Source organism: Triticum aestivum, chromosome 6D (genome assembly GCF_018294505.1).
Source record: "Triticum aestivum cultivar Chinese Spring chromosome 6D, IWGSC CS RefSeq v2.1, whole genome shotgun sequence".
NCBI lineage: Eukaryota > Viridiplantae > Streptophyta > Magnoliopsida > Poales > Poaceae > Triticum > Triticum aestivum.
Window position 1 is genome coordinate 25,372,942 of NC_057811.1, and position 70,916 is coordinate 25,443,857.

The 70,916-nt window shown below is 44.6% G+C and overlaps 7 protein-coding genes across 13 annotated transcripts; 5 read left to right on the forward strand and 2 right to left on the reverse strand.

Moving 5' to 3' along the window:
- Nucleotides 1-3,118: 3,118 nt before the first annotated feature.
- LOC123143195 (protein H2A.6-like) lies at nt 3,119-4,035 on the forward strand. The gene is made up of 2 exons (XM_044562038.1): nt 3,119-3,396; nt 3,494-4,035. The coding sequence occupies exons 1-2, from the start codon at nt 3,220-3,222 to the stop codon at nt 3,761-3,763; spliced, it is 447 nt and encodes a 148-aa protein (XP_044417973.1). The 5' UTR covers nt 3,119-3,219; the 3' UTR covers nt 3,764-4,035.
- Nucleotides 4,036-4,835: 800 nt separating this feature from the next.
- On the reverse strand, nt 4,836-11,728 carry LOC123143194 (transcription factor IIIA). 2 transcript variants are annotated; one of them, XM_044562036.1, is made up of 7 exons: nt 11,615-11,728; nt 9,129-9,272; nt 8,130-8,270; nt 6,095-6,389; nt 5,697-5,932; nt 5,471-5,614; nt 4,836-5,337 (listed from the first exon to the last, which is right to left on the reverse strand). In XM_044562036.1, exons 2-7 carry the CDS (start codon nt 9,270-9,272, stop codon nt 5,146-5,148), a joined length of 1,152 nt encoding a protein of 383 aa, XP_044417971.1. In that variant the 5' UTR covers nt 11,615-11,728; the 3' UTR covers nt 4,836-5,145. The 2 variants fall into 2 exon arrangements, with proteins under 2 accessions (XP_044417971.1, XP_044417972.1); XM_044562037.1 differs by lacking the exon at nt 11,615-11,728 and adding an exon at nt 7,820-7,979 and having other exon boundaries at nt 9,129-9,273.
- On the reverse strand, nt 9,685-11,721 carry LOC123143193 (pentatricopeptide repeat-containing protein At2g22410, mitochondrial-like). The gene is made up of 2 exons (XM_044562035.1): nt 11,615-11,721; nt 9,685-11,379 (listed from the first exon to the last, which is right to left on the reverse strand). The coding sequence occupies exon 2, from the start codon at nt 11,348-11,350 to the stop codon at nt 9,749-9,751; it is 1,602 nt and encodes a 533-aa protein (XP_044417970.1). The 5' UTR covers nt 11,351-11,379; nt 11,615-11,721; the 3' UTR covers nt 9,685-9,748.
- Nucleotides 11,729-23,687: 11,959 nt separating the features above from the next.
- LOC123140869 (probable metal-nicotianamine transporter YSL7) lies at nt 23,688-26,008 on the forward strand. Its single transcript, XM_044560135.1, has one exon. It carries the CDS (start codon nt 23,818-23,820, stop codon nt 25,894-25,896), a length of 2,079 nt encoding a protein of 692 aa, XP_044416070.1. The 5' UTR covers nt 23,688-23,817; the 3' UTR covers nt 25,897-26,008.
- Nucleotides 26,009-26,137: 129 nt separating this feature from the next.
- Nucleotides 26,138-27,030, forward strand: LOC123143433 (uncharacterized). The gene has a single exon (XM_044562363.1). The coding sequence runs from the start codon at nt 26,203-26,205 to the stop codon at nt 26,845-26,847; it is 645 nt and encodes a 214-aa protein (XP_044418298.1). The 5' UTR covers nt 26,138-26,202; the 3' UTR covers nt 26,848-27,030.
- A 3,462-nt stretch (nt 27,031-30,492) lies between these two features.
- Nucleotides 30,493-31,371, forward strand: LOC123140870 (heavy metal-associated isoprenylated plant protein 27). The gene has a single exon (XM_044560136.1). The coding sequence runs from the start codon at nt 30,614-30,616 to the stop codon at nt 31,091-31,093; it is 480 nt and encodes a 159-aa protein (XP_044416071.1). The 5' UTR covers nt 30,493-30,613; the 3' UTR covers nt 31,094-31,371.
- Nucleotides 31,372-31,866: 495 nt separating this feature from the next.
- Nucleotides 31,867-34,622, forward strand: LOC123143196 (uncharacterized). Of its 6 annotated transcripts, XM_044562040.1 has the most exons (6): nt 31,867-32,306; nt 32,601-33,066; nt 33,578-33,633; nt 33,713-33,768; nt 33,926-33,979; nt 34,372-34,622. In XM_044562040.1, exons 2-6 carry the CDS (start codon nt 32,943-32,945, stop codon nt 34,457-34,459), a joined length of 378 nt encoding a protein of 125 aa, XP_044417975.1. In that variant the 5' UTR covers nt 31,867-32,306; nt 32,601-32,942; the 3' UTR covers nt 34,460-34,622. The 6 variants fall into 6 exon arrangements, 5 of the variants coding, with proteins under 5 accessions (XP_044417975.1, XP_044417978.1, XP_044417974.1 ...); XM_044562043.1 differs by having other exon boundaries at nt 31,867-33,066; nt 33,926-33,984; XM_044562039.1 differs by having other exon boundaries at nt 31,867-33,066.
- Nucleotides 34,623-70,916: the final 36,294 nt, after the last annotated feature.

Sequence of the window (70,916 nt, forward strand, 5' to 3'; positions counted from 1 at the left end):
TAGGGGTGATTCCCAATGCGTCGGGCCCGATGACTCTCTTCTGTGACAACACTGGAGCTATTGCTCTTGCGAAGGAGCCCAGGTTTCACAGGAAGACCAGGCATATCAAGCGTCGCTTCAACTCCATTCGTGAAAGTGTTCAAAATGGAGACATAGATATTTGTAAAGTACATACGGACCTGAATGTAGCAGATCCGTTGACTAAACCTCTCCCTAGAGCAAAACATGATCAACACCAGGACGCAATGGGTGTTCGATTCATCACAATGTAACTAGATTATTGACTCTAGTGCATGTGGGAGACTGTTGGAAATATGCCCTAGAGGCAATAATAAATGGTTATTATTATATTTCTTTGTTCATGGTAATTGTCTATTGTTCATGCTATAATTGTATTGTCCGGAAATCGTAATACATGTGTGAATACATAGACCACAACGTGTCCCTAGTAAGCCTCTAGTTGACTAGCTCGTTGATCAACAGATAGTCATGGTTTCCTGACTATGGACATTGGATGTCATTGATAACGGGATCACATCATTAGGAGAATGATGTGATGGACAAGACCCAATCCTAAGCATAGCATAAAGATCGTGTAGTTTCGTTTGCTAGAGCTTTTCCAATGTCAAATATCTTTTCCTTAGACCATGAGATCGTGCAACTCCCGGATACCGTAGGAGTGCTTTGGGTGTGCCAAACGTCACAACGTAACTGGGTGACTATAAAGGTGCCCTACGGGTATCTCCGAAAGTGTCTGTTGGGTTGGCACGGATCGAGACTGGGATTTGTCACTCCGTGTGACGGAGAGGTATCTCTGGGCCCACTCGGTAATGCATCATCATAATGAGCTCAATGTGACTAAGGCGTTAGTCACGGGATCATGCATTGCGGTACGAGTAAAGAGACTTGCCGATAACGAGATTGAACAAGGTATTGGGATACCGACGATCGAATCTCGGGCACGTAACATACCAATTGACAAAGGGAATTGTATACGGGATTGATTGAATCCTCGACATCGTGGTTCATCCGATGAGATCATCGTGGAACATGTGGGAGCCAACATGGGTATCCAGATCCCGCTGTTGGTTATTGACCGGAGAGGCGTCTCGGTCATGTCTGCATGTCTCCCGAACCCGTAGGGTCTACACACTTAAGGTTCGGTGACGCTAGGGTTGTAGAGATATGTGTATGCGGAAACCCGAAAGTTGTTCGGAGTCCCGGATGAGATCCCGGACGTCACGAGGAGTTCCGGAATGGTCCGGAGGTGAAGAATTATATATAGGAAGTCAAGTTTCGGCCACCGGAAAAGTTTCGGGGGTTACCGGTATTGTACCGGGACCACCGGAGGGGTCCCGGGGGTCCACCGGGTGGGGCCACCTATCCCGGAGGGCCCCGTGGGCTGAAGTGGGAAGGGTACCAGCCCCTAGTGGGCTGGGCGCCCCCCCATGGGCCTCCCCCCATGCGCCTAGGGTTGGGAACCCTAGGGTGGGAGGGCTTCCCACTTGCCTTGGGGGGCAAGGCACCCCCCTGCCCGCCGCCCCCCACCCTAGATGGGTTTGGCCGGCGCCCCCCCTCCCAAGGGGGCCTATATAAAGGGGGGGAGGGAGGGCAGCATGAAGACAGCCTTGGGCGCCTCCCTCCTCCCCTGCAACACCTCTCTCTCTCGTATAAGCTCGGCGAAGCCCTGCCGGCATCCCGCTACATCCACCACCACGCCGTCGTGCTGCTGGATCTCCATCAACCTCTCCTTCCCCTTGCTGGATCAAGAAGGAGGAGACGTCGCTGCACCGTACGTGTGTTGAACGCGGAGGTGCCGTCCGTTCGGCACTCGGTCATTGGTGATTTGAATCACGGCGAGTACGACTCCGTCATCCACGTTCATTGGAACGCTTCCGCTCGCGATCTACAAGGGTATGTAGATGCACTCCTTTCCCCTCGTTGCTAGTATACTCCATAGATGCATCTTGGTGAGCGTAGGAAAATTTTAAAATTAGGCTACGATTCCCAACACTACAATCGTAGCACGCATTGACAGTAAGCATAGCACACAACATACCGGACAATCCATGAAAGCAGAAGCATACATGTACATGATTCATCACTATCATAGTAAGCACATGCTTCATCGCTATCATACCAAGCAGACCGGACAATCTATGAGCAAGAACATACAACTACAACAAACAACATGCTACAAATGGACAACCAATAGCTACAAATCACATATCTAAGCATGATTCAACACAAGCACAATGTTCAACTTCAAACTCTACTACTAATCTAGCCTACCACATGCTTGAACATCTAGCCCTACCACAAAATGCAACCGCAGCATAGCAATCAACCATAGCACCTCACAAATCAGACTACTAATCAACCATGCATCTAGATCAAACCCTAGCCGCAGCTCAGATCTAGCTAGAAGGAACAGAGAGAAAGGGGATTGAACTCACAGAGGCCATGGCTGCAGCTTGAGGACGAGGGGGGATGGTCGTGGAAGATCAACGCCGGCCGGTGAAGGAGCGCCGACGCCGTGGATCGCCGGTCGATGAAGATGCGCCGCTTACCTGCTCGTCGGTGCCGATGCGCGTCGGCGGGAAAGCTCGAACGGAGGAAGAATGATGGCGGGAGTTGGGGCGGTGAGGGAGGGGCTAAATAGGGGTGGACTCGACGGGAGGTGAGCCGAAATCCTCCAGCCGATTTTTCGGCGACGCGGGCGAGCTCGCGTCATCTCCCCTGCTCGCACGAGGGGAGAAGCGCGTCACCATCCCCTGCCTCGCACGTTTCCCCTAGGCCTGGCCTGGACGTGCTTTAAGTTTCGTGCGATGCGGGCCGTACAGTAAAAGCAGGCAACCAAACAGGTCATTTTCTTCCCACGGCCAGGCTGCCCAACGCGGGCAACCAAACACGCCCAAAGTGTTTTTCCGCGGCTCCTCGATTCAAATTTCGATCCCCCACACGCAGAAACGGAACGAAGGAACGAAAAAAGACGCGCCAAGCCAGGACGAAAAGCCTCTGCGCTCTGATTGGTCGATTGGACGCTCCCACGGATCGCTCCCCCCTCCCACCGCCCGCGACGCTCCCCGCCCCAATATAAAACCCGCGCCCTCGCCGCCGTCCCAACCCACCAAACTCAGAGCATTCCGCCGATCCACCACCGCCGCCGCCAACACCACACCTCGAGAGTCCTCGCCGCCGGAGAAGCAGGCAAGCGAGATGGCCGGGAGGAAGGGCGGCGAGAGGAAGAAGTCGGTGACCCGGTCCGTGAAGGCCGGGCTCCAGTTCCCCGTCGGCCGCATCGGGCGCTTCCTCAAGAAGGGCCGCTACGCGCAGCGCGTCGGCTCCGGCGCCCCCGTCTACCTCGCCGCCGTCCTCGAGTACCTCGCCGCCGAGGTAACCACAGATCTTCGCTGTCCTTGAGCGTCTGTTCTGCTCTGTTCTTCTTGTGTTGGACAGGTAACCGATCTCGTTCTTGGTTGATGAATCGCAGGTCCTGGAGCTGGCCGGCAACGCGGCCAAGGACAACAAGAAGACCCGCATCGTGCCGCGGCACCTGCTGCTGGCCGTCCGCAACGACCAGGAGCTCGGCAGGCTGCTCGCCGGCGTCACCATCGCCCACGGCGGCGTGATCCCCAACATCAACCCCGTGCTGCTCCCCAAGAAGTCCGCCGCCGCCGCCGAGAAGGAGGCCACCAAGTCGCCCAAGAAGAAGGCCGCCGCCAAGTCCCCCAAGAAGAAGCCCGCCGCCGCCAAGGAGTAGCCTGGCCTACTACGCCGAGGGACCGTGTCGTGTTGCCTAGTTCCATGTCTTTTGGTTAGCTGGATCTTGTATGTAGCGCCTGGTCTGGAGTTGCAAGCTGGTAGTAGTCTGTAGTGTAGTGGCCCTTTCATCAGATCTCGATGAGCAAGGCTGGCATGGCATTGTGTCTGTGATTTACTTTCTGGGAATGGCTAAAGAAAGATGCAATCCTTTCAATCTTAATAATTCTCTTGTGGATCAATGGCTGAAATCAATCTTATGAATCTTTGTCATCTGTCTTTGCCTTGGAAACATTTGGTGTGGATCTGAAAATTGCCCCATGTGTTCTTGGCCTAGTGAAGCATGGTCCTCAACTTCAGCCAGTCATGTTAAACTTCTTATCCTAAATGTTATCTTTCAGTTCTCAGTTAATTATCGCCCTATTAACAGGGCCAACGTGTTGATGCCGATTGTGTTTCCTTCAAGCAGCAGGACCTGAAAGAATCAAAATCGGAGGCCAATTGTGTTTCCATCTTATACATTCTGAAAGATAGAGATGACGTTGGTACCAAATTGGAGTAATAATAATCAAAATACTTGAAGCCCTTGCCGCCGAGGAGTAGATGTTTCAGTAGATTCCATGTACTGTTGCTTACATATTCAGCAAATTCATGAGCGCCTGGGCTCTGGAGTGAAGGAGATTCAGCAGCACTGACTGATGTTTAGTTGCATCGCACCGACTGATATGTTTCAGCAAACCTGGTCATCAAGGCTTCAATCCACCACAAAGTTGGGACTTCAGATGGATACTTACCAAACATTTTTTTCTCAGACGTACTTTCCAAACATTACATCTTATACCTTCTGAAGGATAGAAATGACGCGGGCAGTAATCAAAATACTTCAACACTCTTGCCGCCTAGGAGCAGGGACGGAGATGCCTCAGTAAATTTCATGTATTGTTGCTTAGTTCGTTGCATCTGGAGTGAAGGAGATCAGCACGTTGCCAGGAACCTCGCCCAAGGCTTAATCCACAAGTTGCCTGAACATTGCACACATGCCCAGCGAAAGATTGATTGACACTTCGCAGTAATAAACAGACAAATTCCTCAAGCTTTCTTAGCTTCTTGGTTAATACGTGCACGTATTCAGCAGCTTCAACATGGCTATTAGCTATTACAACGACTCAAATGCCCAGACTACTACTACCCATATATAACACGACTGCTTCACTTACTTAGTACTATATATACTTACTAAATCATAACTCTCCATACACACACACAAACGTGATTTCCACACAACCACACTGCGACTTGAGCAGCAACACCGTAGAGACCCCTATACATTTGACAACCTCCAAAACGTACTGCAACAAGATACTAAGAGACAGCAGCACATGCCTACTCGGCGTGGTTCGAACCATCCCCGTCCGAGAGCATCCAGCGCATGTACTCCGCCCCATCTTCCAGCGACGAGGCCTCGCTGGGGATGGTGACCCTCTTGCGAGTCAGCGTCTCGACCGTCACAGCCGCCCTCTTTCGGCCCCCTCTTGGGCGCGAGCGCAGCTGCTCGTCCATCTCCTCATAGTCGCCCTGCGTCAAGTTAGGGCGTCATTCACTTTGATTTGGGCAGCAAGCGAATTTGTAGATCATACTTGCGACTTTAGGCATCGGCCAAAGGAGATATGGAATTTGTCGATCATACTGATCAGCTAGCAAGACTCACCTCTACGTATACATGACAACTCGACTTCTCGTGATTGTCCCTGACATGCTTGTAGGGGAATGTCTTGCCACACCCCGCGACCCGACACTCGAAAGGTCTGACTTGGTCGTGGCATGCCTTCATATGCATGTTTAGATTGGATTTCTGCAATGGGAAGGGGACAAGTGAGTTCAGACAAAAGTATGTGTACATAAAACCACACTTGAAAGTGTATCCAAGGTCTTACATTGGAAAAGGAGCATTCACAGCCATCAAAACTGCATTTCAACCTTTCAGTAGAGTGCACTTTGTGGTGAGCTCGTAGATGCCTTTTAATGTTCTTCCTCAGGTGTTTCTCCCCACAAATATCACACTGAGTATATAGATGGCAAGACTGGTTATGAGCCCTCAGGCACTTGGCATTTGTGAATGTCTTCAAGCAGCCAGGCTCACAGCAGACTACTTCCACATAGTCCAATTTGGCTGCCAGAAAATAGCAAAACATGCATCAGGTCAAGACATCCCGTAAGCACGCCATGAATAACAAGGAATGAACTCCAGTAAATAATAATAAAGAACGCGCTTCGGTACACAATCTGATTTAACAAGCTGTCTACTGATGGATTCTTATCACTGAGGTCATACCATGTGACTCCTCGTGTTTCTTCAGCTGTGAAGGATACTTGAAAGCCTTTTTACAGCCCTCCTCCTGGCAAATAACCTGTTGGTTGCTTTTAGTGTCATCCATTTTGCATTCGTGTTCTTCCTCATGCATTTCCTTAACATGTCTTTGAATATTTGCCTTGATGCTGAACCTCTTGCCACAACCTTCTAGAGGGCATGTAAACAACTTGCCCTCATGTGTAAGCATATGCCGGTTCAAGTGATCTCTTCTTATATAGCTGAAGGGGCAGTCTTCAAGTGGGCAGGCGAAGGATCTCTGCAGTCAAGCAAGAAAAGTTTAGTCCGGTTGCAGTACTTGTGGTTTGGTAATATTGCATGTCAGCTAAACAGAATAATATTGATGCAAAATCTTCCCTATGTAAATCCCTTAAACCCATATATCATCCAAATAATGAGGGAGCAATATAATCTGAAAATTGGATTCTCAAGAAACGACTACGAGATTGTCATTTAAAGATACTAAATAGAAACCTGCAGATTGTCATTTCATTCAAACATTTAAAGACTTTTAAAAGGAAAATAGGTTAAAGAATAATGCAGCAAATACCTAACTAATTAAAGAACAATGCCAGAGGAGTATAGTCATCATAGCGAGCAGAGAACCAATGAAGAATGGTGCTAGCTTTCTGAGACGACATTTTGATATCGGATCCTCTCACTCTTGGCAAAGCTCCCTTAAGGAAACCCACCAAGAGATAACAGGATAAGATAAGGGCATTACCACCCTTATCTCCAAAAGGATCCAAGAACACCTATATGTTTATTCTTACAAGTATTGTCACCATAGCGAGCTGAGAACCAATGAAGAATGGTCCTAGCTTTCTGAGAAGACATTTTTTATCGGATCCTCTCACTCTTCGCAAAGCTCCCTTAAGGAAACCCACTAAGAGATAGTAGGATGAAACAAGGGTACAGCCACCCTTATCTCCAAAGAATCCAAAACACACCTAATAGTTATTTATTGAGTCCAAATATGAATATTGTCACCATAGCGAGCTGAGAACCAATGAAGAATGGTCCTAGCTTTCTGAGACGACATTTTGATATTGGATCCTCTCACTCATGGCAAAGCTCCCTTAAGGAAACCCAGTAAGAGATAACAGGATAAGATAAGGGCATTGCCGCCCTTACCTCCAAAGGATCCACAACATTTACAATTATTAACTGTCAAGTAAAGATTATGCTGTACAAGTATCCACACCATAGCGAGCTAAGGAACCTAATAAATAAGAACCAAGCTTTCTGAGATGGCATCTTGATTTTGGATCCAATCTTTGCTCCAACTAAGGACCCCAAAACATGAAGCCCAAAGAAGTAACGGAGAAAGAGGACAGTAGAAACATGGAAGATAGATGGCGTCCCATATTCCCTGAAGGATCCATTTTACAACTATGCAACATCACAATGAACAATGGACAGCATCAAGCCAATCATAAAGCAGTTACCTATGCTTTAATGCCCTAATAGACAGCATCAAACCAATTATAACAGTCATATATGCTTACACGGCCTATGTAACTGCAGACTAGACAGGAAACTCAACATATTTTATACAACTCAATAGATGAAAAACAATTCAGCAGGCATTTGCATAGTACAAACAAAAACAAACAACATATTATGCAGATTATCACAGAGTTATGTAATGATTAAAACAGTACTAAACGAGTATAAAAAAGGACAAACCTCCTGAATAAGCGTGAAGGAGGCAATCTTGTTGGAGCTTCACAGGAGGTCATCCCAACCTGCTACTAGTCCAACCAAGATTAAAATGTGCCTCCATGCATTTTGGAGTTCTGTAATGGGATCCAATGCTTCACGCTGTTAAGTATCTATTATCTAAACCCTGCAAAACAGTTGTGTTTAGCAAATTGTATAAAATAGAACAATTTTTTTCCTGGAAAGATTCACGCATGCAGAAAATACAGGGAAACAGTGCGGTGTTATCGACTTGTCCAGTAGTCTCAAATTCTATTCATTCATGAGAAATACCAACCTCTTTGGAATGACTTTGCATGTGCTGCTTCAGATGAGCTGGCTTCCGGAAACAAGCTCCGCACTCTTCACATGAGTGTCCAACCCCATGAACAACCTTTTCACCATTTGAGTTGTAGATTTCTGATGAGTCCAACTCATCCTATGATAGATTTGGGAGAGAAAGTATTATCAATATCACACATTTTCTCAACAGGGTGAAAAGTATGTGGAAACATAAAGTGAAAGTATGCCATTCATAAAAAAAAGCACAGAATATAAAATGCAAAAGCATAAAAGTGAAAGGGCTAGATTTAATTGATGCAACCCACATAAAGTACCATTATCTATGATCTACAGAGCAGACAAAATCACTGGATTTGACTTCCTATTTGAAGTAGGATGAGGCCTCCATGATTCACATCTATATTTTCATTTGAAGTGTTATACTACAATGCAAGTCTGCAGATCAGGGTCATAATTATCACGGTGATTCTGGTTGAGTGGTTGTAATGTTGCGATAGGCTTATTTATGTTATAACGATATAACAGCACCTAAGATTTCGTTCTCGCCTGGTCTACATGCATGGTGAAGCTATTTACAACTTGATGAAAATTGAAAACTTGATTAATCAAACTGGGCTAAAATCAGAAAAGATACACCTATACTCCCTCCATTTTTATGTACTCCGCATATTAGAGTTGATTGAAGTCAAACTTACTAAAATTTGACCAAGTTTATAGAAAAGAATATAAATATTTACCATAACAAATCTATATGAAGTGGAAGTACATTCAATAATAAATCTAATGGTATTGATTTGTTATTGTATATGTTAATATTTTTGTCTATAAACTTTGTCAAAATTTATAAAGCTTGACTTTGACCAAACCTAATACGCGGAGTAAATAAAAACGGAGGGAGTACATCAACTAAACCAAAAATGGGCGCACACTGCCTTTCAGCACAAAGAAGATATAATCTTAACCATGTGCCAAAAATATCTGTAAAATAGTGTACCTGGTGCTGAGCAACCATGTGAGCTCGTATGAGATACATCTTGGACCTAACAACAGTGCAAAATTCACACTTGATGCGTCTAATATCTTTGCTATGCGTCTCTTCAGACTTTCCATCTCCATCAATCCCATCTCCAGAAGACATCTAACAGTAAGTGAAAAGAGAAAGTTAGAAGTGGTGTTTATTACAAAATAGCAAGCAACTTGATGAAACATTCATAGGTACCGAATACAAACAGAACAAAACAAGATAACTGAAAATGATTGCAAACATGCACATAACTCAACTACCTATCTACTCTTCTTTTATCAAATATCAACAACCACTGCAAGTATCTCATGCTTTTAAAGTGGATAACTTAATATGAATGTTAATGACTCCACAACATGTGAAACCCCAATCAACAGAAAAATACAGTGTATTGCCTTCAAGTTTTAAGCATAATACAGAAAAAAGGCATCCATAATAACAAGTCAACGCATAACAATATATGAACAGTGCATTAATCACAGTATTTGGCTACAAAATCCAAAAATTCTGGGACAAGACACAAGACTATCGCAGGAACTCAGAAAATCTCTTATATAAGTTATCAATGAAGAAATGGCCAGTATACAGATTTAGAATAAGAGTTCCTCATCCACAGAGATTAACAAGTTTTCTTCCAGAGGGGATGATCCAAGATCCATCTTTAACTGCCTATCAATTCCTTCCAAGGTGTCGTAAATTTCCCTTCGAGCATCATGTGCCTTGTCCTGTACCAAGAATTCGTGGACACCACCATCGACTTCAATCCAACTACACCCTGGTTTTTTGAAGATCTTCCTTGTCAACATTTGTTTTCTTATATCCAGAGCCTCTTTCCACCTATCTGATGAGGCATATATGTTCCAAAGAAGCACATAAACCCCATCATCCCCTGGTTCCCTCTTTATAATCTCCTGCCCGGCAATCTCAGCCAATCTATCATTGCCATGAACAAGGCATGCACTAAGAAGTGACCTCCATATAACAGTATCAGGTTCCACATCCATATCATATATCAGGGCTTCTGCTTCCTCTAGTAGCCCACCCCGTCCTAACAAATCAACAATGCATCCATAGTGCTCAAGCTGCGGTTTAATGTTGTAGATCCTACGCATTTTATCAAATAACTCTCTGCCTTGCTGTATTAACCCAGCATGGCTGCAGGCTGACAAAACAGACACAAAGGTGACACTATTTGGAACAATCCCAGACCTTAGCATGTCCTCAAAGAGCTCAAGAGCTTTTATCCCATCACCCTGGACAGTGAAGCTCGAGATCATGGTCGTCCATGTGAACGCATCCTTCAACGGCACTTCTTCAAACACAGTAAATGCCATCTCTATACTTCCACTCTTTGCATACATGTCCATCAGAGCATTGCTAACAATTATATTTGTGCTGATATTGAATTTACTTCCGTACCCATGAATGACGCGCCCAAGATCTAGAGAGCCAATGTCAGCGCAAGCAGATAGCACGCCTACAATTGTAACATGGGTAGGACGGTGACCCTCCAGCACCATCCTGCCGAAAATTTCTAGAGCTCGGATAGGCTGCTTGGCCTGAACATGGCCGGTCACCAGCGCTGTCCAGGACACCGTGCTCTTCACCGGCATCTGGTCAAAGAAGGACAACGCTGCATCCACACCGACACACTTCATATACCCATGCAGCATGCTGCCCCAGGTGACCTCGTCTTTCACCGCCATTTCGTCGAACACCCCTAGCACGCCCTCGAACCTCCCACACCGGCAATACATATCAACCAGAGCATTGCCGACGACCAGCTCAGAGCCCAACCCGCAACGGAAAATGAGACCATGCACCCCCAAACCAGCGCGCAGATCCCCAGCCCCGCCGGACGCCGAGAGCGCACCAACAACCACAAAGCCATCGGGGCGGTGGCCCGAGGCGACGGCGCACGAGAAGGCGGACATGGCCTCGTGGTGCTGGCTCAGCTGGAGGTGGAGCGACATGAGGCTGGTGTAGGAGACGAGGTCCGGGCAGGGGATCTCGCCGAACAGCCTGCGCGCCTCGGCGGGGCGGCCGAAGTCGGCGTAACGCCGGAAGAGCGTGCACGAGATGGACTGGTTACTGGGGTGGAGGCCATGGGTGACGGCCCGGGCGTGGATTCTCTCTAGCTCCCGCAGGGATCTGCAGTGGGCGAGCAGGTGGTGGCACACGCTCCTGTTCATCCACCTCCCCTCGGACCGAAGGAAGCCACCTGGAATTGGAGCCGACGTTACTGGGAAAACTAGCAAGCGATCCACTCTACTGGGGATCATCAGCGACGAATCGCCGCAGCTCGTCGCGGGTCTGGACAGATGCAAGGAGAAATCTAGGCGCGCTCCGGGCATTTTTCAGCTCGTGGAATGAAATGCAGCAGTGCTGACGATTGTTCGGACTAACCGCGGGGGATTCATGGCGGGGAGAGAGGGAGGGCGGGGACAGGTGCTCACCGTGGACTCGGAGGGTGGAGTCGTCGGCCGTGGGGGGCGGAGCTGGGGATGACGCTGGCTCGTGGGCAGTGGGAAGGCGGCGGCGGCTGAGGGAGGGAGTGGTTTCCTTGGCTGTTGCGGAGGCTGGCTGGTGCGTCTTTAAAACCCTAGCTCGCCGGTGTCTTCCTGGGCCTAGTGGGCTTGCAGCGGATGGGCTGACGTCTGGAAAGGCTCCCACGCGGCGGGAAGCTGCATATATTCCCGCCATGACACACCAGCTAAGAGTTATCTCTTTTTTCTAAAAAAAACTCGTGCTTTATTCATTAAGAAATTACCGTCACACCGTTTATGAGGATGGTACAGCTTCAACATTTGGCTCCTCAAACCAAACAGAAATGAACGAAAATCTGGCCAATCTGGCGAGTTCATGGGCAACTTTATTTGATTCTCTGTTACAATGCTCGGATTTAGAAATAGTAAAATCACAGGCTAAATAAAAGCAATCATTAGAAACTGCCGCCGCTGCCCCTGATGATCATCCTCCTTCTGTCATGGTATCAATCACCTCCATGTTCTCCAAGTTAATAATAATGCAATTGCATCCTGTCCTTTGTGCTAGGGACGAACCAAATTTTAGGGCCAGAGCTTCAGCCATCAGAACATCTCCGTACCAGTCAATCTTACCATTACCCCCAGCAATAAATCTACCTTTGTCGTCTCTTAAGGCTGCTCCCATCGTACCCCTGAGTAAGTCATGGTCAAAAGAAGCATCAACGTTAAGTTTAACAAACCCTACCGGAGGGCAAGACCATCCCCCTTTTTTCATGGAGGCCTTTTGTGAGGAAGCGGTAACAAAAGTGGCCATAAGAGCTCGGATTCCCATTGAAATCTGGTGTGCAATTTGAGTTGTCTCCTTGTGAATCAATTTACGCCTTTCCCACCACATGTACCAGGCTGATATGGCAATCATTCCATGTACATTTTGGATGCCTATCATACACAATTCATGATCTGGCATTGAAAGTAAATATTTCAAAACCGCTTCACTCGCACGATCTACTGGAAAGCTCTATCGATAATATCATCCATCTCCAGCCTTCTCCACATTTCCTTTGTTGTGTTGCATAAAAATAGCAGATGCTTTGTATCTTCTAGTCCATCCGAGCAGACAGGGCGATTGGCCGAGACTTTCACATGTCTATTGTCTACGCAACATGGAAGGGTGTCATGTAGCGTGCGCCAATTTTTTTTAACCTTTGTCGGGCAAGAGAGTTTCCATAACCTATGCCAAATAGGATTAACTTTGGTACGTCCCATTCCATTTGTGTGTCGCAACTTATTTTCATATTGATGATCTCATTCCACAAAATAAGCAAACCAAACCGAAAACATACCATTTTGTGTGAAATTCCAAGCGACGAAATCTGGCATATCATGTTGCAAGATAGGTATTGTGAGTACTCGTTGTACATCTATAGGCCACATCGTTTGCCTGAGTAGATCTTCATCCCAAGTATTAAGAATAGGGTCAATCAAGTCTGCTACCTTGGATAACAACCGAACTCTCCTAGGAGTAATGATTTTTCTGTTTGCACAATTTGGAATTCAGGCATCCTCCCAAATGTTAACATTCCGACCATTCCCCACTCACCAAATGTGGCCACGTTTCAGAGAACTCACATCCGCCATAATACTTTGCCAGGTGAAAGACGACCCCTTCTTTAGATTAGTGTTAAACAAATCATCGTGAGGTCACCCTATGCGTTCGGTTTATTCGGTTTGCATGGTTCGGTTTTGTGACGCCCGGATAATTAAGCTACAGTAACCCTCTACTAATGATGCCACGTCACCTCGGTTATTGTTGTTAATCTCGCGTTAATTCGAAACCGATTCAAATTCAAATTTGAATTAAAGTCAAACGATAAAAGTTTTCAAACATAAAAACTAAAATGTACTAAATGTTACAAATAAATCCTTAGTAATAATGGTGGAGAACCCACATTTTTATAAAATAATTAAAGGCACTAAAATAATTAAAACAATGGCTTAATCAATTAGATAATGCCTTTTTAGAATTAATAAAATGTTAAACTATTTTACTTGGGTGCCATAATTAAATGTGGCAGTGGTATATTAAGCTATACTGATTTAGGAGTTGTTTTTGTATTTTTGAAACTAAAATAAATTGAAAAATATAGGGAAAGTAAATGAACAGAAAAGAAAATTTTAAAAGAAAATAAACACAAAAATAAAAGAGAGAAGCCCCCCCCCCACTGGGCCAGTCGACCCAACTGTTAGCCAGGCCGGCCCAACCGGCCTCGCCCACTCCCCTTATCCCCTGGACCCCGTAACCCTAACCCCACCCAGACCGCACACTCCCCCCCCCACGTCGCCTACTCCCCCCCTCGATCTGGATCGAGATCGAGGGCTTGACCCCGTCGCCCCCGACGCCCGTCGCCACCACCACGTCGCCGCCCGCGACGCTGTCGCTTCGTCGCCATCGCACGCCATCGCCCCGCCACAAACGCTGGACGACGTTGCCGCCGCCCGGAAGCGCCTCCGCCTCGACCACCGCCGTCGCCAACCACCGCCACCTCACCGACGCCGCCCGGTGCTGCCCCGCCGTCGCCCGCCTCCTCAACCCCCTCTTGCATGGATCCGGTCGGGGCAATCGACGACCTGCGCCGACGCCGGACCACCCCCGCTAGAGCCACCCCGCCACCCGCCGTCGTCGGCGCCGCCTCCCCGTCTACGTCGCTCGTCCCCATCCTCCTCCTCGCCGGACACCATCGAGCCACGCTGCCCTCTTCCCTACAACGAACGTGAGCACGCCTCGTGCTCCCTCTCTGCCCTCCTGTGGTGGCCGCGTCCCGCTCCTACCGCTGGCCGCCCCTGTCCCGCGCGCCGTCACCTTCGGTCACCGCCCGCCTCCCCCTGCGGCTCCGGCCTAGCCTCCCGGCGGCCACTGCCGCAACTCTCGCTGGGCCGCAGCCGAGCGCCACCTCCGGCTGCCGCCCACGCACCACCACGGCCTCGCCCCGCTTCGAGCCTCGCCAGCGCCCCCCTCCCCCCGGGCGCCCTATCGGGCACCAGCGCCCGAACCGCCCCGTTTGGCCCTAGGGCCACTGACAGTGGCCCCCCTGGAAACTTGTTTTTTAAAAAAAGGAGAAATAAAGTTATAAAAATAATAATAATAAAATTTAGTTAATTAACTTAATTAATCTGTTTAATTAAATAATTAAAACTAATTATTCAATTAATAAAAACTAACTACTGTTTAGTTAACCTGAGACTATGACGAACGGGACCCACGCGTCTGTTGACCCAGTCAACAGACGGTTGACTGATGACATCATGCTGACCTCACGCTGACGTCATAATTACTTTTCTAATTAAATTAATTCTAAAAATAAATTAATATAAAATAATCCGTAGCTCGGATGAAAAAACTTTGTACATGAAAGTTGCTTAGAACGACGAGACAATTCCGGATACGCAACCCGTTCGTCCGCCACACATCCCTAACATAGCAAACACGCAACTTCCCCCCTCCGGTTCATCTGTCCAAAAACGCGAAACACCGGGGATACTTTCCCGGATGTTTTCCCCCTTCGCCGGTATCACCTGCTACTGCGATTGGGCACGCCTAGCATCACGCTTTGTCATGTCATGCATCGTCATGCATTTGTTTGCATTGTATTTATTGTTTCTTCCCCCTCTTCTCTCGCTAGACACCGAGACCGACGCCGCTGCTACCCAGTACGACTACGGTGTTGACGACCCCTCCTTCTCGGCTGAGCTTCCAGGCAAGCCCCCCTGATCACCAGATATCGCCTATTCTTCTCTATATTGCTTGCATTAGAAGAGTGTAGCATGTTACTGCTTTCGGTTAATCCTATTCTACTGCATAGCCTGTCATTGTTGCTACAGTTGTTACCCTTACCTGCTATCCTACTGCTTAGTATAGGATGCTAGTATTCCATCAGTGGCCCTACACTCTTGTCCGTCTGCCATGCAATACTATCAGGCCGTGATCACTAGGGAGGTGATCACGGGTATATACTATATATTTTATATACATGACACATGTGGTGACTAAAGTCGGGTCAGCTCGTTGAGTACCCGCAAGTGATTCTGATGAGGGGGCTGAAAGGACAGGTGGCTCCATCCCGGTAGAGGTGGGTCTGGGTTCCTGACGGCCCCCGATTGTTACTTTGTGACGGAGCAACAGGGCAGGTTGAGACCACCTAGGAGAGAGGTGGGCCTGGCCCTGGTCGGCGTCCGCGGATACTTAAAAATAACACGCTTAACGAGATCTTGGTATTTGATCTGAGTCTGGCCATTTGGTCTATACGCACTAACCAACTACGCGGGAACAGTTATGGGCACTCGACGTCGTGGTATCAGCCGAAGCCTTCGTGACGTCAGCGACTGGGCGGCGCGCGCCAGATTGGACCGCGTAACGTGACTTCCTTTGTAATGGAGGTTGCTAGGTCTGCTTCCGGCCGCCCTCGCAACGTGTAGGTGTGCAATGGGCGATGGGCCCAGATCCCTGCGCCATAGGATCTAGACCGGCGTGCTGACCTCTCTGTTGTGCCTAGGTAGGGCTGCGGCGTGTTGATCTTCCGAGGCCGGGCATGACCCAGGAAAGTGTGTCCGGCCAAATGGGATCGAGCGTGTTGGGTTATGTGGTGCACCCCTGCAGGGAAGTTTATCTATTCGAATAGCCGTGTCCCTCGGTAAAAGGATGACCCGGAGTTGTACCTTGACCTTATGACAACTAGAACCGGATACTTAATAAAACACACCCTTCCAAGTGCCAGATACAACCCGGTGATCGCTCTCTAACAGGGCGAGGAGGGGATCGCCGGGTAGGATTATGCTATGCGATGCTACTTGGTGAACTTACCATCTACTCTCTTCTACATGCTGCAAGATGGAGGTGGCCAGAAGCGTAGTCTTCGACAGGATTAGCTATGCCCCTCTTATTCTGGCATTCTGCAGTTCAGTCCATCGATATGGCCCTTTACACATATACCCATGCATATGTAGTGTAGCTCCTTGCTTGCGAGTACTTTGGATGAGTACTCACGGTTGCTTTTCTCCCTCTTTTCCCCTTTCTATACCTGGTTGTCGCAACCAGATGCTGTAGTCCAGGAGCTAGAGATCCCGAGGATGATTCTACGTGGAGTTCGGCTTCGAGGAGTTGTTAGGAGGTCCCAGGTAGGAGGCCTTGCCTTTTCGATCGTTGCTACTTTTGTGCTAGCCTTCTTAAGGCAATCTTATTTAACTTATGTCTGTACTCAGATATTATTGCTTCCGCTGACTCTTGTGTTTTCGAGCTTATGTATTCGAGCCTTCGAGGCCCCTGGCTTGTAATATAAAGCTTGTTTTATTTTAATTTGTGTCTAGAGTTGTGTTGTGATATCTTCCCGTGAGTCCTCGATCTTGATCGTACATATTTGCGTGTATGATTAGTGTACGATTGAATCGGGGGCGTCACAGGTTTATACGGTTTTTCGATTTATACGGTATTAATACTTCGGTAAACACAGTATGAAATTAAAATACGGTTCAGTTTCGGTATATACCAAATTTTTTTCGGTATGATTTCGGTATATACCATAAAACCAAAATTGACGCGATTTTGAAAATGACGTAATAATATTTTACAAATTTATGACTCAAAACACATACTTTGTTACACAAATAGTATATAACTATATATATAAGTGTATATGCATGCATTGATTCCTCTGTTGATGGTTATGGACGTGTTTAGCATTTTAAAAAGAGAAAAATAACTATGTTACGAGAAAAATTTACGTGCTTAGTAGTGAATTTAACTCATGTACAAGAAAAATGAAAACTTGTATGGTTGTTCATCTCAAGAAATATTTTTTTACTTCGGTTTATTCGGTTAACCGTTTGGTTTTTCGATATATACCATAAAAACCAAAATTCAAAACAGTATGAAGAGTTCATACCATACCGAAACCAAAAACCATAAAAACCATAAAATCGGTTCGATTCGGTTTATTTTCTGTATGGTTGTTCGGTTCGGTTTTCAAATGCACAGAGTGACCGTGAGGGTAGTATTTGACTCTTGGAATAGTAGCACATAGAGAGTCTGGATTCTCTATAAGGCGCCAAGCCTGCTTAGGGAGCACTCACACATTTTTTCCTCGAAACAACTCAAATTTTGTTTTAACCTTTTCTTCTTATTGGACTAAGACAGTATGGAGGTACATGGCACAACGGCCGGAAACGAGGGCGCGCAGGCCGAAACTATGAAGGGAAGAAGCCGAACAAGGCCACCACCAATAGCCAAAAGGGACCTCCCGAGACGACTATCCACTTGGCACCTGCTGCAAGATAGAAGAAGTTGAAGCCCGAATTTTAGCACAGAGGAGGTCGAAAGCATCACGGTCGTCGGCCTTACTCAATGATCTCCACTATTGCATAAATAGGCAAGTTTTAAATAAGCAATCAACAGGCTTGGTAGGAAAAATATGCTCGATAGTTGCTACCTCTTGAGCATATGTTGGTTTTTCCTTAAAGAGAAAAGAGTGATGCAGCAAAGTAGCGTAAGTTTTTCCCTCCGTTTTGAGAACCAAGGTATCAATCCAGTAGGAGACAACACACAAGTCACCTAGTACCTGCACAAACAATCAAGAACCTTGCAACCAACGCGATAAAGGGGTTGTCAATCCCTTCACGGTCACTCGCAAAAGTGAGATCTGATAAAGATAGTAAAGTAAATATTTTTGATATTTTTGTTGTATAGATTGGAAAGTAAAGACTGCAAAATAGTAAACAAGATGCGATGTAAATAAAAGAGATGCAATATAATAAGAAAGAGACCCGGGGGCCATAGGTTTCACTAGTGGCTTCTCTCAAGATAGCATGTATTACGATGGGTGAACAAATTACTGCTGAGCAATTGATAGAAAAGTGCATAGTTATGAGAATATCCAGGAAATGATCATGAATATAGGCATCACGTCCGTGTCAAGTAGATCGAAACGATTCTGCATCTACTACTATTACTCCACACATCGACCGCTATCCAACATGCATCTAGAGTATTCAGTTCATAAGAATGGAGTAATGCTTTAAGCAAGATGACATGATGTAGAGGGATAAACTCAAGGAATATGATATAAACCTCATCTTTTTATCCTCGATAGCAACAATACAATACGTGCCTTGCTGCCCCTACTGTCATTGGGAAATGACACTGCAAGATTGAACCCAAAGCTAAGCACTTCTCCCATTGCAAGAAAGATGAATCTAGTAGGCCAAACTAAACCGATAATTCGAAGAGACTTGCAAAGATATCAAATCATGCATATAAGAATTCAGAGAAGAACCAAATAATATTCATAGATAATCTTGTTCACAAACCCACAATTCATCGGATCTCGGCAAACACACCGCAAAAGAGTATTACATCGAATAGATCTTCAAGAACATCGAGGAGAACTTTGTATTGAAAATCAAAGAGAGACAAGAAGCCATCTAGCTAATAACTATGGACCCGAAGGTCTGTGGTAAACTACTTACGCTTCATCGGAGAGGCTATGGTGTTGATGTAGAAGCCCTCCGTGATCGGTTCCCCCTCCGGTAGATCGCCGGAAAAGGCCCCAAGATGGGATCTCACGGGTACAGAAGGTTGCGGCGGTGGAAAAGTGGTTTCGTGGCTCCCTGCGATCGATCTAGGGTATAAGAGTATATATAGGCGGAAGAAGTACGTCCGTGGAGCTGCGAGGGGCCCATGAGGGTGGGGGCGCGCCTACCTCCCTGGCGCGCCCTCCTGCCTCGTGGCCGCTCGTGGCGTTCCAGACTTCAACTCCAAGTCTTCTGGTTTACTTTCGGTCCAAGAAAGATCATCGCGAAGGTTTCATTCCGTTTGGACTCTGTTTGGTATTCCTTTTCTGTGAAACTCTAAAATAGATAAAAAAACAGAAACTGGCACTGGGCCTCCGGTTAATAAGTTAGTCCCAAAAATAATATAAAAAAGCATATTAAAGCCCATTAAACACCCAAAAGAGATAATATAATAGCTGATGACCCACAAGTATAGGGGATCTATCGTAGTCCTTTCGATAAGTAAGAGTGTCGAACCCAACAAGGAGCAGAAGGAAATGATAAGCAGTTTTTAGTAAGGTGTTCTCTGCAAGCACTGAAATTATCAGTAACAGATAGTTTTATGATAAGGTAATTTGTAACGGGTAACAAGTAATAAAAGTAAATAAGGTGCAGCAAGATGGCCCAATCCATCTTGTAGCAAAGGACAAGCCTGGAAAAACTCTTATATAAAGGAAAGCGCTCCCGAGGACACATGGGAATTATCGTCAAGCTAGTTTTCATCACGCTCATATGATTCGCGTTTGTTACTTTGATAATTTGATATGTGGGTGGACCGGTGCTTGGGTACTGCCCTTCCTTGGACAAGCATCCCACTTATGATTAACCTCTATTGCAAGCATCCGCAACTACAAAAGAAGTATTAAGGTAAACCTAACCATAGCATGAAACATATGGATCCAAATCAGCCCCTTACGAAGCAACGCATAAACTAGGGTTTAAGCTTCTGTCACTCTAGCAACCCATCATCTACTTATTACTTCCCAATGCCTTCTCCTAGGCCCAAACAATGGTGAAGTGTCGTGTAGTCGACGTTCACATGACACCACTAGAGGAAAGACAACATACATCTCATCAAAATATCGAACGAATACCAAATTCACATGACTACTTATATCAAGACTTCTCCCATGTCCTCAGGAACAAACGTAACTACTCACAAATCATATTCATGTTCATAATCAGAGGGGTATTAATATGCATAAAGGATCTGAACATATGATCTTCCACCAAATAAACCAACTAGCATCAACTACAAGGAGTAATCAACACTACTAGCAACCCACAGGTACCAATCTGAGGTTTTGGGACAAATATTGGATACGAGAGATGAACTAGGGTTTGAGATGAGATGGTGCTGGTGAAGATGTTGATGGAGATTGACCCCCTCCCGATGAGAGGATCGATGGTGATGATTTCCCCCTCCCGGAGGGATGTTTCCCCGGCAGAACAACTCCCCCGGAGCCCTAGATTGGTTCCGCCAAGGTTCCGCCTCGTGGCGGCGGAGTTTCGTCCCGAGAGCTTGCTTATGATTTTTTCCAGGGTGAAAGACTTTATATAGCCAAAGATGGGCACCGGAGGCCTGCCAGGGGGCCCACGAGACAGGAGGGCGCGCCCAGGGGGGTAGGGAGCGCCCCCACCCTCGTGGATGGTGGGTGGCCCCCCTCTGGTGCTTCCTTCGCCCAATTTTTTATATATTCTGAAACTGACTTCCGTGAAGTTTCAGAACTTTTGGAGTTGTGCAGAATAGGTCTCTAATATTTGCTCCTTTTCCAGCCCAGAATTCCAGCTGCCAGCATTCTCCCTCTTCGTGTAAACCTTGTAAAATAAGAGAGAATAGGCATAAGTATTGTGACATAATGTGTAATAACAGCCCATAATGCAATAAATATCGATATAAAAGCATGATGCAAAATGGACGTATCAATAGCATGGAACAATAAAAAATTATAGATACGTTGGAGACGTATCAATAGTCAATTTGTTTCTAGTCGTCCATAGGACACAATAGACCGCAGCCAAGCCGAGCCAAAACATACATTTGGTGACCCCAGCAAGGCCATTAGCTAAGATTCCGAGCTCAGAAAAAGAGGAGGGGTTCCAGGAGTCCCGAAGCCACGATCTGATACAACACCAGACCAACTTGGCTAAGACACAGTGGAAAAAGATATGATTCGTGTCCTCCAAGTCTCTGCACAACACACATCTGTCAGAGCCCGGGCCATTACGCTTACGAATTTGGTCCGCCGTAGGTAGGCGACCCTTAAAAGCTTGCCACAAGAAAATCTTAATCCTGGGAGGAATCCAAGCACGCCAGATTAGTCTAAACTTAGTAGTAGGGGTACCAGAAATTAACCTAGCATACAAAGACTTAACCGAAAAAGGACCAGAAGTAGAGTGGGCCATACAACCGAGTCTTCGGGCGTGTTTGGTTGCCGTCGGCTACAGTACCCGCATTGCATACCCTTCTTCACTCAGCCCGGCTCTCACAAAACAGCCTCATATGCGACATCTGCAACTTGTTTGGTTGCCTGCATATGGACTGCCTGCATTAGTGGATCAACTTTGGCATGTTGTTTGGTTGCCTGCATTGTCTCGGCGCATACAACTACACGTTGTTTGGTTGCCCGCATGGGGTATGATTAAGAGCTAGCACTTGCACTTAGCACACAGGGTTAAGAGCTAGCAGATGAAGGGGGAGAAGAAATGCAGTGTGCGCCCGACCATAGCGACTGCGGTGGATAGTGGCCGTGGCGCCGTGTCCGACATGACGAGCATGGAGTCATGGACGAGCGACACCGTCGGCGGCACGGTGAGTGACACCGTCGGCGAACTAGTTGCGGTGCTCGCGCAAAGATAGTCGACAGAGGAGGAGAATGTAGTGCCCGCGCCATGGTATCGTCAGTGCAGTGGACGAGAGAGGAGGCCGAGATGATCGACACCGGAAATGACTCCAGTGTAGTAGGGCGAGAGAGAGGAGGCCAAGATGACCGACCCCATCGGCGGCACGGCAAACTGCAATGTGCGCGGAGGCAGAGGACACAAGAAGCAGTGTGCGCGCCATTGCAGTAGGAGGACGACAGAGAGTAGGCCGAGATGAGCGACGCCGGAAACGACTCTAGTGTAGTAGGACGTTGGCAAGGAGATCAAGGGGAAGGGCTTCGGCGTGGAGAGGGACGGATAGGAGGGCTCTGAGCAGAGGACAGAGGAGCTCGACATGGCGGCGTCAGTGCAGTAGACTGCTGCTCAAAGAGAGATGAAGCTACGATCGTCGAAACCAAAAATTTACAACACGAATGTTGTGAGGAACTGCGAGATTAGGCTGCTGGTCAAAGGAAATTTCAAATGATCGATCGTGCGCGACGAATCTGACAAAATTCGTCCAGAATAGCTCCAAACGGAAGACGAGATTAAGAACTTACGGCCGACGAAACTACAAACCGATCACCTGAATGAAACCGTAGCATCGAGGTGCATCTTTTTCGTGTAGAGCTTACCTCAAATCGAAGCACCGTTGTGTAGATCAGAGGGAGGAGATTAGATAGAAGCTTACTGGAGGTTGAAGAAGAACTCACGTAATCACCTCGCATCCCTCCCGTCTCCACTCATGCAAGGGCCCGCTGGCTTGCGCTCGCCTCGGCCTGACTCACGAGAAACTGCCCATTCAAGCGTTTCCAGCGAGCCAACCTATGGGCTGCTTTAAGAAGCGTGCGATGCAGGCCCAACAATGAAACCGGGCAACCAAACAGGCCTCTTCCTTCCCGTGCGGGCCTGGTTGGGCTCGATGCGGGCAACCAAACACGCCCTTCGTTCGAGAGCACGGGAATGTAGGCAACAAGTCGCTGTCAATCATCAAACTCTTCATGAGACAGAGAGCGCCGGAAAGCCATGTCCCAGTTATTATCGGAGAGCTCAGAGATGGAGATCTCCAGGTCCGGGTAGTAAGAGAAAAGCGTAGTAAAAGCCACAGCAAGGGTAGTCTCTCCACACAACCAGTCAAGCAAAAAACGAGTAGAATGGCCATTGCCAACCACAAATCTAACATGATCTTTAAAATGAGGTCGGACTTTGACAAGATCTTTCCAGAACTGGGAACCGCCGAGGGAAGAGGCAAACATAGGGCTGGAGTTAGGGAAGTACTTAGCTTTAAGGATGGAGAACCACAAAGAGCCCACCCCACTCTTCATGATTTTCCACCACCATTTAATCTCTATATTTTGGAAACATAGAGATTAGTGTATTCAGTCATAGCTATAACCACTAAATGTTAGCGAAGCAAGCAGATAGTGCCTGCTATTTTTGCTTGCATGAGTCTTTGGGGTCGATGGTACTCATGGCAAACTATACTTAGAGCTGAGAAAATATAGCAAACCTTACTTAATTAGAAAATGCTTCCTAACCACCAAATGAGGCTCTTCCCCATTTTCTCACTCTCTCCCGGCATCATCTGGTTCTGTTCGTGTGTCTTTGGTTTGTCTATCTATCAAACGAACCAAGACACACACATGCACGTGCCTAGGCGCCAAGAAATTCCTCAATCAACGACTCTGAATTTCTTGTGAAGATCGACGAGAATGGAGTCGGACACATGCGACCTCAGCGAAGGCATGTCGACGGAGCGCGCGTACGAGGCGGAGCCGGTGCCGTCGCTGTCGGAGACCATCACGGCGCGGTCGCTGGCGGTGAGCTTCGTCCTGGGCGTGACCCTCACCGTGGTGGCCATGAAGATCAGCCTCAACTCGGGGTTCCTCCCGTCGCTCAGCATCCCGGCGTGCCTCCTGGGCTTCTACCTCTCGCGCGCGCTCATCCGGCTGCTGGAGTACCTGGAGGTGTCCCACCTCCCCTTCACCCGGCAGGAGAACACCGTGATCCAGACCTGCGTCGCCGCCTGCACCACCATCGCCTTCAGCGGCGGCTTCGGCACGTTCCTCCTGGCCATGGGCCGCAAGTCGGCCGGCGACGACAACGTCAAGTACGACGTCAACGTGGAGGAGCCGAGCATCCCCCGCATGATCGCCTTCCTCTACCTCGTCAGCTTCGCCGGCATCTTCATCATCATGCCGTTCCGGAAGGTGATGATCATCCGGCACCAGCTGACGTTCCCCAGCGGCACGGCCACGGCGCACCTCATCAACAGCTTCAACACGCCGCAGGGCGCCACCCATGCCAAGCTGAAGGTGTCCATGCTGTTCAAGTCGCTCGCGGGCTCCCTGGCCTGGTCCGTCTTCCAGTGGTTCTTCTCCGCCGGGAAGGACTGCGGCTTCAAGACCTTCCCCACCTTCGGCATGGAGGCCTACAGGCAGGGCTTCTTCTTCGACTTCGGCATGACCAACGTCGGCATCGGCATGATCTGCCCCTACGCGATCACCCTCTCCATGCTCGTCGGGTCCGCCGTGTCCTGGGGGTTCCTCTGGCCCTACATCGAGACCAAGGAGGGGGACTGGTACCCCGCCGACCTCCGCAGCGGCAGCCTCAGCGGCATCAAGGGCTACAGGGTGTTCATCGGCGTCTCCATGATCCTCGCCGATGGCCTCTTCAACTTCCTCTCCATCATGTTCCGGACGTCGCGCACCATGACCAAGCGCCGCAAGCAGCCCATGTCATCCGCCGGCGGCAACGTGAACCAGCCGTTCCAGCACCTGATCGGCGAAGGCCCGGACATGGAGCAGCAGAAGACGGCCAAGAGCTTCGACGAACGCCGCAGGGCGCAGGTCTTCCTCAGGGACAGCATACCCAACATGATTACCATCGGCGTCTACATCCTCCTCGCCGCCCTCTCCACCGCCGCCGTCCCGATACTATACCGGCAGCTGCGCTACTACCACGTCGCGCTCGTCTACCTCATGGCGCCCCTCTTCACCTTCTGCAACGTGTACGGCTACGGCCTCACCGACATGAACCTGTCCAGCACCTACGCCAAGATCACCATGCTGGTCTTCGGTTCCTGGGTCGGGCTCAGGGACGGCGGTGTGGTTGCCGGCCTCGTCGCCTGCGGGATCATGATGTGCACGCTCTCCAACGGCGGCGACGTCATGCAGGACCTCAAGACGGGGTACCTCACCCTCACGTCGCCGCGCGCCGTGCTCATCAGCGAGCTCATCGGCACGGCATTCGGCTGCCTCATCAACCCCACCGTCTTCTGGGTGTTCTACAAGGTGTACAAGACGGGGGAGGCCGCCGGCGGCGACATCCCCGACGTGCCCTACGCCAGGGTGTACCGCGGCATGGCCATGCTGAGCGTCGGCCAGGATGGGCTGCCCAGGCATAGCATGCTCCTCGCCAAGATCTTCTTCATGCTCGCGCTGGCCCTGTGCATGCTCCGGGAGCTGGCTAGCCGCTGGGAGTGGCGCGTGCAGGCGTACCTCCCGAGCACCGTGGCCATGGCCGTGGCCTTCTTCGTGCCGCCGGACATGGCCATCGGCATGTGCGTCGGGAGCCTGGTGCTGTGGCTGTGGGAGCGCACGGACCCTGTCGAGGAGCGGATGCTGTCGTCGCCGGTGGCGTCCGGGCTCATCTGCGGGGACGGGCTCGGCTCGCTCGTGTCCTCGCTGCTCACGCTCACCAAGGCCACGGCGCCCATCTGCATCAAGTTCTTGTCCCGAGGCGACAACGAGAAGTTGGATGCCTTCTTGGCAAAGATGCCCGCCACATAGCTTCTTGGCGTGCAACGTGTGCTTCGTGTAGGTTAACCAAATTATAATTGACCGTGTACAAACTATTCAGGCATATATAGATCTTGGAAAAGTATTAAAATCAACCGACGTATCTCTCTCTCGCGTAAACCTCTCCTTCCGCGCGACACGTGTCCCTTGCCCACGCGAGTCCACCGCTTCCCCCGCGAGCCTTATCCTCGTCTCGTCCACGCGGCTGCTCGTCCACTCGTTCTTCCTCTCCTCTTTTTCCCTCTCCTCGTCTCCTCGTCCGTAGCATCCGAGAGGGAGAGCTCGATCCCCTTCGCCATGGCCCCTCCCGTCCAATCCCCGTCCGCCATGGCCTGCTCCCAAGCTCCACCTGCTGCTCCTCAAGATCCACACCACCTGCTGCAAGACGAAGGCCGGAGTGCAGTCGAACGCCGCTCGGCGCCGGCGATGCAGTGCAGCTCGCGGAGCTGCACTGAAGCGCCGCTCGCCGCCGACGGAGTTGCAATGGACTGCCACTCGGCGCCGGTGATGCAGTGCGGCTCGCGGAGCTGCACTGAAGCGCCGCTCGCCGGCGACGGAGTTGCAATGGAGTGCCGCTCGCCGCCGGTGATTGAGTGCGGCACGCGGAGCTGCACTGAAGCGCCGCTCGCCGCCGATGGAGTTGCAATGGAGTGCCGCTCGCCGCCGGTGATGCAGTGCCGCACGCGGAGCTGCACTGACGCGCTGATCGCCGCCGACGGAGTTGCAATGGAGTGCCGCTCGCCGCCGGTGATGCAGTGCAGCACGCGGAGCTGCACTGACGCGTTGATCGCCGCTGACGGAGTTGCAATGGAGTGCTACTCGCCGCCGGTGATGCAGTGCAGCACGCGGAGCTGCACTGACGCGCCGCTCGCCGCCGATTTGCGGCCACAGGTGGGGATCTGTTCGCGTGTGGGGGCGTCTTGTTTCATTGCAATGCAGTGACCGCTACGGGCCGACGGGCTTTGTGATCTGCGCTTTACATCGGACGGCCGCGAAGGCGACTTACGAATCGCCTAGCATCGCCCGACCTACGCCTAGCATCACCCATAGATCTTAGATGTGTATGTTCAACTCGACTGCAAGCAACAAGTCCATACCGAATACAATATTTTCTAACAGTTTCGCTAAATCTCAGTGAGATTTGGTTATGTCTCTGTCGATACTACGTACCTTCATGAAATCTTACGTGGATACTCGGGATTTTCTTTAAAGTTTCCTTTCTTTCTTATGTGTTAGATCACTAGATTATGGATACGTTTCGCAACAAGTCCATAGTCGGGATCTTGATTATGGATATGTTTTTAGGGCCACCTATACGTGATCCCCCACCCCGCTTTCAGTCGATTTTGTCCCAAATGTTGGATTAAGATCCAACGGGCACCGGTCATATTCTCTCCTCTGCCTAACCAGATGCATGGCTTATCTTCCTCCTGTAATCGCCGTCTGAAAGCCGGCCAAACCGCCTGCTCCCCCTCCCCTCGAGCGAGCTTTGTTGTGCGCTGCGTCGTGCTCCCTTTGCGCTCGAGCCATCGCCACCCCGGGCATCTTCTACCCCGCCCCCCAAGTTCTCCATCGCCGGCGAGGAGCTTGCATCCCCACTCGAACCGTCAAACCTCGGACGCCCCTCCACCTGTGATGCCGCTGTCGCTAGCCCCGAGTCCTTCCTGGCCAAGACCTCGCTGGCATCCCGCGCATTGCTGGCGCTCACTCCAGCACCACCATCTTCTGTCTTGGGACTATGCTTTTCTCTCTACAAAATCGACTAATGTGAGGAATGTTTTCAATTGCATGAGGATTGCCAAAACCATTCTTAAGATGGAGCGTTAGATTTTAACTCTATTATGTATACAAAAGATAGAGGCATTTGTGAGAGGAGCAAATTTTGTTATTCACCATCTAAGTTGGAGAAGCTACTTTGGAAGGTAATACGTTTTCCTATTTATCTTCTCCAAATAGCCTTAACCAATGGCGGTTGACTCGGTCCATGCCATTGGCCGAACCCGTGACCGATGACAGTGGGGTGGTCAGCCGCTGACGTGCCCCGTCCTTGATGCATGCCTTTATTTAGGAGTTTTTTTTTTCATTTTTTTCTTTGAAAAGGGAGCAAGCCCTCGCCTTTGCATCGGCCGATGCATAAGTCATATTATTAATTATTAGACAAAAATCTGACAAGAACATACAACAAATAAACTGATCAACTGCACCTACAAACTCGACATTGGGGAATGCCCTCATGCCCCACCATCTAGAGTCGGGGTCACCGCTAATGCCCTTTGAGATCCGGTTAGATAACGAAGATATTCCCGCCCTTTTCCCAATGAGCGACCCTGCGTTTATCGAACCCAGGTGAGAATGGCTACTGCAACAGAGACTCTACCAAGTCTTTGCAAGAGAATTAAATTCCAGTTTGCTCAACCGGACCTTAACAACCTCAGAGTGTAAACATCTTATAATTAAAACATGCATGGGTACGAGGACTTGTTTCTTGCAACCATATATTTGTGATCGGGATCATTACGATCTTAATTTGTGGTGATAGAGCGGTGGTGTCGGCGAGAGAGAAAGCGTATCCAGAGAAAGAGGGGAGTATGGGCGGGGTTTCGGGTGCAGTTTTGGATGCGCCAGGGGTGTCGTAGTCTTACGTGGTTGATGTTCGGACTCCCGCAAACCCCCTTGTTTGCTCTGGTTTGCGGCAAACCAGATGTCTGGACTGGTCCACAGACCGATGCAGGACGCCATTGAATGGCAAACTAAGTCCGAAGCTCGATGCGGATGCTTGCAGGAGGTTTGCGGGTCTGCTTTGGAGATGCCCTATGGTCTTAGGCACAGGGAACACCGCCCAAGGCTTAACCACGCTTTGCTTTTGAAGCAAAGTGCACCAGTGCTACAAGAAGAATTTTATTGGCGCCAAATACACTTTTATACTATAGTGTGTTTTGCTTTTTCCGCACTAACCAAGAGATAGTTTTAGGCTGAATTTTTCAATGGTTATACTACTTGGTTGCATGGGTGTTTAGCAGGTTGGTGGTGTATACCATAATTACATATCATAACAAAAAAAGAACATATAGTGGCAGAGCCGGGATTGGCTAACGCCCTAGACAAGAAACTAAGGGCCAAAAAATACTAAAAAAGAAAAACAGTTTCAAGGCATTCAAAAGTCAAGCTATGTTACATAACTAATAACCAAAGGAAAAGTTCTGTGCACATCACTGCAACCATACTCATGGCAAGATGACCAAGGTCATTGCAATTCATCAAATGTGGATCGGCTTTGAATGAAATGTTTCGGCGGGTCACGTGGTTTGAACTTGAAAAAAAAATGCCATTGTCTTGTTACTTTTATTCATCTTGCCTTCCTGTACAATTATGTAGGAACAAAAATTACTAAATATCTAAATCGGTTTTCACATTTATGTTGGAAAGGGGACAATACTAAGAATTAAAATCATCACAAAACAATGCATCTAGCAAGAAAAATAAGGATTTGGAGGAGCTGGAATGGTCGATGGGGATTACCATTGCAGTTTGCAGTTTGCAGTGTAAATTTATTTTTTATTTTAGAAAAAAAATATATGTAGGCTATTTTTGTAAAGTTTATGTATAGACTATGTGTACTTGAAAGAAAAATAGACGAAGGGGAAATTTCAGGTTGTCCATAGACCATGTCCACCCACTAGCACAACCTCCCATTTTGTCAGGCTCTATTTTTCGACACATGCAGGTTCGTTCATCCAGAACCGCTCAAAATCGTAAATGTGCACTCTCTTATACTCCCTCCGTCCTTTAAAAAGTGTACTTTCAATTTTGTTGAAGGATCAAACTATCTTAAAGTTTGACCGGGTTTGTGCAAAAATATATTAATGTTTGTGAAGCCAAATAGGTATATGATGAAAATATATTTTATCATGAATCTAATGATACTAATTTGATGGCATAAATGTTGATGTATTATTGTATAAATACGGTTAAACATAAAAATGTTTGACTTTTCAACAAAGTTGGACGTACACTCTTTGAAAGATGGAGGGGGCACTTCCTTCGCCCCATAATATTGCTTGAAAAATACTTTTATATTAAGGACGAAGGAAGTAGTATATAAGAGAAAAGAAAAAAACAAACTAAATGCACCATATATAATCTGAAATGGAGCGAGTACCCAACTCAACTCAAAAAGAAAAAAAGAAAAAGAAAGAAATGGAGGGAGTACTGCAGAAGAAAGCTCAGTCCAACCTCCAAAGCGCCAAACTCCAACCGAGGATGGGTGGGACAAGGACGGATCACGACCCCGAAAGCCGAAAGCCGACGCAACCGAAGCCAAAACCAACAGAGAAATGTTTGTTAATTTCCCGTCAGGAGTATCAACCCGAGTTGGCCTTGTGCTCGATCGCCGGCCCCTCCCAGTCTTCTCGGGGGTTCACGTCACGTGGCGACCTCCGGCCACACACGCAGATCCGGCCGATCCAGACTCCAGACCCATCTCGGTCACCCTATCACCTTCCCACACGCACCTTCCCCACGTGTCGCCGTCGCGCTCCGTACGCCCGCCCCCAGCCCGTCCAGCCACCTATATCTCCTCCCCGGCCTCCTCCTCCTCCATTCATTTTCATTCTCAGCTCGTCGTTCGAACTTCTAATCAATCTTCTCAGAGCTATAGCTTGTAACCTTGAGCTAGCTGCCTTGCTTGCCGATCGATTTTCAGGTCAGGATGGGCATCCTGGACGCGATGTCGGACATGTGCGCGTGCCCGACGGTGCGCACGCGGCGGCACATCAAGAAGCGGCCGCAGCTGGAGACGGTGGAGATGAAGGTCCGGATCGACTGCGAGGGCTGCGAGCGCCGCATCCGCAAGGCCGTGGACGGCATCCGCGGGGTCACCGGCGTCGAGGTGCTCCCGAAGCAGAACAAGGTGGCCGTCACCGGGTACATCGACGACCCGGCCAAGCTGATGCGGCGGGTGGCGCGCAAGACCGGCAAGAAGGTGGAGCCGTGGCCGTACGTGCCCTACGACGTGGTGCCGCACCCCTACGCCCCCGGCGCCTACGACAAGAAGGCGCCTCCCGGCTACGTCCGGAACGTCGTCGCCGACCCCGACGCCGCGCCGCTCGCCAGGGCCTCCTCCACCGAGGTCAAGTACACCTCCGCCTTCTCAGACGAGAACCCCAACGCTGCATGCGCCGTCATGTAGTCGGTGCTCGTGCGTAGCCATCCTTTAGCCAGGCCTTCCTTCGGCTAAGCTTGTAGTAGGTCCGTGTAATTTTTGGAGGTCGTCTGTATAATTATTTTGCACGTTGTACTCAACCCACAAAGTGAAATTGTAAATTATAGTACTTGTTTATTGCCTTTACGTAGCTAGTAGTTAGCTTGTTACAGTAGTTTGTGATTTTGAACCAGGGGATTCAGTTCCTTGTTTAGTGTAAGATACTACTATATATTTTAATGAACTTCACATGTATAATTATCAAATTGTTGATTCTTGTTTATGTTTAGAGTTACAATTCCATTTCTTACCTTTATTTTAACGTTTGTGGCAACAGTTACGTTATTTGACAAAAAAGTAATCATCTGTTATCTAATTTAAGCAAACTTGTGTCACTAATTAGGGCATATTCAATGGTGGTGCTATCTTAGAGGTGCCACATGGAATAAATGTTGATGCGAAGGAGAGAGTAGCATAATATATCTTATTCATTTTATTTTAAAAGATGATCTCTTAACACAATATGTCTTACCACGTTTTTAGGAATAACTAGTTATCTATATCTATACTACTATTAAAAGAGCAAACATAACCCCCTCTAAAGCCACACAGCGAAGTGTACACAGAAGTACCGGAGACGTTAGATCAATCAAACTAAATTACATCCAACAATCAATATTACATTCAAGGTCTGCCACACAAACTAACGCTCCAGATTAAATGTTCTGCCAGGCAGACCACCCCACGCACTTCCTGCCCCTCCGCACGCATTTGAACCCAACAAATTATCCACTGCCCCAATGGCGCCCCTGCCTTTCTTCCCCACCGCTATGCTCCCCTCTCCCCACGGACGCCTCCCAGCCTCTGCCGCCGCCCCGCGCGACGGACGCCATCCCTCCCCTATTTCCCTCTTCACCTCCACGGCCACGCCGCGTCGCCGCCCGAGCCCCACTGCGGTCGCTATGATCCGCCGCGCCGCCCCACACCCGAAGCTGCAGTCGAGATGCATCTGAGCGAGAACGAGGGGATCGAGGGCGTGCGGTTCGCGGTGACTGGCGGGCAGGGCTTCGTCGGCGCCGCGCTATGCCTAGAGTTGATCCGCCGCGGCGCCCTGGAGGTCTGCTCTCTCGACGGCTCGACCTGCGCGATTCCTCCTCTTGGTCCCAGTAGCTCCTCGATGCCAGTGTCCGCTTCTTCCAAGGTTCTCTCCCTCACTCTCTTTTGCTTAAATTACTGTGGTTTTTTTCTTCTGTCGCCATGAGTGGGCGTGAGACTGCGTCGCAGGGAAGAAGGTAATTTGTTTTTCTGTCCAATGCATTGAAGCTATAATGTACGTGCTTAGTAAATTGTTTAGGGCGGTGTGAGACTTATAATGCCTGCCAAGTGCCAACTTAGTGAATTGATAAACCAGGAATTTTGTGTTTTTTACTTGACTTGATTTTGCACAATTCAGTTATGTGTCCACTGAATGGATTTGACATGACATTTCCTGCAGGCAATGAGGGAAGTAGATGGGCATGGCTGATCTGTTCGTCATGCAGTTATGTGCTATCTTATTCCTTGATACTGAGTGTGAGCCCATGCATGTGCAAGCTATATGTACCCTTAAGCTATTAGTGTTCTCTAACTTATTTCCTACTATTCCTGTATGGTACCACTTTTTCCCTAGCAAGGATATGTGAGCCTATTAACCTTATGTTGTCTGTCAATGTCAGATTTAGAACCCAGCAAAGAAATATGGCAGAAATTTGCATATTAACCTTTCTTGTGCAGGTTTGAGATATAAATGTCACACAGATGATTCTTTGCCATGAGTGTGTAAACTTAATGAGGCAACATGGTCTTCGGCACAAGAAATACCCATGGACGTGAGTGCGGGCTGCCGCTCCGGCCTCCACTCCTCTGCTTGACCACCGCTGCCACCACGTTGAGGCCCTCGCCACCAAGCGGCATGCTTTCCCGTGAGCTAGCTTCTTCAACACATGTTTCTCTGAATTTCTACAAGCTAAATTAGTACATGCTTCTCTGAACGTTAGCCTGTATTGGATTCTTGTATGTTATGATTTGCCCAATCTGCTCTTCCTACACCCATGGATAGGGACAAAGGGCAGGTACACAAATAGCTAAGAACACAAGGAGACGTGCAGGTCTGCGTTTCTGAGTTATATCTCTTTTAGCACCAGCGATTAAATGGTGTGTAGCTGGTCAGGCGTGCTTGCCTAAAATGTACTTTAGTAGTTGCTAGATCCATGCTAGCTTCTATGTTGTTCTTGCAGCCTCAGCTAGCTAATTTTATTTAAAGCAAATGTTGTTCTATCCTTCCAATTACTGTTATTCAGTTCTTCTTTTCTTTTTTCTGTTGTCGTTCACAGTACAAATGTTATGAGAATTTCATGAATTTTGTCATATCTTTCTCCCAGTTACCTTAATTTTGTAAATTGTGGTCTAATTCAATTTTGAGTTTGTTTTCAGAAAAGCCTACTTTAAAGCTGTGTAAATCCATTATTTCCTTTGAGTTTGCCATGGAGGTGAGTTGGGAACCTTTTTTATACTTGGTGGATGCACTGATGTAGTGACGGAGACTTGCCTGAATGTTGTTTTCCTCAGCGCGAAGTGCTTACAATTCTCAAAGGCGTCAACAAGTCCAGGAGGAGATTGACAAGGTGCAGGCAAGATCTCAAGTTCATTGCTGTCTTTTTCTGTTTGAACATTTTCTTATTTGGAGTTGCAGCCGATTTATGGTGTGTCAACCGACTTGGCTTAGGATGTATTGTAGTTGGTTTCGTTGCATCAACCAACAAGTTTTATTATGTATTGCAGTTGGTTTGGTACCATCAGCCGATTGGCCAGTTGGAAAACCAGCGGGGAAAACATGTACTGTGAGCTCCCCTCGCATTCAGAGTTTAGAGCTTGATGAACAATGTTGTGTGAGCTTGTTGATGATCTGCTATTTTTCACAAAATTGGGACATGTCGGATGGTCGATGTGAGGTTCTCTAAGTAAAAAAAAAATCCTCATTTGTCCATTCTAATAGTCTGATGGAATTTTGTTGATAAGAACCTACAGTTTCTTGGGTAAGTTTGGGTTAGGAGTTCCGTATATATGCGCCAAGAAAGTATATAGGGAAATCATGACATGTTTTTTTTGCAGTGCCAACACTGAAATGTAAAGTGTGTCATGCATGACTTTTATATGTGTTTTAGGAATTGGAGGATAGCTCTATAAACAAAATTCCTTATTCTGCACTTCTCTGCTTTGCTTGGCAGGAATTCTTGTTGTAAAGAGCGAAGGCATGGTTTGGTTTGCATGACATTATCTTCAATTGGCTGGAGATATATAAATGTTGATACTTGATTTTCTCACCTGGCATTTTATCACTTCTGTGAAAGACACTCCATTTTCTCATAGTAATAGTTCGTTAATATTGTTGATACATAAATGGATCTTTATTGAATCGTACTTGTATGTGTGTATGGAGAATGGTGATTAACCTTTTAAATAATCTATTATCCAACAAGGTGATTCTAATTTCTGATTAGATTATACTATAACAATATGATTAGCAAAATTTCAAACGGTTGTATATTTGACACATAGTGCAATGGGCCGAAGCCCGCCTGTATATTTTGTTCAAATACTGAAATTCATTTACAGGGGATTATAATCATTTGGGCGCTATGCATTGAGAAAGTGTGCATTCAGATAAGAGACTATATAATTAACGCAAAGATGTGCGATGTTTTTTTCAACAAGAATGTTGATCATGAAGAATGATAATCAAATTATTTGTATGAGTCAAGAAATGCACTTTGTATGAATTTTCAAAAAATTCCAGAAATTTATGTATATTTCGTAAGAGTTTTTCATGTTTGATACGTGCGTTGCACGTGCACGCTTACTAGTTAAAGATAAGACTAAGAGATGACCTATTATGGACATACTTTCATTGTCATCTCTAAATTACATATAAGACTTTAGATAAAACTATTTTACATGCCCTTATCCTTTCAATTCTTTTCACTATAACTTTTTTTAGCTTACCAAGCTGCCTGTCTACCTCCGCTGTGACTCGTTGGACCCGGGGAACATTGGCTGGTTTATTTGCCCTGGTTTTATTTTTGGTTTGTTTTGGAGTTTCAATTCAAGTGATGACCCCTCCAGGCCTTGGAGTCACCTGCATATTCCGCACGACCAATCACTAGATCGATCATGGACCCACATGAGCGCCATCTTTCGAGCATCCACCACCTGGACTATCGGGAATGGTAGTAGCTGCAAATTCTGGACCAATCACTAGATCAACGGGCGATCAGTGGCTGAGATTGTACCTCAAGTCTACGTGATGACCCCTCGATGGCATTGCAAAATACACACTGTCCGTGATGGCCCGCACCACAGATCTTGGGTGCAGGATATATCCAAGGCGGCCTTGGGCTGGCTGCCATGGCGCTCCGTGTGCCACATTGAGCTCTTGGAGTCGTCGGACATAGGGATGGCACCCGCATGGTTTGAGTACGGGTGGAGTCACCTCATACCCTCACCCGTCGCATTTGAGTTTATCCATCACCCGTAGCCATACCCGTTAGTGGGTATAATTTTTCCCATACCCGTCACCTGACAGGGTAAATGGGTACCCGCGGGATATCATGTTTGAATAACATTAATTTGAGCACCACATAATTATAAACAACAACATACCATCATATTTTATAAACAACAACACACAATAATGTCAATACATACTTATAAATAACAACACATTCTATAAAAATTAACACTTTCTTGTAAACAATGACACATCAAAACATCAACACATATTCATAAATAGTAGCACATGGTCATAAATTTTAAGTTGACAAACTCAGGACAAAGTGTAGAGGTAATTTGTCCATATTTGTTAGATTTTATAAGGGTACATGGGTACGCGGGAATGGGTTATGTGATCCCATACCCATACCCGTTCTGTTGGGGAACGTAGTAATTTCAAAAATTTCCTACGCACACGCACGGCACCTCCAAGTTCTGCACATGTTCAGCTCGATGACGTCCTCGCCTTTCTCGATCTAGCAAGAGAGGCGAAGTAGTAGATGAGTTCCGGCAGCACGACAACGTGGTGTCGGTGTTGGTGAAGAACAATTTCCGCAGGGCTTCGCCAAGCACTACAGAAACTATGACGGAGGATAAACTAGAGGGGACAGGGTTGCCGGCACACGGCTTGGTGTTTCTTGATGTGTCTTTGGTGCTAGCCCTGCCCCTCTATTTATGTTGAGCCCTGGGGTCGAAACTTGGAGTAAAAGCCTCCACAAAGTCGGTTTCACCCGAAAGGCAAGAGTCCTTCTCGGACTCCAGGGCCAGACGCCAGGGTTCCCGGCGTCTGGACCCAGACGCCAGGGACCCTGGCGTCTGGCCCCTGGACTCCGCAAAACTTCCTTTTGCACTTTCCAAAAACCTTGTGGGCTTTCCCCTTTGGCACAAATAAAGTGTTATCGTTCCCAAACATTTCGGGAAACATCCGGAACCTCTTCCGGTGAATTCCGGAACCCTTCCGGAGACTAAACACTATTATCCCATATATCAATCTTTATCTCCGGACCATTCCGGAGTTCCTCGTCATGTCCGTGATCTTATCCGGGACTCCGAACAACATTCGGTTGCCAACATACGTAACTCATATAATACTATATCGTCAACGAACGTTAAGCGTGCGGATCCTACGGGTTCGAGAACTATGTAGACATGACCGAGACACCTCTCTGGTCAATAACCAATAGCGGGACCTGGATGCCCATATTGGCTCCTACATATTCTACGAAGATCTTTATCGGTCAGACCGCATAACAACATACGTTTGTTCCCTTTGTCATCGGTATGTTACTTGCCCGAGATTCGATCATCGGTATCTCAATACCTAGTTCAATCTCGTTACCGGCAAGTCTCTTTACTCATTCTGTAATACATCATCCCGCAACTAACTCATTAGTTACAATGTTTGCAAGGCTTATAGTGATGTGCATTACCGAGTGGGCCCAGAGATACCTCTCCGACAATCGGAGTGACAAATCCTAATCTCGAAATACGCCAACCCAACAAGTACCTTTGGAGACACCTCTAGAGCACCTTTATAATCACCCAGTTACGTTGTGACGTTTGGTAGCACACAAAGTGTTCCTCCGGTAAACAGGAGTTGCATAATCTCATAGTCATAGGAACATGTATAAGTCATGAAGAAAGCAATAGCATAATACTAAACGATCGAGTGCTAAGCTAACGGAATGGGTCAAGTCAATCACATCATTCTCCTAATGATGTGATCCCGTTAATCAAATGACAACTCATGTCTATGGTTAGGAAACTTAACCATCTTTGATTAACGAGCTAGTCAAGTACAGGCATACTAGTGACACTATGTTTGTCTATGTATTCACACATGTATTATGTTTCCGGTTAATACAATTATAGCATGAATAATAAACATTTATCATGAAATAAGGAAATAAATAATAACTTTATTATTGCCTCTAGGGTATATCACTAGAGTCAATAATCTAGTTCACATCGTTATGTGATTTAACACCAATAGTTCACATCACCATGTGATTAACACCCATAGTTCACATCGTCATGTGACCAACACCAAAAGGGTTTACTAGAGTCAATAATCTATTCACATCGCTATGTTATTAACACCCAAAGAGTACTAAGGTGTGATCATGTTTTGCTTATGAGAGAAGTTTAGTCAATGGGTCTGCCACATTCAGAGCCGTATGTATTTTGCAAATATTCTATGTCTACAATACTCTGCACGGAGCTACTCTAGCTAATTGCTCCCACTTTCAATATGTATCCAGATCGAGACTCAGAGTCATCCAGATCGGTGTGAAAGCTTGCATCGACGTAACATTTTACGACGAACTCTTTATCACCTCCATAATCGAGAAATATTCCCTTAGTCTTCTAAGGATAATTTTGACCAATGTCCAGTGATCTACTCCTAGATCACTATTGTACTCCCTTTACGAAAACAGTGTATGGTATACAATAGATCTGGTATACAGCATGGCATACTTTATAGAACCTATGGCTGAGGCATAGGGAATGACTTTCATTCTCTTTCTATCTTCTGTCGTGGTCGGGTTTTGAGTCTTACTCAATTTCACACCTTGTAATATAGGCAAGAACTCTTTCTTTGACTGTTCCATTTTGAACTACTTCAAAATCTTGTCAAGGTATGTACTCATTGAAACACGTCTTGATCTATCTCTATAGATCTTGATGCTCAATATGTAAGCAGCTTCGCCGAGGTCTTTATTTGAAAAACTCCTTTCAAATACTCCTTTATGCTTTCCAGAAAATTCTACATTATTTCCGATCAACAATATATCATTTATATATACTTATCAGAAAGGCTATAGTGCTCCCACTCACTTTCTTGTAAATACAGGCTTCACCTCAAGTCTGTATAAAACTATATGCTTTGATCAATTCATCAAAGCGTATATTCCAACTTCGAGATGCTTGCCCTAGTCCATAGATGGATCGCTGGAGCTTGCATATTTTGTTAGCACCTTTAGGATTGACCCTTCTTGTTGCATCATATACAACTCTTCTTTAATAAATCCATTAAGGAATGCAGTTTTGTTTATCCATTTGCCAAATTTCATAATCATAAAATGCGGCAATTGCTAACATGATTCAGACAGACTTAAGCATCGCTACGTGTGAGAAGGTCTCATTGTAGTCAATCCCTTGAACTTGTCGAAAACCTTTTGCAACAAGTCGAGCTTTATAAACAGTAACATTACCGTCAGCGTCAGTCTTCTTCTTGAAGATCCATTTATTCTCGATGGCTTGCCGATCATCGGGCAAGTCAACCAAAGTCCATACTTTGTTCTCATACATGTATCCCATCTCAGATTTCATGGCCTCAAGCGATTTTGCGGAATCTGGGCTCACCATCGATTCTTCATAGTTCGTAGGTTCGTCATGGTCTAGTAACATTACCTCCAGAACAGGATTACCATACCACTCTGGTGCGGATCTTACTCTGGTTGACCTACGAGGTTCAGTAACAACTTGATCTAAAGTTTCATGATCATCATCATTAACTTCCTCACTAATTGGTGTAGGAGTCACAGGAAATAAATTTCTTTGATGAACTACTTTCCAATAAGGGAGCAGGCACAGTTACCTCATCAAGTTCTACTTTCCTCCCACTCACTTATTTCGAGAGAAACTCCTTCTCTAGAAAGGATCCATTCTTAGCAACGAATGTCTTGCCTTCGGATCTGTGATAGAAGGTGTACCCAACAGTTTCCTTTGGGTATCCTATGAAGACACATTTCTCCGATTTGGGTTCGAGCTTATCAGGTTGAAGTTTTTTCACATAAGCATCACAACCCCAAACTTTAAGAAACGACAGCTTAGGTTTCTTGCTAAACCATAGTTCATATGGTGTCATCTCAACGGATTAGACGGTGCCCTATTTAACGTGAATGCAGCTGTCTCTAATGCATAACCCCAAAACGATGGTGGTAAATCGGTAAGAGACATCATAGATTGCACTATATCCAATAAAGTACGGTTATGATGTTCGGACACACCATTATGCTGTGGTGTTCCAGGTGGCGTGAGTAGTGAAACTATTTCACATTGTTTTAACTGAAGACCAAACTCGTAACTCAAATGTTCGTCTCCGTGATCAGATCGTGGAAACTTTATTTTTCTTGTTACGATGATTTTCCACTTCACTCTGAAATTCTTTGAACTTTTCAAATGTTTCAGACTTATGTTTCATCAAGTAGATATACCCATATCTGCTCAAATCATCTATGAAGGTCAGAAAATAACGATACCTGCCGCGAGCCTCAACACTCATCGGACTGTATACAACAGTATGTATTATTTCCAACAAGTCTGTTGTTCGCTCCATTGTTCCTGAGAACGGCGTTTTAGTCATCTTTCCCAAGAGGCATGGTTCGCAAGCATCAAGTGATTCATAATCAAGTGATTCCAAAAGCCCATCAGCATGGAGTTGCTTCATGCGCTTTACACCAATATGACCTAAACGGCAGTGCCACAAATAAGTTGGACTATCATTATTAACTTTGCATCTTTTGGTTTCAATATTATGATATGTGTATCACTACGATCGAGATCCAATGAACCATTTTCATTGGGTGTGTAACCATATAAGGTTTTATTCATGTAAACAGAACAACAATTATTCTCTAACTTAAATGAATAACCGTATTGCAATAAACATGATCAAATCATATTCATGCTCAACACAAACACTAAATAACACTTATTTAGGTTCAACACTAATCCCGAAAGTATAGGGAGTGCGCGATGATGATCATATCAATCTTGGAACTATTTCCAACACACATCATCACCTCGCCCTTAACTAGTTTCTGTTCATTCTGCAACTCCCGTTTCGAGTTACTAATCTTAGCAACTGAACTAGTATCAAATACCGAGGGGTTGCTATAAACACTAGTAAAGTACACATTAATAACATGTATATCCAATATACCTTTGTTCACTTTGCCATCCTTCTTATCCGCCAAATACTTGGGGCAGTTCCTGCTTCCAGTGACCAGTCCCTTTGCAGTAGAAGCACTTAGTCTCAGGCTTAGGACCAGACTTGGGCTTCTTCACTTGAGCAGCAACTTGCTAGCCGTTCTTCTTGAAGTTCCCCTTCTTCCCTTTGCCCTTTTATTGAAACTAGTGGTCTTGTCAACCATCAACATTTGATGTTTTTCTTGATTTCTACCTTCGTCGATTTCAGCATCACGAAGAGCTTGGGAATTGTTTCCGTTATCCCTTGCATATTATAGTTCATCACGAAGTTCTACTAACTTGGTGATGGTGACTAGAGAATTCTGTCAATCACTATCTTATCCGGAAGATTAACTCCCACTTGATTCAAGCAATTGTAGTACCTAGACAATCTGAGAACATGCTCACTGCTTGAGCTATTCTCCTCCATCTTTTAGCTATAGAACTTGTTGGAGGCTTCATATGTCTCAACTCAGGTATTTGCTTGAAATATTAACTTCAACTCCTGGAACATCTCATATAGTCCGTGACGTTCAAAACGTCTTTGAAGTCCCGATTCTAAGCCGTTAAGCATGGTGCACTAAACTATCAAGTAGTCATCATATTGAGCTAGCCAAACGTTCATAACGTCTGCATCTGCTCCTGCAATAGGTCTGTCACCTAGCGGTGCATCAAGGACATAATTCTTCTGTGCAGCAATGAGGATAAACCTCAGATCATGGATCCAATCCGCATCATTGCTACTAACATCTTTCAACTTAGTTTTCTCTAGGAACATATCAACACTAAAATAGGGGAGCTAAACGCGAGCAATTGATCTACAACATAGATATGCTAATACTACCAGGACTAAGTTCATGATAAATTAAAGTTCAATTAATCATATTACTTAAGAACTCCCACTTAGATAGACATCCCTCTAATCATCTAAGTGATCATGTGATCCAAATCAACTAAACCATAACCGATTATCACGTGAAATGGAGTAGTTTTCAATGGTGAACATCACTATGTTGATCATATCTACTATATGATTCAGCTCGACCTTTCGGTCTCAGTGTTCCGAGGCCATATCTGCATATGCTAGGCTCGTCAAGTTTAACCCGAGTATTCTGCGTGTGCAAAAACTGGCTTGCACCCGTTGTAGATGGACGTAGAGCTTATCACACCCGATCATCACGTGGTGTCTGGGCACGACGAACTTTGGCAACGGTGCATACTCAGGGAGAACACTTTTATCTTGAAATTTAGTGAGAGATCATCTTATAATGCTACCGTCAACCAAAGCAAAATAAGATGCATAAAAGATAAACATCACATGCAATCAATATAAGTGATATGATATGTCCATCATCATCTTGTGCTTATGATCTCCATCTCCGAAGCACCGTCATGATCACCATCGTCACCGACGCGACACCTTGGTCTCCATTGTAGCATCGTTGTCGTCTCGCCAACTATTGCTTCTACGACTATCGCTACCGCTTAGTGATAAAGTAAAGCAATTACAGGCCGATTGCATTGCATACAATAAAGCGACAACCATATGGCTCCTGCCAGTTGCCGATAACTCGGTTATAAAACATGATCATCTCATACAATAAAATATAGCATCATGCCTTGACCATATCACATCACAACATGCCCTGCAAAAACAAGTTAGATGTCCTCTACTTTGTTGTTGCAAGTTTTACGTGGCTGCTACGGGCTGAGCAAGAACCGTTCTTACCTACGCATCAAAACCACAACGATAGTTCGTCAAGTTAGTGCTGTTTTAACCTTCTCAAGGACCGGGCGTAGCCACACTCGGTTCAACTAAAGTTGGAGAAACTGACACCCGCCAGCCACCTGTGTGCAAAGCACGTCGGTAGAACCAGTCTCGCATAACTGTACGCGTAATGTCGGTCTGGGCCGCTTCATCCAACAATACCGCTGAACCAAAGTGTGACATGCTCGTAAGCAGTATGACTTGTATCGCCCACAACTCACTTGTGTTCTACTCGTGTATATAACATCAACGCATAAAACTAGGCTCGGATGCCACTGTTGGGGAACGCAGTAATTTCAAAAATTTCCTACGCACACGCAAGATCATGGTGATGCATAGCAACGAGAGGGGAGAGTGATTTCTACGTACCCTCGTAGACCGAAAGTGGAAGCGTTTATCAACGCGGTTGATGTAGTCGTACATCTTCACGATCTGACCGATCCAAGTACCGAACGCACGGCATCTCCAAGTTCTGCACATGTTCAGCTCGATGACGTCCTCGCCTTTCTCGATCCAGCAAGAGGGGTGAAGTAGTAGATGAGTTCCGGCAGCACGACGGCGTGGTGTCGGTGTTGGTGAAGAACAATTTCCGCAGGGCTTCGCCAAGCACTACAGAAACTATGACGGAGGATAAACCAGAGGGGACAGGGTTGCCGGCACACGGCTTGGTGTTTCTTGATGTGTCTTTGGTGCTAGCCCTGCCCCTCTATTTATATGTTGAGCCCTGGGGTCGAAACTTGGAGTAAAAGCCTCCACAAAGTCGGTTTCACCCGAAAGGCAAGAGTCCTTCTCAGACTCCAGGGCCAGACGCCAGGGTTCCCGGCGTCTGGACCCAGACGCCAGAGACCCTGGCATCTGGCCCCTGGACTCCGCAAAACTTCCTTTTGCGCTTTCCAAAAACCTTGTGGGCTTTCCCCTTTGGCCCAAATAAAGTGTTATCGTTCCCAAACATTTCGGGAAACATCCGGAACCTCTTCCGGTGAATTCCGGAACCCTTCCGGAGACTAAACACTATTATCCCATATATCAATCTTTATCTCCGGACCATTCCGGAGTTCCTCATCATGTCCGTGATCTTATCCGGGACTCCGAACAACATTCGGTTGCCAACATACGTAACTCATATAATACTATATCGTCAACGAACGTTAAGCGTGCGGACCCTACGGGTTCGAGAACTATGTAGACATGACCGAGACACCTCTCTGGTCAATAACCAATAGCGGGACCTGGATGCCCATATTGGCTCCTACATATTCTACGAAGATCTTTGTCGGTCAGACCGCATAACAACATACGTTTGTTCCCTTTGTCATCGGTATGTTACTTGCCCGAGATTCGATCATCGGTATCTCAATACCTAGTTCAATCTCGTTACCGGCAAGTCTCTTTACTCATTCTGTAATACATCATCCCGCAACTAACTCATTAGTTACAATGCTTGCAAGGCTTATAGTGATGTGCATTACCGAGTGGGCCCAGAGATACCTCTTCGACAATCGGAGTGACAAATCCTAATCTCGAAATACACCAACCCAACAAGTACCTTTGGAGACACCTATAGGGCACCTTTATAATCACCCAGTTACGTTGTGACGTTTGGTAGCACATAAAGTGTTCCTCCGGTAAACGGGAGTTGCATAATCTCATAGTCATAGGAACATGTATAAGTCATGAAGAAAGCAATAGCATAATACTAAACGACCGAGTGCTAAGCTAACAAAATGGGTCAAGTCAATCACATCATTCTCCTAATGATGTGATCCCGTTAATCAAATGACAACTCATGTCTATGGTTAGGAAACTTAACCATCTTTGATTAACGAGCTAGTCAAGTAGAGCCATACTAGTGACACTATGTTTGTCTATGTATTCACACATGTATTATGTTTCCGGTTAATACAATTATAGCATGAATAATAAAAATTTATCATGAAATAAGGAAATAAATAATAACTTTATTATTGCCTCTAGGGCATATTTCCTTCACGTTCTACCCGATGGGTCTGAGATTTTCCTACTTATAACCATGGGTAACGTTTAGTCCCATACCCTTACCCAAATAGGCTTTTTACCCGCATGGTACATGGGTAATGGGTACCCATTGCCACCCCTCGGACATCCTTAGCTGGCGATGGAACACGTCGGCCACGTACTTTGCCAGCTCATGCTACCAGGCATTGTTCCTTGGTGCCCGCGAGGACCCGTACTGGAAGCTTAGTTCTGGGCGCCACCACACATCAAATTCTTCGTCTGGCTAGCGTTGCAAGACCGATGCTGGACGACCAAGCCCCTCGCTCGACACGGCCTGCCCCACGAATCTGCCTGCGCACTTTGCGACCAAGAAGAGAAAATCTTGCAACACCTATTGGCAGGATGCTCCTTCTCCAGACAGGTGCGGCATGCGGTTCTTGCCTGGGTTCGATCTACCACCAACCTACCCAACGAGGATATGGAGTTCCATGCTTGGTGGACTACATCTTGTGCCCACGCGCCCACCGCCACTCACAAAGGGTTGGCCTCCCTCATCATCCTCACCGCATGGTGGCTCTAGAAGCACCGAAACGGTTATGTCTTCGACGATGACTGGCCAGCTGTCTCCCGCATATGCTTTATAATCAAGGACTAAGCATGCCTTTGGGCTAAAGCCGGCACCGCCGCAATCAGGAACATTATCCCGGAGAGTTAGCCTAGGCCATAGTGGGGATGAGCAGCCCCATCTGTTTGCTCCGCGATCACCTCCATGCCTTGTTGCCACATGGCTTAGTGCATCACGATAATCTTGTGGTGTAAAACTTTCTTTCTATCAATGAAAAGATGTGCATCCATTGCGTATTCGTGAAAAAAATTCCAATGATGACTGTGTATGCCACGTTGGCTGGTTTATTTTTTGATTTGTTTCGGTTTTTAGAGGATGGGACCGAGCTAATCACGTCGCACCCCACCTGGACATGGCACACCTGATCAAAGTTGGACGATGAGCCCATCCACGGCGAGCATGCTTAGTTTGTATGACATGGAGGTGACGGAGTACTACTTCTTGAGCTTGTGTTGATTTTTCCCTTGAGGAGGAAAGGGTGATGCAGCAAAGTAGAGATAAGTATTTCCTTGAGTTAAGAACCAAGGCATCAATCCAGTAGGAGGCACAAGCAAGACCCCAATAAATACACCTACACAAACTAACAAACACTTGCACTCAACGCCAAAAATGGGTTGTCAATCCCTTCACGGTCACGAACAAGAGTGAGATCTAACAGAGATAGGTATAAAAGATAAGTAAAAGAGTAAAATAAAGTAAATATAAATAAATTGCAGCAAAGTATTTTTGGGTTTTTGGTTTTATAGATTTGAAAATAATATGATAGAAAATAGACCCGGGGGCCATAGGTTTCACTAGAGGCTTCTCTCTTGAAGAAAACATACGGTGGGTAAACAAATTACTGTTGAGTAATTGATAGAAAAGCGCATAGTTATGACGATATCCAAGGCAATGATCATGAATATAGGCATCACGTCCGTGACAAGTAGACCGACTCCTGCCTGCATCTACTACTATTACTCCACACATCGACCCCTATCCAACATGCATCTAGTGTATTAAGTTAACAAGAATGGAGTAACGCCTTAAGCAAGATGACATAATGTAGAGGGATAGATCCAATCAATATGGTAAAAAACCCATATTTTTATCCTTAATGGTAACAATACAAATACTGCCTCGCTACCCCTACTGTCACTGGGTGAGTGATGATCCACAAGTATAGGGGATCAATCATAGTCCTTTCGACAAGTAAGAGTGTCGAACCCAACTCGGAGCAGAAGGAAATGACAAGTGGTTTTCAACAAGGTATTGTCTGCAAGCACTGAAATTATAAGTAACGAGTAGTTTGATACCAAGATAATTTGTAACGAGCAAGTAATGGTAACGGTAACAAAAGTGTAGCAAGGTAGCCCAATCCTTTTGAGGCAAAGGACAGGCTAAAACAGTCTCTTATGATAAGCAAAGCGTTCTTGAGGGTACACGGGAATTTCATCTAGTCACTTTCATCATGTTGGTTTGATTTGTGTTCGCTACTTTGATAATTTGATATGTGGGTGAACCGGTGCTTAGGTGATGTTCTTACTTGAACAAACCTCCTACTTATGATTAACCCCCTCACAAGCATCCGCAACTACGAGGAAAGTATTAAGAATAAATTCTAACCATAGCATTAAACTTTTGGATCCAAATCAGTCCCTTATGGAATAGCGCATAAACTAGGGTTCAAGATTCTATCACTCTCGCAACCCATCATCTAATAACTACTCCACAATGCATTCCCTTGGGCCCAAATATGGTGAAGTGTCATGTAGTCGACGTTCACATGACACCACTAAGGGAATCACAACATACATACCATCAAAATATCGAACACATATCATGTTCACATGATTACTTGCAACAAGATTTCTCCCGTGACCTCAAGAACAAAAGTAACTACTCACAAATGATAATCATGCTCAATATCAGAGGGGTATTAAATAGCATAATGGATCTGAACATATAATCTTCCACCAAATAAACCATATAGTAATCAACTACAAGATGTAATCAACACCACTAGTCACCCACAAGTACCAATCTATAGTTCCGGTACAAAGATTGAACACAAGAGATGAACTAGGGTTTGAGAGGAGATGGTGCTGTTGAAGATGTTGATGGAGATTGCCCTCCCCAAGATGGGAGAGTTGTTGGTGATGATGATGACAATGATTTCCCCCTCTGGGAGGGAAGTTCCCTCGACGGAATCGCTCCGCCGGAGGGCAAAAGTGCTCCTGCCCAAGTTCCACCTCGAGACGGCGGCGCTTCGTCCCGAAAGTCCTCTCCTTATTTTTTCTAGGTCAAAATGACTTATATACCAGAAGAGGGGCACCGGAGGTGGGCCGAGGAGGGCACAACCCACCAGGGCAAGCCTGGGCTCCCTGACGCGCCTAGGTGAGTTGTGCCCACCTGGTGGGCCCCCTCTACTACTTATTGGCTCCAGTATTTCTTATATATTCCATAAAAAATCTCCGCAAAGTTTCAGCTCATTTGGAGTTGTGCAGAATAGGTAGCCCGACGTAGCTTTTTCAGGTCCAGAATTCTAGCTGCCAGTATTCTCCCTCTTTGTGTGAACCTCGCATATTATGAGAGAAAAGGCATTAGAATTTCTCCAAAAAGCATTATTATGCATAAAAACAATATAAATAACAGTGGGAAAACATGATGCAAAATGGACGTATCAGTGAGGACACCGCAAGATTGAACCCAAAACAAAGCACCTCTCCCATTGCAAGATAGATCAATCTAGTTGGCCAAACCAAATCAATAGATCGGAGAGAAATACAAAGCTATCTTAATCATGCATAAAAGAGTTCAGAGAAGACTCAATAATATTCATAGATAATCTGCTCATAAATCCACAATTCATCGGATCTCAACAAACACCGCAAAAGAAGATTACATCGAATAGAACTCCAAGAACATCGAGGAGAACATTGTATTGAAGATCAAAGAGAGAGAAGAAGCCATACAACTACTAGTTATGGACCCGTAGGTCTGTGGTAAACTACTCACACATCATTGGAAGGGTAGAAAGGTTGGTGTAGAGGCCCTCCGTGATCGAATCCTTCTCCGGCAGAGTGCCGGAAAAGGCCCCAAGATGGGATCTCACGAGATCAGAAGCTTGCGGCGGTGGAAAAGTATTTTTGGTGTGCCCCCTGACATAAGGGGAATATTTGGGTATTTATAGAGCAGAGATTAGGGTTAGAGGAGCCATGGGGGGCCCACAAGCCTAGGGGGCGCGCCCCTAGGGCTTGTGGCTCCCTCATGGGTCTTCTTGCCTCCTCCCGAAGCTTCGTGGTTGTCTTTTGGTCCAAGAAAAATCCTCAAAAAGTTTCGTTCCATTTGGACTCAGTTTGTTATTTATTTTCTATAAAATATAAAAACAAGGAAAAAAACAGCAACTAGCATTGGGCACTAGGTTAGCAGGTTAGTCCCAAAAAATGATATAAAATAGCATATTAATGCATATAAAACATCCAAGATGGATATTATAATAGCATGGAACAATAAAAAATTATAGATACGTTGGAGACGTATCAAGCATCCCCAAGCTTAATTCCTGCTAGTCCTCGAGTAGGCAAATGATAAAAACATAATTTTTGATGTGGAATGCTACCTAAGATGTTTATCAAGTAATCTTTCTTATTGTGGCATGAATATTCAGACCCATAAGATTCAAAACAAAAGTTTAATATTGACATAAAAACAATAATACTTCAAGCATACTGATAAAGCAATCATGGCTTCTCAAAATATAATGGCTAAAGAAAGTTATCCCTACAAAATCATATAGTCTTGTCATGCTCTATCATCATCACACAAAGTATTTATCATGCACAACCCCGATGACAAGCGAAACAATAGTTTCATACTTTTGACGTTCTAAAGCTTTTTCAACTTTCACTCAGTACATGACCGTGGGCCATGGATATAGCACTATGGGTGGAATAGAAGGTGGTAGTAGACAAAAAGGAGAAATAAATTCTCACACCAACTAGGCAAATTAATAGGCTATGGAGACGCCCATCAATTGATATTGATGCAAGTGAGTAGGGATTGCCATGCAACGGATGCACTAGAGCTATACGCGTATGAAAGCTGAAAAGATAACTAAGTGGGTGTGCATCCACCTTGCTTTCTCACGACGACCTAGGGCACTTTTGAGGAAGTCCATCATTGGAATATACAAGCCAAGTTCTATAATGAAAAATTCCCACTAGTAATATGTTAAAGTGACGACATAGGAGACTCTCTACATGAAGAACATGGAGCTACTTTGAAGCACAAGTGTGGAAAAAGGATAGTAACATTGTCCCTTCTCTCTTTTTCTCTCATTTTCTTTCTTTCTTTTTCTTTCTCTTTCTTCCTTTTTGGGCTCTTTGCCTTTTTTATTTTAAGTCCGGAGTCTCATCCCGACTTGTGGGGGAATCATAGTCTCCATCATCTTTTCCTCACATGGGACAATGCTCTAATAATGATGATCATCACACTTTTATTTACTCACAACTCAAGAATTACAACTCAATACTAGAATAAAACATGACTCTATATGAATGCCTCCGGCGGTGTACCGGGATGCAATGATCTAGCGTGACATGTATAAAAATATGAACAGTGGCCAAGCCACAAATACTATGCCAACTACATGATCATGCAAAGCAATATGAAAATGATGGTGTGTGTCATAATAAACAGAACGTGAGAAGTTGCATGGCAATATATCTCGGAATGGCTATGGAAATGCCATAATAGGTAGGTATGGTGGCTGTTTTGAGGAAGGTATATGGTGGGTTTAATGCACCAGTGAAAGTTGCGCGGTACTAGAGAGTCTAGCAAAGGTGGAAGGGTGAGAGTGCGTATAATCCATGGACTCAACATTAGTCATAAAGAACTCACATACTTATTGCAAAAATTTGTTAGTCCTCGAAACAAAGTACTAATACGCATGCTCCTAGGAGGAAAGATTGGAAGGAAAAGACCATCGCTCGTCCTCGACCGCTACTCATAAGGAAGACAATCAAAAATAAATCATGCTCCAACTTCATCACATAACGATAGAACATACATGCATGCGTCGGGAATCACAAACCTTAACACAAGTATTTTTACCAATCCACAATTACCAACTAGTATGACTCTCATATCACCATCTTCATATCTCAAAACAAATGCAAGGAATCAAACTTCTCATATAGTCAATGATCTTCATGGATTTTTTTATTATATCCCTCTTGAATACCCATCATATTAGGACCAAATTCATAACCTAAGATAATTGCCATACTATTCTTAAGACTCTCAAAATAATATAAGTGAATCATGAGAGTTCAGCAATTTCTTCAAAAATAAAACCACCGCTGTGCTCTAAAAAGATATAAGCGAAGCATGATACGTCTCCATCGTATCTACTTTTCCAAACACATTTGCCATTGTTTTGGACTCTAACTTGCATGATTTGAATGGAACTAACCCGGACTGACGCTGTTTTCAGCAGAATTGCCATGGTGTTATTTTTGTGCAGAAATAAAAGTTCTCGGAATGACCTAAAACTTCACGGAGAATATTTTTGGAATTAATAAAAAATACTGACGAAAGAATCAACACCAGGGGGCCCACACCCTGTCCACGAGGGTGGGGGGCGCGCCTACCCCCTGGGCGCGCCCCCTGAGGCTCCACCGACCTCAACTCCAACTCTATATATTCACGTTCGGGGAGAAAAAAATCAGAGAGAAGGATTCATCGCGTTTTACGATACGGAGCCGCCGCCAAGCCCTAATCTCTCTCGGGAGGGCTGATCTGGAGTCCGTTCGGGGCTCCGGAGAGGGGAATCCGTCGCCATCGTCATCATCAACCTTCCTCGGTCATCAATTTCATGATGCTCACCGCCGTGCGTGAGTAATTCCATCGTAGGCTTGCTAGACGGTGATGGGTTGGATGAGATTTATCATGTAATTGAGTTAGTTTTTTTAGGGTTTGATCCCTAGTATCCATTATGTTCTAAGATTGATGTTGCTATGACTTTGCTATGCTTAATGCTTGTCACTAGGGCCCGAGTGCCATGATTTCAGATCTGAACCTATTATGTTTTCATGAATATATGTGAGTTCTTGATCCTATCTTGCAAGTCAATAGTCACCTACTATGTGTTATGATCCGGCAACCCCGAAGTGATAATAATCGGGACCACTCCCGGTGATGACCGTACTTTGAGGAGTTCATGTATTCACTAAGTGTTAATGCTTTGGTCCGGTACTCTATTAAAAGGAGGCCTTAATATCCCTTAGTTTCCCATAGGACCCCACTGCCACGGGAGGGTAGGACAAAAGATGTCATGCAAGTTCTTTTCCATAAGCACGTATGACTATATTCAGAATACATGCCTACATTACATTGATGAACTGGAGCTAGTTCTGTGTCACCCTATGTTATAACTGTTGCATGAGGAATCGCATCCGACATAATTATCCATCACTGATCCAATGCCTACGAGATTTTCACATATTGATCTTTGCTTAGTTACTTTTCTGTTGCCACTGTTACAATTACTACAAAACTGCTACTGTTACTTTTGCCACCATTACCGCTACTTCCATACTACTTTGCTACTAAATATTTTGCTGCAGATATTAAGTCTTCCAGGTGTGGTTGAATTGACAACTCAACTGCTAATACTTGAGAATATTCTTTGGCTCCCCTTGTGTCGAATCAATAAATTTGGGTTGAATACTCTAGCCTCGAAAACTATTGCGATCCCCTATACTTGTGGGTTATCAAGACTATTTTCTGGCGCCGTTGCCGGGGAGCATAACTCTATTCTTTGAGTCACTTGGGATTTATATCTGCTGATCACTATGAGGAACTTGAAAGACGAAAAAACTAAGATTTATCCCTCAACTACGAGGGGAGGTAAGGAACTGCCATCTAGCTCTGCACTTGATTCACCTTCTGTTATGAGTAAATTTGTGACACCTACACCTGCTATTGATTCTGATAGGTCGCATGTTATTGATGATGCCACTTCTGCTATGCATGATACTTATGATGAAACTACTTCTATGCTTGATACTACTGTGCCATTAGGTAAATTTCTTGATGAACAACTTGCTAGGGCTAGAGAGAGTGAAATGATTGAAACTAATGAAAGTGATGATGAAGATTCTCCCCCTAGATATGAATTGCCTGTTGTGCCTGAGGGTTATGTTATGGATGAAGAAACTGCTAGAGACTTTTTAGCTTGTAATGATAGGTATGATCTTAAGAAACTATTAGCTAAACTGAAAGAAAAATCTTTGAATGCTAGAATGAAATATGACCCTGCTTTTGCTACTTCACCTATCTGTATCTCTAATAAGGATTATGATTTCTCTGTCGATCCTGAGATAATTACTTTGGTTGAATCTGATCCTTTCTATTACTTTATCCTCAAATTATTTCCGTTCTCATTAAAGGGTGATGCTAAAACATGGTTTAATTCTCTTGATCCTGGTTGTGTGCGTAGTCCCGAGGATATGATTTATTACTTCTTTGCTAAATATTTCCCCGCTCATAAGAAACAAGCTGCCTTAAGGGAAATATATAATTTTGTGCAAATTGAAGAAGAGAGTCTCCCACAAGCTTGGGGGAGGCTTCTCCGGTTACTTAATGCTTTGCCTGATCATCCTCTCCAGAAAATGAAATACTTGATATCTTTTATAATGGACTAACCGATGCTTCCAGAGACCACCTGGATAGTTGTGCTGGTTGTGTTTTCAGGGAAAGAACTGTTGATCAAGCTGAATTGCTATTGAATAATATGCTGAGTAATGATAATGATTGGACATTTCCTGAACCAACTCCCAAGCCAACTCCGAAGAAAAGGGGTATTCTATTTCTCAGTCCTGAAGATATGCAAGAGGCAAAGAAGTCTATGAAAGAAAAAGGTATTAAAGCTGAAGATGTTAAGAATTTACCACCTATTGAAGAAATACATGGTCTTGATAACCTGACAAAGGTAGTAAAGGTAAATTCTCTCTATAGATTTGATGAAGGTGATATTCCTTGTTATAAGTCCGCTAGTCAATGCTTAGATGAGTTTGATAATTTTATTGTTAAACAAGAAAACTTTAATGCTTATGTTAGTAGACAATTGAAACAAAATGCTAATATGATTGAACACTTGAGTGAATATATGTCAAGAGTTAAAGGTGAACTTAAACTCATTAGTAAACATGCTTCTATGGCTACCACTCAAGTAGAACAAGTACTTAAAGCTCAAAATGATTTTCTCCATGAATTAAATAATAAGAAAAATGATAATGTTGTTAGAGTTATGACTAGAGGGGGTAAATGACTTAGGAACCTTTGTATCCCGAGGGCCACCCTAAGAGAATTGAGTAAGATTCTCAGAGAACTAATGTTGATGCACCTAGTCCTTCTAAAAGGAAGAAAAAGAAAAATGAGAGGACTTTGCATGCTTCTAGTGAACATGTTGTTGACACACCTGAGAATCCCAATGATATTTCTTTTTCTGATGCTGAAACACAATCTGGTAATGAACATGAACCTAGTGATAATATTAATGATGATGCTTAACCCAGCAATAACACTGATGTAGAGATTGAACCTGTTGTTGATCTTGATAACCCACAAACAAAGAATCAACATTATGATAGGAGAGACTTTGTTGCTAGGAAGCACGGTAAAGAAAGAGAACCATGGGTTCAGAAACCCATGCCTTTTCCTCCTAAACCATCCAAGAAAAAGGATGATGAGGATTTTGAGCGCTTTGCTGAAATGATTAGACCTATCTTTTTGCGTATGCGTTTGACTGATATGCTTAAAATGAACCCTTATGCTAAGTATATGAAAGATATTGTTACAAATAAAAGAAAGATACCGGAAGCTGAAATTTCCAACATGCTTGCTAATTACACTTTTAAAGGTGGAATACCTAAGAAACTAGGAGATCCAGGAGTACCAACTATACCATGCTCCATTAAAAGAAACTATGTTAAAACTGCTTTATGTGATCTTGGAGCCGGTGTTAGTGTTATGCCTCTCTCTCTATATCGTAGACTTGATTTGAATAAGCTGACACCTACTGAATATCTTTGCAAATGGCCAATAAATCAACTGCTATACCCGTCGGTATTTGTGAGGATGTGCCTGTTGTGGTTGCAAACGTTACTATTCTAACAGACTTTGTTATTCTTGATAGACCCTTTTTGAATACTGCAGGGGCTGTTATTGATTGCAACAAAGGCAATGTCACTTTTCATGTTAATGGTAATGAATATACGGTACACTTTCCGATGAAACAACCTAAAGTCCACAGTATCAATTCTATTGGAAAAACTTCAACAATTACTATTGGAGGTTTTGAATTTGCTCTTCCTACCGTCAAGAAGAAATATGATATTCTTATTGTTGGGGATGTGCATATCCCCGTTGAGGTAACCTAGTGCTATTCGAATTTTTTTCGATTTCATGCGATTCAGATTGAGTTTATTAACAAGACTTGATCAACCTTGTTAGTGGATCCTTTTGACGAGCATGAGATGGATGAAGTTAGAAAGCACAACTCTCTGTACCCTCCTTTTACTTTCTGTTATTTAGATTAAATAAAGCAAAAATAGTATTTCTGTCTGTTTTCTGAATTATCCTTGCAATAAAAAAATGCCCGAAAAATAAAAGTTCTCCAAATGTCCGGAAAATGAATTATTATTTTTCGTAGAATATTTAAGAATATCTGGCACTGAGAACACACCATGGGGAGCCACCACCTGGCCACGAGGGTCCAGGGCGCGCCCACCCCCCTGGGGTGCCCCCTGCCTCGTGGACCCCACGTGGCCCCCCTTCAATTATTCCAGCACCCACACACTTCTTCTTCCTCCAGAAAAAATCATCACCTAGCTCAAACCCGTGTTCTAGCTCATCTTGCTGCAATTTTCGATCTCCTTGCTCAAAGCTCCATTCACAAAACTGCTTTGGGGGATTGTTCTTCGGTATGTGACTCCTCCAATGGTCAATTTAGTTTTTGTTCTAGTGCTTTATTTATTGCAAATTTTTGCTGCTTAGGTGACCCTGTTCTTGAGCTTGCGTGTTAAATTTATATGATCCCAAGTAGTTCTAATGCATGATATAGCCTCTAGGCACTTGTGGGAGTAGTTTCTATCAATCTTGTTCAGTTTGGTTCACTTTTATTTTGAGTCACTAAAAATTTCAGAAATTTTTCAGAGAAGAAATATGTTTAGGAAAATGTACCAAGGTGGTTCCCCAAGAAAGCAGGCACCTAGGCTCGCGATACGTGAGCCGGAAAATGAATTACCAAGGGAAGTGATACGTCCATTTTGCATCATGTTTTTATATCAATATTTATTGCATTATAGGCTGTTATTACACATTATGTCACAATACTTATGCCTATATTCTCTCTTATTTTACAAGGTTTACACGAAGAGGGAGAATGCCGGCAGCTAGAATTCTGGGCTGGAAAAGGAGCAAATATTAGAGACCTATTCTGCACAGCTCCAAAAGTCCTGAAACTTCACGGAGGCAGTTTTTGGAATTAATAAAAAATACTGGCGAAAGAATCAACCAGAGGGGGGGCACCCACCATCCACGAGATGTTCCTTTTGTCTTTGATGATGATTGTGTAGAAGCATTTGAAATACTTAAGAAAGCATTGATTTCTGCACCCATTGTTCAGCCACCGGATTGGAATTTACCCTTTGAAATTATGTGTGATGCTAGTGATTATGCTGTAGGTGCTATTCTAGGACAAAGAGTTGATAAGAAATTAAATGTTATCCAATATGCTAGTAAAACTCTAGACAGTGCCCAGAGAAATTATGCTACTACTGAAAAAGAATTTTTAGCAGTTGTATTTGCTTGTGATATGTTCAGACCTTATATTGTTGATTCTAAAGTAACTATTCACACTGATCATGCTGCTATTAAATATCTTATGTAAAAGAAAGATGCTAAACCTAGACTTGTTAGATGGGTTCTCTTGCTACAAAATTTGATTTGCATATTATTGATAAAAAGGGAGCTGAGAACCCCGTTGCAGACAACTTGTCTAGGTTAGAGAATGTTCTTGATGACCCACTACCTATTGATGATAGCTTTCCTGATGAACAATTAGCTGTCGTAAATGCTTCTCGTACTGCTCCATGGTATGCTGATTATGCCAATTACATTGTTGCTAAATTTATACCACCTAGTTTCACATACCAGCAAAAGAAAAAGTTTTTCTATGATTTAAGACATTACTTCTGGGATGACCCACACCTTTATAAAGAAGGAGTAGATGGTGTCATTATACATTGTGTACCTGAGCATGAACATGAACAGATCCTACGCAAGTGTCACTCCGAGGCTTATGGAGGACACCATGCTGGAGACAGAACTGCGCATAAGGTATTGCAATCCGGTTTTTATTGGCCTACTCTTTTCAAAGATGCCCGTAAGTTTGTCTTGTCTTGTGATGAATGTCAAAGAATTGGTAATATTAGTAGACGTCAAGAAATGCCTATGAACTATTCACTTGTTATTGAACCATTTGATGTTTGGGGCTTTGATTATATGGGACCGTTTCCTTCCTCTAATGGGTATACACATATTCTAGTTGCTGTTGATTACGTTACTAAGTGGGTAGAAGCTATTCCAACTAGTAGTGCTGATCATAACACCTCTATTAAGATGCTTAAGGAAGTTATTTTTCCGAGGTTTGGAGTCCCTAGATATTTAATGACTGATGGTGGTTCACACTTTATTCATGGTGCTTTTCGTAAAATGCTTGCTAAGTATGATGTCAATCCTAGAATTGCATCTCCATACCATCCACAATCTAGTGGTCAAGTAGAACTAAGTAATAGGGAGATTAAATTAATCTTGCAAAAGCATGTTAATAGATCTAGAAAGAATTGATCCAAGAAACTTGATGATGCATTATGGGCCTATAGAACTGCATATAAAAATCCTATGGGTATGTCTCCGTATAAAATGGTTTATGGAAAATCATGTCACTTACCTCTCGAACTAGAGCATAAGACATATTGGGCCATTAAAGAGCTCAATTATGATTTCAAACTTGCCGGTGAGAAGAGACTATTTGACATTAGCTCACCTGATGAATGGAGAACCCAGGCTTATGAGAATGCCAAACTGTTTAAAGAAAAAGTTAAAAGATGGCATGACAAAAGGATACAAAAACATGAGTTTAATGTAGGTGACTATGTTTTGCTATACAACTCTCGTTTTAGATTTTTTGCAGGAAAACTCCTCTCTAAATGGGAAGGTCCTTACGTTATCGAGGAGGCTATCGTTCCGGTGCCATAAAAATCAACAACTTTGAAGGCACAAATCCGAAGGTGGTGAACGGTCAAAGAATCAAACATTATATCTCAGGTAATCCCATAAATGTTGAAACTAATGTTATTGAAACCGTAACCCCGGAGGAATACATAAGGGACACTTTCTAGAACGTTTCAGACTTCGAAAAGGAATAGGTATGTGGTACGGCAAGTAAACCGACTCCAAAACAGTTCTAATAGCAGCTTTTCTCCGTTTTGGAATATTTAAGAAAATAGGAAAATAAGAAGTAGTCTGAAAGGGACACGAGGCATCCACGAGGGTGGAGGGCGCGCCCTACCCCCTGGGCGCGCCCCCTACCTCGTGGGCACCTCGTGTGCTCTCAGGACTCTGTTTTCTTGCACGATACTTCTTTTGGTCGGTAAAAATTCATTATATAATCTCCCGAAGGTTTTGACCACCGCACCACGCAAATATCCTCTGTTTTTGTTTCGAGCTGTTTTTTTTGATAGATCTAGATCACCATGACGTCTCCAAGCGCCCCCAAGGACAAGTTCTTCGAGAAGGTCATCAACCCCTACCTCGCAGAGGTGCTGCAACACCCTCAAGCCATTGATATGCGTGAGGGGTTGCTGCAATCCGCGATGTTGAGGGACCAAGGAGGACCGGAAGCGTGGAGACATGACTCGAAGCAATGGAGCAACAAGTTTTCAAGTGCCAGGAGATGGTGGAACATGGACTCGATGTCAACCACATAATGATCATGGAGTTCACCAACAACCACAAGCTAGATGCCAAGAACATTGGGGAGACCATCTTCAAGCTTCACGAGAAAATCGAGCACCTCCAAGCCCAGATCTATGACCTGCAAAACCAAAACTATGAGTATGAATATAGATTCAAGAGGATGAGTTTGGCTACAGATTTGAGGATCCCGGAGACTCGATCATCCTTCTATGATGGTGAGCCTATGCCTTGGAAGATGGACGACAAGCCTACATCATCAACAACTCCATCATCACCACCTCCGAGGAAAGAGACATAATCACATGGGTATGGGCACTCCCGTTGGCAACTGCCAAGCTTGGGGGAGGTGCCCCGGTATCGTTTCACCATCACACTTCTATCTTTACCGTTTTTCTTAGTTCGATCCTTTTGGTAATATCTTGATCTAGTAGAATAAAGTTTTAGTATGATTTAGTTTTGAGCTTTGCTTTATGATCCTACTATGTAATCAAGTCTGTGAGCTATATATAATAAATATTAGTTTTGAGTCAAGGGCTTCATTATGTTGCTATGATCTAGAGGGAATAAAAGAAAGAATAAAAATAATTAAAGAGATCATATTGATCTTATGGAGAGTAATGACTTCACATATAAAAGAGTATGATGAATAAAAGTTGTTGAGAGTTGACAAACATAGTTTTGGTCATCGTTGCAATTAATAGGAAGTAATAAAGAAAGAGAGGTTCTCACATATAAATATACTATCTTGGACATCTTTTATGATTGTGAGCACTCATTAAAATATGACATGCTAAAAGTTGATGTTGGACAAGGAAGACAACATAATGGGTTATGTTTTCTTATATCTGAAATAAAGTATATTGTCATGGATCATCCAACATGTTGAGCTTGCCTTTCCCCCTCATGCTAGCCAATTTTTTTGCACCAAGTAGAGATACTACTTGTGCTTCCGAATATCCTTAAACCCAGTTTTGCCATGAGTGTCCACCATACCTACCTATGGATTGAGTAAGATCCTTCAAGTAAGTTGTCATTGTTGCATGCAATAAAAATTGCTCTCTAAATATGTATGATTTATTAATGTGGAGAAAATAAGCTTTATATGATCTTGTGATGTGGAAGAAATAAAAGTGACGGACTGCATAATAAAGGTCCATATCACAAGTGGCAATATAAAGTGATGTTCTTTCGCATTAAGATTTTGTGCATCAAACCATAAAAGCACATGACAACCTCTGCTTCCCTCCGCGAAGGGCCTATCTTTTATTCTTGTCTTTTACCTTATACAAGAGTCATGGTGATCTTCACCTTTCCTTTTTACACTTTATCCTTTGGCAAGTACAGTGTGTTGGAAAGATCCTGATATATATACCCAATTGGATGTAAGTTAGCATGAACTATTATTGTTGACATTACCCTTGAGGTAAAAGGTTGGGAGGCAACACTATAAGCCCCTATCTTTCTCTGTGTCCGATTAAGACTCTATAACCATAAGTATTGCGTGAGTGTTAGCAATTGAAAGACTAAATGATAGTTGAGTATGTGGACTTGCTGAAAAGCTCCTATATTGACTCTTTTCGATGTTATGATAAATTGCAATTTCTTCAATGACCGAGATCATAGTTTGTTAGTTCTCAATGAAGTTTCTGATTCATACTTGACATTGTGAATAGATTGTTACTTTAGCATAAGAAATCATATGACAATATATATATGTTGCTTTTATAAGAATGATCATGATGCCCTCATGTCCGTATTTTATTTTATCGACACCTCTATCTCTAAACATGTGGGCATATTTTTCGTTATCGGCTTCCGCTTGAGGACAAGCGAGGTCTAAGCTTGGGGGAGTTGATACGTCCATTTTGCATCATTTTTTATATCGATATTTATTACATTATGGGTTGTTATTACACATTATGTCACAATACTTATGCCTATTCTCTCTTATTTTACATGGTTTACACGAGGAGGGAGAATGCCGGCAGCTGGAATTCTGTACTGGAAAAGGAGCTAATATTAGAGACCTATTCTGCACAGCTCCAAAAGTCCTGAAACTTCACGGAGGCAGTTTTTGGAATTAATAAAAAATACTGGCAAAATAATCAACCAGATGGGGGCCACCCACCATCCACGAGGGTGGGGGCGCGCCCTACCCCCCTGGGCGCGCCCCCTGCCTCGTGGGCCCCTTGGCAGGCCTCCGGTGCACATCTTTGGCTATATGAAGTCTTTCACCCTGGAAAAAATCAGAAGAAAGCTTTCGGGATGAAGTGCCGCCGTCTCGAGGCGGAACCTGGCGGAACCAATCTAGGGCTCCAGCGGAGCTGTTCTGCCGGGGAAACATCCCTCCGGGAGGGAGAAATCATCACCATTGTCATCGTCATCGCCATCGATCCTCTCATCGGGAGGGGGTCAATCTCCATCAACATCTTCACCAACGCCATCTCCTCCCAAACCCTAGTTCATCTCTTGTATCCAATCTTTGTCCCAAAACCTCAGATTGGTACCTGTGGTTTGCTAGTAGTGTTGATTACTCCTTGTAGTTGATGCTAGTTGGTTTATTCGGTGGAAGATCATATGTTCAGATCCTTTATGCATATTAACACCCCTCTGATTATGAACATGAATATGATTTGTGAGTAGTTACGTTTGTTCCTGAGGACATGGGAGAAGTCTTGCTATAAGTAGTCATGTGAATTTGGTATTCGTTTGATATTTTGATGAGATGTATGTTGTCTTTCCTCTAGTGGTGTTATGTGAACGTCGACTACATGACACTTCACCATTATTTGGGCCTAGAGGAAGGCATTGGGAAGTAATAAGTAGATGATGGGTTGCTAGAGTGACAAAAGCTTAAACCATAGTATATGTGTTGCTTCGTAAGGGGCTGATTTGGATCCATATGTTTCATGCTATGGTTAGGTTTACCTTAATATTTCTTTTGTAGTTGCGGATGCTTGCAATAGAGGTTAATCATAAGTGGGATGCCTGTCCAAGGAAGGGCAGTACCCAAGCACCGGTCCACCCACATATCAAATTATCAAAGTAACAAACGCGAATCATATGAGCGTGATGAAAACTAGCTTGACGATAATTCCCATGTGTCCTCGGGAGCGTTTTCCTTTATATAAGAGTTTTTCCAGGCTTGTCCTTTGCTACAAAAAGGATTGGGCCACCTTGCTGCACCTTGTTTACTTTGATTACTTGTTACCCGTTACAAATTACCTTATCACAAAACTATCTGTTACCGATAATTTCAGTGCTTGCAGAGAATACCTTACTGAAAACCGCTTGTCATTTCCTTCTGCTCCCCGTTGGGTTCGACACTCGTACTTATCGAAAGGACTATGATAGATCCCCTATACTTGTGGGTCATCAGGAAGCTCAAGTGCGGCCTTGCGAATGGCCGTCAGAAGAGTTTATGGTCCAAGCAGGCATCAAGGGTGAATTTGACGCGTATGTGCATAACGCTGATCTTGAGAGCTTCGTGTCAGATAAGTGCCCTCAACACTACTACCTAACTAATTCCTTTGTGAGAAGGTTTAAATTTACATCCTCGCGCAATTCTCACACTGTTCTATTCGATCATTATGATAAATCATATACCATGGACCTAGAAGATTTTAATACTGCTTGTAAACTCCTGCAGTGGGGCAATGTTAGTGAACCTCGCAAATCTGAATATAAAGACTTTCTTGCTAATATCACCGTGGGGGAATCTTGATAAATCACACAAGCTACCATAGGGAGCATTCATTTTCCTTCCATACATTATTTTGCTCTCTCTATAGGTAGATGCATTAACGGTAAGGATGAGGCTTGTCACATGTGCGTTCCAGATCTTAGTGTCCTCAAGAGTGCGGTATTAGGTGATAAATAATATAACTTGGGGGCCATTGTTGCACGAAGGTTGCATCTTAACGGTTTAAGTGGAGATTTGTTTGGTGGAATTTATGCAACTCGTGTAGCTAATTATCTTGATGTACCCATACATGAAAATGATATGGAATTGCCTCCTGCTTATCTAGATTTTAATGCTATGGTTCACCATCAGTTTGTTGAGAGGAATGAACAGTTCCTCCAATACCGACTAATCTTTGACAGACGTCGCACCGTCCATGTTGCTCTCCCTGCTCCTACTTTCTTTGACTTTCAGGCAGAAAGGAGATATGTTACAACTAGGGAGGAGGCGAACGAGTATGAAAGGAGGACGGAGGCAGCTCGCCTCCAAGCTACAGCTCTTCAGGCAGTAGCTGCTGCATCTCAATACAACCCCAGCTACAACTTTGGATATCCGCCAGGCCAGCCGTGGGCATAGACCAACTTACGCCAAAAGCCTAAGCTTGGGGGAGTATGTATTTCTCACCGACATTATATTCATGATCACACACTCATTCTAGTTGTCGGTGCTCATACTTTTTCATTGTACTATCCATGCTAGTTTATTTTCTTTTCTAAGCCTTCTTCTTGTGTGTTTGAAAAACCTTAAGAAAAAACCCAAAAAATTAGTTGTAGCTTTTAGCTAGTTTACTTTCCATGCCTGTATTAGTAATTAAAAGAAAACCCAAAAAGATTTTTCGTTCTTCTTTTGCTTGTTGGGAGCTTTCCCGTGTAAATAGTTTTATTTCTTTTCTTGTTCTTTGGGGGTCGAGAGGAGAAGACCATGATGAAAATGTTGTAGTGGCTCTTATATGCATTATTGTTGATTTAACCAAGAGCCCATATTACCTTGTCCTCTCCTTTGTATTAAATGCTTGCAGATTCCAGCTTAGTCCAATGCACGTACACTATTATTATTATTCACACCATTCGGTCGTGCAAGTGGAAGGCAATAATGACGATATATGATGGACTAATTGAGATGAGAAAAGCTGGTATGAACTCGACCTCTCTTGTTTTTGTAAATATGATTAGTTCATCGTTCCTGATTCAGCCTATTATGAATGAAACATGTTTGCAATGACAATTAGAGATTATAGTTGCTTATGCCATGCTTAATTAGCTAGGAGTTTATAATGGTTTACCTTGCGTGCCAACATGCTATTAAAATGGTTGTGATGTGGTATGATAGGGTGGTATCCTCCTTTGAATGATTCGAGTGGCTCGACTTGGCACATGTTCACGCATGTAGTTGAAACAAAATCAGCATAGCCTCCACGATATTTGTGTTCATGGTGGATTATATCCTACTCATGCTTGCACTCAATGTTTATTAATTTTAATGCATGTTCATGATTGTTGTCGCTCTCTAGTTGGTCGCTTCCCAGTCTCTTTCTAGCCTTCACTTGTACTAAGCGGGAATGCTGCTTATGCATCCACTTCCATAAACCCCAAAGTTATTCCATAAGAGTCCACCATACCTTCCTATATGTGGTATCTACCTGCCGTTCCAAGTAAATCTGTATGTGCCAAACTCTAAACCTTCAAATGAAATTCTGTTTTGTATGCTCGAATAGCTCATGTATCAACTAGGGCTGTCTGTATCTTCCATGCTAGGCGGGTTATTCTCACGAGGAGTGGACTCCGCTCCTCACTCACGAGAAAATGGCCGGTCGCCGGGATGCCCAGTCCCATGCTCAAATCAAAATAATTGCAAACAAAACTCCCCCGGGACTGTTGTTAGTTGGAGGCACCCGTTGTTTCGGGCAAGCCATGGATTGATGCTTGTTGGTGGTGGGGGAGTATAAACTTTACCATTCTGTTTGGGAACCGCCTATAATGTGTGTAGCATGGAAGATATCGAGATCTCTTGGTTGTTATGTTGACAATGAAAGTATGCCGCTCAAAATATTATTTATCTCTATTTCAAACTCGAGCTCTGGCACCTCTACAAATCCCTGCTTCCCTCTGCGAAGGGCCTACCTATTTAGTTTTATGCTGAGTCATCATCCTCTTATTGAAAAGCACCAGTTGGAGAGCACTGCTGTCATTTGCATGCATTACTATTAGTTTATATTGAGTATTACTATGACTGGATCTCTTTTACCATGAATTACAATGTTTAGTAAGTCCTTGATCTTCAGAGGTGCTCTGCATTTATGTTTTGCAGTCTCAGAAAGGGCTAGCGAGATACCATCTTGTTATATCATATTATTATTGTTTTGAGAAAGTGTTGTCATCCGAGATTTATTATTATTGCTCGCTAGTTGATTATGCCATTGATATGAGTAAACATGAGACCTAAGTGTTATTGTGAATATGGTTAGTTCATAATCTTTGCTGAAAACTTGAATGCTGGCTTTACATATTTACAACAACAAGAGCAAACAGAGTTTGTAAAAGTTTTTCTTTATCACTTTCATTTTATCAACTGAATTGCTTGAGGACAAGCAAAGGTTTAAGCTTGGGGGAGTTGATACGTCTCCATCGTATCTAATTTTCCAAACACTTTTGCCCTTGTTTTGGACTCTAACTTGCATGATTTGAATGGAACTAACCCGGACTGGCGCTGTTTTGAGCAGAATTGCCATGGTGTTATTTTTGTGCAGAAATAAAATTTGTCGGAATGACTTGAAACTTCACGGAGAATATTTTTGGAATTAATAAAAAATACTGGTGAAAGAATCAACACAAGGGGGCCCACACCCAGTCCACGAGGGTGGGGGCGCGCCCCTATCTCATGGGCCCCCTGAGGCTCCACCGACCTCAACTCCAACTCTATATATTCATGTTCGGGGAGAAAAAAAAATCAGATAGAAGGATTCATCGCGTATTACGATATGGAGCCGCCGCCAAGCCCTAATCTCTCTCGGGAGGGCTGATCTGGAGTCCGTTCGGGGCTCCGGAGAGGGGAATCCGTCGCCATCGTCATCATCAACCTTCCTCCATCACCAATTTCATGATGCTCACCGCCGTGCGTGAGTAATTCCATCGTAGGCTTGCTGGACGGTGATGGGTTGGATGAGATTTATCATGTAATCGAATTAGTTTTGTTAGGGTTTGATCCCTAGTATTGATACGTCTCCAACGTATCTATAATTTCTGATTGTTCCATGCTATTATATTATCCATCTAGGATGTTTTATATGCATTTATATGCATTTATATGCTATTTTATATGATTTTTGGGACTAACCTATTAACCTAGAGCCTAGTGCCAGTTTCTGTTTTTTCCTTGTTTTTGAGTATCGCAGAAAAGGAAAACCAAACGGAGTCCAATTGACCTGAAAATTCACGGAGGTTATTTTTGGACCAGTAGAAGCCCACGGAGTATCAGAGATGGACCAGAAGAGTCCCGAGGCACCCACGAGGGTGGGGGGCGTGCCCTACCCCCCTGGGCGCGCCCCGCTACCTCGTGGCCGCCTTGGAGACCCCCCTGACATGTTCCCAACACCAACACCTCTTATATATACCCAAACTTCCAGAACATAACCTAGATCGGGAGTTCCGCTGCCGCAAGCCTCTGTAGCCACCGAAACCAATCTAGACCCGTTCCGGCACCCTGCCGGAGGGGGGAATCCTTCTCCGGTGGCCATCTTCATCATCCTGGCGCTCTCCATGACAAGGAGGGAGTAGTTCACCCTCGGGACTGAGGGTATGTACCAGTAGCTATGTGTTTGATCTCTCTATCTCTCTCTCTCTCGTGTTCTTGATTTGGCACGATCTTGATGTATCGCGAGCTTTGCTATTATAGTTGGATCTTATGATGTTTCTCCCCCTCTACTCTCTTGTAATGGATTGAGTTTTTCCTTTGAAGTTATCTTATCGGATTGAGTGTTTAAGGATTTGAGAACACTTGATGTATGTCTTGCATGTGCTTATCTGTGGTGACATTGGGATATTCACGTGATCTACTTGATGTATGTTTTGGTGATCAACTTGCGGGTTCCGTAATCTCGTGAACTTATGCGTAGGGGTTGGCACACGTTTTCGTCTTGACTCTCCGGTAGAAACTTTGGGGCACTCTTTGAAGTTCTTTGTGTTGGTTGAATAGATGAATCTAAGATTGTGTGATGCATATCGTATAATCATACCCACGGATACTTGAGGTGACATTGGAGGATCCAGGTGACATTAGGGTTTTGGTTGATTTGTGTCTTAAGGTGTTATTCTAGTACGAACTCTATGATAGATCGAACGGAAAGAATAGCTTCGTGTTATTTTACTACGGACTCTTGAATAGATCGATCAGAAAGAATAACTTTGAGGTGGTTTCGTACCCTACAATAATCTCTTCTTTGTTCTCCGCTATTAGTGACTTTGGAGTGACTCTTTGTTGCATGTTGAAGGATAGTTATGTGATCCAATTATGTTATTATTGTTGATAGAACTTGCACTAGTGAAAGTATGAACCCTAGGCCTTGTTTCAAAGCATTGCAATACCGTTTTCGCTCACTTTTATCATTAGTTACCTTGCTGTTTTTATATTTTCAGATTACAGAAACCTATATCTACCATCCATATTGCACTTGTATCACCATCTCTTCGCCGAATTAGTGCACCTATACAATTTACCATTATATTGGGTGTGTTGGGGACACAAGAGACTCTTTGTTATTTGGTTGCAGGGTTGCTTGAGAGAGACCATCTTCATCCTACGCCTCCCACGGATTGATAAACCTTAGGTCATCCACTTGAGGGAAATTTGCTACTGTCCTACAAACCTCTGCACTTGGAGGCCCAACAACGTCTACAAGAAGAAGGTTGCATAGTAGACATCAAGCTCTTTTCTGGCGCCATTGCCGGGGAGGTGAGTGCTTGAAGGTATATCTTTAGATCTTGCAATCGAATCTTTTAGTTTCTTGTTTTATCACTAGTTTAGTTTATAAAAGAAAACTACAAAAAAATGGAATTGAGGGTGCCTCATATGCTTCATCTTTTTAATGTCTTTCGTGAAAATAAGGATTCCGATAATTGTGCCAAAGTGTTAGAAGAAGAATGCATTAGAATGTTTGGCACTAAATATTTGAATGATGAGCATGATTGCAATGTTGTTAGTATGAACTCTTTGAATATCCATAGTACTAATGATGATGTTGGGGAACGTGGTAATTTCAAAAAAATTCCTACGCACACACCGGATCATGGTGATGCATAGCAACGAGAGGGGAGAGTGTGTCCACGTACCCTCGTAGACCGAAAGCGGAAGCGTTAGCACAACGCGGTTGATGTAGTCGTACGTCTTCATGATCCGACCGATCCAAGTACCGAACGTACGACACCTCCGAGTTTAGCACACGTTCAACTCGATGACGTCCCGCGAACTCCAATCCAGCAGAGCTTCACGGGAGGGTTCCGTCAGCACGACGGCGTGATGATGGTGATGATGTTGCTACCGCCGCAGGGCTTCGCCTAAGCACCGCTACGATATGACCGAGGTGGAATATGGTGGAGGGGGGCACCGCACATGGCTGGAATAGATCAACAGATCAACTTGTGTGTTCTAGGGTGCCCCTGCCCCCGTATATAAAGGAGCAAGGGGGAGGCCGGCCAGCCCCTGTAGGGCGCGCCAGGAGGAGGAGTCCTCCTGGAGGAGTAGGACTCCCATTTCCTACTCCTACTAGGAGGAGGAAAGGAAGGAGGAGAGGGAGAAGGAAGGAGAGGGAGGAAAAAGAGGAAAGGGGGGCCGACCCCCTAGTCCAATTCGGTTTGGGCTAGGGGGGCCGCGCGCCCTACCTCCTCTCTTCCACCACTTGGCCCATGAGGCCCATTACTTCTTCCTCGTATTCCCGTAACTCCCCGGTACCCCGAAAAATACCCGAATCACTCGGAACCTTTCCGATGTCCGAATATAGTCGTCCAATATATCGATCTTTACGTCTCAACCATTTCGAGACTCCTCGTCATGTCCCCGATCTCATCCAGGACTCCGAACTACCTTTGGTACATCAAATCACATAAACTCATAATATCGATCGTCACAGAACTTTAAGCGTGCGGACCCTACGGGTTCGAGAACTATGTAGACATGACCGAGACACGTCTCCGGTCAATAACCAATAGTGGAACCTGGATGCTCATATTGGCTCCTACATATTCTATGAAGATCTTTACCGGTCAAACCACATAACAACATATGTTGTTCCCTTTGTCATCGGTATGTTACTTGCCCGAGATTCGATCGTCGGTATCTCAATACCTAGTTCAATCTCGCTACCGGCAAGTCTCTTTACTCGTTTCGTAATACATCATTCCGCAACTAACTCATTAGTTACAATGCTTGCAAGGCTTATAGTGATGTGTATTACCGAGTGGGCCCAGAGATACCTCTCCGACAATCGGAGTGACAAATCCTAATCTCGATATACGCCAACTCAACAAGTACCTTCGGAGACACCTGTAGAGCACCTTTATAATCACCCATTTACGTTGTGACGTTTGGTAGCACATAAAGTGTTCCTCTGGTAAACGGGAGTTGCATAATCTCATAGTCATAGGAACATGTATAAGTCATGAAGAAAGCAATAGCAACATACTAAACGATCAAGTGCTAAGCTAACGGAATGGGTCAAGTCAATAACATCATTCTCCTAATGATGTGATCCCGTTTATCAAATGACAACTCATGTCTATGGCTAGGAAACTTAACCATCTTTGATCAACGAGCTAGTCAAGTAGAGGCATACTAGTGACACTTTGTTTTGTCTATGTATTCACACAAGTATTATGTTTCTGGTTAATACAATTGTAGCATGAATAATAAACATTTATCATGAAATAAGGAAATAAATAGAACTTTATTATTGCCTCTAGGGCATATTTCCTTCAGTCTCCCACTTGCACTAGAGTCAATAATCTAGATCACATTACCATGTGATTAACATCAATAGTTCACATCATCATGTGATTAACACCCATAGTTCACATCGCCATGTGACCAACACCAAAGGGTTTACTAGATTCAATAATCTAGTTCACATCGCTATGTGATTAACACCCAAAGAGTACTAAGGTGTGATCATGTTTTGCTTGTGAGAGAAGTTTAGTCAATGGGTCTGCCATATTCAGATCTGTTTGTATTTTGCAAATTTCTATGTCAACAATGCTCTGCATGGAGCTACTCTAGCTAATTGCTCCCACTTTCAATATGTATCCAGATTGAGATTTAGAGTCATCCGGATCAGTGCCAAAACTTGCATCGACGTAACCCTTTACGATGAACTTTTTTCACCTCCATAACCGAGAAACATATCCTTATTCCACTAAGGATAATTTTGACCAATGTCCAGTGATCTACTCCTAGATCACTATTGTACTCCCTTGCCAAACTTAGGGCAGGGTATAATAGGTCTGGTACACAGCATGGCATACTTTTATTGAACCTATAGCTGAGGCATAGGGAATTACTTTCATTCTCTCTCTATCTTCTGCCGTTGTCGGGTTTTGAGTCTTACTCAACTTCACACCTTGCAACACAGGCAAGAACTCTTTCTTTGACTGTTCCATTTTGAACTACTTCAAAAATTGTCAAGGTACGTACTCATTGAAAAAATTTATCAAGCGTCTTGATCTATCTGTATAGATCTTGATGCTCAATATGTAAGCAGCTTCACCAAGGTCTTTCTTTGAAAAACCCCTTTCAAACACTCCTTTATGCTTTACAGAAAATTCTACATCATTTCCGATCGACAATATGTCATTCACATATACTTATCAGAAAGGCTGTAGTGCTCCCACTCACTTTCTTGCAAATACAGGCTTCACCACAAGTCTGTAGAAAACTATATGCTTTGATCAACTCATCAAAGCGTATATTCCAACTCCGAGATGCTTGCACCAGTCCATAGATGGATCGCTGGAGCTTGCACATTTTGTTAGCACCTTTAGGATCGACAAAACCTTCTGGTTGTATCATATACAACTCTTCTTTAAGAAATCCATTAAGGAATTTAGTTTTGACATCCATTTGCCAGATTTCATAAAATGTGGCAATTTGCTAACATGATTCAGACAGACTTAAGCATCGCTACGAGTGAGAAAATCTCATCGTAGTCAACACCTTGAACTTTGTCAAAACCTTTTTCGACAAGTCTAGCTTTGTGGATAGTAACACTACTATCAGCGTCCGTCTTCCTCTTGAAGATCCATTTATTTTCTATGGCTTGCCGATCATCGGGCAAGTCAACCAAAGTCCACACTTTGTTCTCATACATGGATTCTGTCTCAGATTTCATGGCCTCAAGCCATTTCGCGGAATCTGGGCTCATCATCGCTTCCTCATAGTTTGTAGGTTCGTCATGGTTAAGTAACATGACCTCCAGAACAGGATTACCGTACCACTCTGGTGCAGACCGTACTCTGGTTGACCTACGAGGTTCGGTAGTAACTTGATCTGATGTTACATGATCACCATCATTAGCTTCCTCACTAATTGGTGTAGGAGTCACAGGAACAGTTTTCTGTGATGAACTACTTTCCAATAAGGGAGCAGGTACAGTTACCTCATCAAGTTCTACTTTCCTCCCACTCACTTCTTTCGAGAGAAAACTCCTTCTCTAGAAAGGATCCATTCTTAGCAACGAATGTTTTGCCTTCGGATCTGTGATAGAAGGTGTACCCAAATGTCTCCTTTGGGTATCCTATGAAGACACATTTCTCCGATTTGGGTTTGAGCTTATCAGGATGAAACTTTTTCACATAAGCATCGCAGCCCCAAACTTTAAGAAACGACAACTTTGGTTTCTTGCCAAACCACAGTTCATATGGTGTCATCTCAACGGATTTAGATGGTGCCCTATTTAACGTGAATGCAACTGTCTCTAATGCATAGCCCTAAAACGATAGTGGAAAATCGGTAAGAGACATCATAGATTGCACCATATCTAATAAAGTACGATTACGATGTTCGGACACACCATTTTGCTGTGGTGTTCCAGGTGGCGTGAGTTGCGAAACTATTCCGCATTGTTTCAAATGAA

Coding starts and splice junctions, on each gene's coding strand:
- LOC123143196 (XM_044562039.1), top strand. CDS start 32,943: ATGGTCTTCGGCACAAGAAATACCCATGGACGTGAGTGCGGGCTGCCG. Junction 33,067..33,577: donor ACCAAGCGGCATGCTTTCCC/GTGAGCTAGCTT, acceptor GTTTGTTTTCAG/AAAAGCCTACTTTAAAGCTG. Junction 33,769..33,925: donor TCCAGGAGGAGATTGACAAG/GTGCAGGCAAGA, acceptor TATGTATTGCAG/TTGGTTTGGTACCATCAGCC.
- LOC123143193 (XM_044562035.1), bottom strand. CDS start 11,350: ATGAACAGGAGCGTGTGCCACCACCTGCTCGCCCACTGCAGATCCCTG.
- LOC123140869 (XM_044560135.1), top strand. CDS start 23,818: ATGGAGTCGGACACATGCGACCTCAGCGAAGGCATGTCGACGGAGCGC.
- LOC123143195 (XM_044562038.1), top strand. CDS start 3,220: ATGGCCGGGAGGAAGGGCGGCGAGAGGAAGAAGTCGGTGACCCGGTCC. Junction 3,397..3,493: donor TCGAGTACCTCGCCGCCGAG/GTAACCACAGAT, acceptor GATGAATCGCAG/GTCCTGGAGCTGGCCGGCAA.
- LOC123143194 (XM_044562036.1), bottom strand. CDS start 9,272: ATGTCTTCTGGAGATGGGATTGATGGAGATGGAAAGTCTGAAGAGACG. Junction 8,271..9,128: donor ACATGGTTGCTCAGCACCAG/GTACACTATTTT, acceptor AATCTATCATAG/GATGAGTTGGACTCATCAGA. Junction 5,933..6,094: donor GAAACACGAGGAGTCACATG/GTATGACCTCAG, acceptor ATTTTCTGGCAG/CCAAATTGGACTATGTGGAA.
- LOC123143433 (XM_044562363.1), top strand. CDS start 26,203: ATGGCCCCTCCCGTCCAATCCCCGTCCGCCATGGCCTGCTCCCAAGCT.
- LOC123140870 (XM_044560136.1), top strand. CDS start 30,614: ATGGGCATCCTGGACGCGATGTCGGACATGTGCGCGTGCCCGACGGTG.